The following is a 72,089-nucleotide window of genomic DNA, read 5'->3' on the forward strand; positions in this document are numbered from 1 at the left end:
GTAGATTTCCAAAATTTCAGTTTTGTACCACACAGAAGCCACAAGAAAACTACAAGCTAGAAGACATCTGAAAGGATTGATGTTATACCGAGCAGGCACAGACAAACTTCCCGTTCTTGGTTTCCTTCCAGCAGTGTCCATTGTTGATTTCGCATCGACCAACACCAGAAGCTGCCAAACCCAATGCAGACTTGGTTTCATATTCTTATAGTAATTCACCATATGTGTAAATTTCAGATAGCATATTTACCGAATGCAAACTTGCAAAGCCACCATCGCGCATAAATTAATATAGTTTGATTTCACTCAGAGCCCTGCACCTAAATTAATATGGTTATTTCCCTGATGAGAGGTGTGTTTGTTTATTTCAGATAAGACACAGCGAGTTCTACTCGACTGCAATTGCCATCCAAGACAAAGATGGGGAGTTGAATTTCTCTGCAAATTCCCATCCCTGCTAATAAGCATAGACCTCTGCAACTTCCATAACCTTTGGTATGTTATTATCTCCTCAATAAGCATAGTTAGTTAGGAAAAACCCTTTGCCGACCTAAAAAACTAGCAACTACCTCCAGCCTCCAGGGACGGAGGAGGGTTCGGAGCTTACTCGGGGGACGGAGAGGTCAGATGCAGGCGTCCTCCTGCTCGGCGGAGAGAGCCATTGGAAGCGGAAGCCGGTCAGCTTCCATCGCCAGCGGTGGACTCCGGCGAAGCCATGGCCGGTCGCCACCGGCGGACGTCCGCAGCATTGTGGCTGTGTAGACCATATGGGCAAGAAGAATGAGGACGATGAGCCAAAAACAGGAAGGTGCTTTTCTAGCGCAGGCAGGAAACGGCAGCTCTGGCATGGTGCTCCGGGACAACTTAGGCGGCATCATTTTCACTTCCTGCCGTCATTTATTCACATGTGATAATGCTCTTGCTGCGGAACTAGAAGCATGTAAAGAGGGAATCGTGCTAGCTTTGGAGTGGAGCACACTTCCATTTATTCTAGAGACGGACAGTAAGGAAGCTGCTGCGATGATTTCAAACCCTTCAGGGAATAGATCACGACATGCTGCCATCATTCAGGAGATCGCCTCCATGATGAGAGGAGGTAGAGAGGTAGTGGTAAAAGCTATTATAAGAGGGTGTAATCATGTTAGCCACCATTTGGCTCAGATGGGTAGATGTGAGATAAAGAAGGCCGTATGGTTACGGTCAGGCACCGAGAGGGTTGTAAACTTGTGTGAACTGGACTGCCGCGATCCAGCTTAATTAATATACAACCCTTTTCCCCCGCAAAAAAAAAAAAAAAAAAAAAAAAAAAACAGGAAGGTGTGTGCAAGCAGAGCGGAGGCTCTGTTAGCCATGTGTCTTCCAGTTCTTGCTCATGTTTTGACTGTTCTTCTTCCCCTTGCTCACATACAAACAGACGTGGCAACCATGTATATATCCTGCGACGGCGCTGGCAGAAGATGTGAACTGCATGCCCTCCGGCAGTCCGTTCTGCTGGCCCTGCAGCAATTGCGGTGGCTGCGGAACTTCGACTCCCAAGTCCCAACGCTAGGGCGGCTTGCTTCTGTCCAGGCACGATTTGCGCCAACGGAGGTACTGCTGCAGCAAGCGACTCGGCGTAAGCTTGCTGCCACCTATAGAAGTCGCATCCAGCACGTGCTGGCTGCCATTGGTTGTAGGGGAAAGCTACGGAATGAGACATTGAACCAATCAAGAAGAAAAAACCAACGAAAAACATCCAAAAAGCTGTAATTACGCTGTGACTGCGGCACTTGTGGAAACGCTCGACAGCGTTCTGGCCGCGACGAGCTACATAGGTCACGACGTTCATGCCGCAATCCGGGCAAGGCACGGTTGGCAGGGCGACCTGCATCTGCCATCTTTACCAGCTAGGGTGTCTTGGTTCGATTTCGGGATCGATTGAGATGCACTGTGCGGCTAGGGTTTGTTGGTGCGAATTGGGGATCGAACGAGGACCACACCGACGATCTCACATGGCTCGAAAGTATCTTTTTTACACCATCCGACCGATCTTTCTGCACGAATCCATCGCCTTTATGGCTGTCGGATATTTTTTTAATCACATGGCTCAGAAGTATCTTTTTTTCACAGTTAGCTTTACAACTGGACCATTGTTACAATTTTCACCCCACCACCTGCGTCTGACGTTGCTGCTGGAAGACATGGAGTGGGATCTGCAATTGATTTTTGTCTTCTGCAACATTGTGTTTCTGCAACAAGACTCTTGTTGTAACAGGTTAAGAGAAAAAAACAGTTTAAAAAAATTCTGCAACATGGCCTTTGTTGCGAATAATTTCTGCAACTAGACCTCTGTTGCAGAAAATACTGCAGCAACATATTTGTTGCAAAGATGATGAATCACATGGTAGATCACACGGCCATCGGCAGCTTCATCCAATGGTAAGGGAGGCGGCCGATCTTTTAACTTTACCCGCTGGCGGACATGTAGCATCGCCCAAAAGAGAAGGGGCGTTGCTACGCGTTGCCCGACGGATCTTTTCCGCCTCACGAGCCGTCGGATGTGATGGATTGAGCGATCAAGGGTCATCTTCTACCACTGCAACACGGCTTATGTTGCGAATTTTTTTGCAACATAGGTTAAGTTGCATATTATTTTTTGTAACAGATGTTTTGTTATAGTCTTTTGCGACAGAGGTCTTGTTGCAATTTTTTTAGCAACAGAGGTCTCGCTGTAATTTAATTTGTTTTGTAACATAGGTCTTGTATCTTTTTTTCTTTTGCAACAGAGACCTTGTTGCAGAAATTCGTTGTAGCAAGCAGTAAGCAGCGACCATGTTGTCCGAAAGAAAAGCCAAAGCTCCCTCGGGACGGCGGGGCAACGATGGACGCAACTCCTCGTGGTGGACGCGGACGCCGATGCTTTCCCAAGACGGCGGATGCAGCTTGAGTTCAGGCGCACCGCGACGGCCGACGTTCATGATGGAGGTGGGTGGCAGCGATGGCGCTCACCCCGGCAACCTCGTCGACATCCTGCCGGTGGCGAGGGTCGATGGTGGCGGTCGATGCAGCGCGAGGAGGCGTCGCCTTGACGGGGAGCTCGGAAGGAGCACGGGCGGCCACTGCTTTCGTGGGATTCCAGATTCAGATTCCACAACACATTAGTTGTTGCGGTGAGAAAATTGCAACAACGACTCAGTTCCGAAATCTAGATTAAAATCATATCCAACGGCCACGGAGGCGGCGGACGCACGCATCATTATGCGTGGGATGATCCCAATCATTTCCCTATAAGTATGGTAGGAGCACGGAATTTGAAAGAAATCTGGGGTGTTATATGCCTACTAGCAGCCTTTTCCATATAAAAAAAGCAAGTCATGTACTATCCTGTCCATATTAAGTTGGGGTAGGTATATGACGGTGGCATTCAAACGAACACTTTATGTACAGAAAGGAACACAAACAATGGTCGTGTCGGTTGCAATATTGCATGGCGGTTGGACCGGAGCACCGATTAAACTAATTAATTAAATTCCAGCACCCTCTCCAATTCATTAATGTTCATGGTTGCGACTGTACACCATCTTGAAAGTGGCTTCTTCAAAATACCATGGGGTAAAATATGAGAAAAGAAGTATTTTGGTATGATTAGAAAACTCCTTTAAACCTAGCGGAGAATCCAGATGAAAAGATACAACATGTAATGATTACGGTCTCTCTTTGTTATCTTATATGAGAAAACTTGTTAAGAAAAAAACCCAGATTTTTTTAGAGAATAATAGATATGTCTTGTATCCAATGTTTTGGCTACCGAACACACAAAAACTACCGCGGTGGGAGGGGGTGGCGCGCATTTGATTCACTTCAGTGCTTGTAATCGTCGTTATGTGGTCTACGGATCTGGATGTAGTTTTTATTATTTCTAATGTTCGTTGTACTGCCATGATTGATGATGAATAGACCGAAGTTTTTCGCAAAGAAAAACCCGAGGTTAACATGGTTACCGTGAAATTTTCAAACAAAATTTGAATTCAAACATCTAGGAAAGTCAAATTGTTAACAAACTAATTATGTTCACAAAACACTTCAACCGTCTAGCAGAAGGGAATCGAACCTCAGTGCTTGTAATCGTCGTTATATGGTCTACGCATTTGGATGTAGTTTTTATTATTTTAGTGTTCGTTGTACTGCCATGATTGATGATGAATAGATCGAAAAAAATTCACAAAAAACGAGGTTAACATGGTTACCGTGAAATTTTCAAACAAAAATTGAATTCAAACATCTCGGAAAGTCAAATTTTTAACAAACTAATTATGTTCACAAAACACTTCAACCGTCTAGCAGAAGGGAATCGAACCCACACCATTGTGGTAGAAGAATCAGCGCACTACGTCCACTAGACCATTGGTTGCATTGTGTTCAAATTGAGGTCGTGTGCTACTTGACTATATATTGGTCGTTCAAATACAAAGAAAGATGACATTATTTTAGAGGCAACGCTCGACCAAGCTTTCAAAAAGATCCGCCGCCTCGAGAGCCATTTTATCTGGCGCCATCCAGCAGCCTAACCTTTTCCTCATAATTGCAACAAATGCAGTGTTGCGGAACCCTTTGCAACATACTTCATGTTGCAGAAACATTTGCAAGAGAGGTTCTATTGGAGAAACATAAACTCTGTTGCAGAACTATTATTTTTTCGTCTTAACTTCGTTGCAACATGGGTGTTGTTGCAGAACGACTTCTGCAACACAGATGTTGTTGCGGAAAAAAATTTGGTCTTATCTTTTTTGCAACATTGGTGTTGTTGGGGAAGGACTTCTGCAACACAGATGATGTTGGAGAAAAGTTGTTAAGGTGGCAGAGGCAGGCGTCTAGTGGTGGAGTTCCTGGCTGTCCAGCGAGGAAAGGAGGAGAGAAGACCGAGGAAGGGGAAGGAGCCATGGGGCGGTGGAGGTCCCCGGCAACGGTGGGCAGCTGGACTAGACGCATGGTGGTCAGAAGAGGAGGCCGACCATATGGCGGTGGCTGGCGTTCATGGTTGGTTGGCAACGCAAGGAGAAAGAGAGGTGGGGAAGGAAGGGGAAGAGGTGTGGTGATGGACGCGGGGCTCGCTAGCGGTGGCACGCCGACGACCAGTCGAACGATGCGGCGACACGCGGAATGACTCTGGCGAATTGGTGCCGCGGCTCCCGATCTGATCTAGATGGAAGACTCAGGGTTTTGCAACATCTAGCGTGTTGCAATAAGGTGTTTTGCAGCACCTAATGTGTTCACGTTGTGCTCTGTTAGATGGAACTCGGATCTGACGGCTGGGTGGGTGGCGGAACTCTATGCGTGATCGTACGGCTGATTCTAATCATTTCCCTTTAGCAAGGGCCATTGAAATACTCAGGGGAGTGACTACAACCCAGTCGACTGAATTGACCCAAAATTATTTTCAGTCGAGCCTGCTGTCCGATGACGTCCTCTCGTGACGAGCTACCATCTGCATATTTGTACATAGTAATTTTTAGGTAGTCCTACCCCTACGTGTATGGTACTTCTACACAGTTTTGCCCCTAACTAGTAGTAGTTCCTAGAAGCACATCTGCACATGAGCTAGCTTGACATGTTGGCTGAAAAGCTACCTGCATGCCCGTGCATATGCGACTACACATAAAACAAACAATGATAGAAAATTGCACATGGTGGCACCGAATTTGCACTGTTTCATAATATGAAAAAAATAAGCATATAGTAATGCAATTTTTAGACAACGGTATGAACCGCACACACATTACATTAAAATTGAGTGAGCGTTTATCCTTGTTACGAGGTCAATTATTTGATAGGCGCTTAGTTTTTTACAGCCTGGCTCGGACACTAAAAATAAAAAAATAAAAAATATACTGGTGGAATGAGATCGGTATTGCCTCTAAAGAAAGAAAATAAAAAAAATCAAAATAAAAACAACAAAGTTTTCTATGGAAGAATGAAACCCTTTAAGAAGAAAGAAAATGAAAAAAAACTAAAATGTAAATAATAAAGTTTGCACTGAAATTGCACTTTTAGTAATATGCAAACAACGAACATATAATATCGCAATTTTGCACTCTACTATAATTTACACACATGTTGTATAGTACTTGTGTGTATACTTATTTAAACAAACAAAAATATAACATTTTCAAAAAAAGAATGAAGTAATGACATTGGTACCGCCCTTTAGGAAGAAAGGAATGAGAAAATAAATCATGGTAAATTTGCTAATTTACACATAAATTGCACTTTTTATAGCTATGCAAGAACTAACATATACTAGTAAAATTTAGATAAAAATATGTTTCAAAGAAGGAATGAATTAGTGTCATTGGTATTACCCTTAAATAAGAGAGAAAGCGAAATAAAAACTTAAAACTAAAATTTTGTCAAGATTAGTACAAAAATTGCACTTCATATAATATGTAAGAAGAAACATATATAACAGTGAAATTTCCATACTCTAATATAATGTATACATGTAGTACTTGTGTGCATATATTTACACACACTCAACATTCAAAAAAACATGTAAAGAAATAAAATAAAAATAAAACACACAAAAAAATTACCAATAAAAGGAAAGAAAAAAGGAAAAAGGAAAAATGCATAGAAACAGAAATCTGGAATAAAAAATAAAGCAAAAATACCCACAAAAGAATGAATGAATATGCCGCATTGGTATTACCATTTAAGAACAAAGAAAATGGGAAAAATAATCTAAAACAAACACTGACAGAATTGCGTGAAATATACATAAAAATTGAGCTTTTTAAAAATATGCGAGAATAAGCATATAAAAGTGGAACTTTTGCAAAAACAAAATATAAGAACAAATGAATAGTGGCACATAATAGTGCATTTTTAACAGAATTACAATTTACACACAAATTATACATTACTTACGTGTATATATTTTATATTCGCCCAACATCCAAAATATACCCATAGAAACCGACAAAAACCAGAAGTAAAAACGCACGCAAACAGCCTAATAAGAAAACATGTAACATGCTTCAGCCTAACAAGAAATCGACTGACCCAAAATAGGGGTAAATCAAAAAGCGTACAGCCCAATACAGGATACAGCACACAACAGAAAAAAAAAACTAGCACGCATCTTGGAGCAGCAATCAACGGTAAAAAAAAATCGACTGACCCAAAACTTAAACAGTCAGCTGACATGCAGCTAAAGTGAATACTCGGTAACTGGAAATTTCGAGCGGTGACAAAAACTCTGCTTGTATCTCCCTTTGAAAGCAATCGATATGGGAAAATAGGAGATACTATGACATATGACCGCCACGGTCAAAATATTTTATTAGAAACGTTGAGTTAAACGTATAAACGTATCAGTTAATTGCATGTATAGTAGGAAGCAGACAAGCCAAATCAGTGAGTAAATTGCCGGACGGCGACGGCGACGGCGATGCGTCCCGCCGCGATCATATATAAACCGCTAGCTTAGATAGCTGCATGCTCACCCGGCCGGCGGAGACGACATTAGCTAGAAGAGCTCGCTGGCTGAGGGAGATGGCGGCGCACGTGCTGGCCTTCCCGTGGCCGCTGCAAGGCCACATCAACCCCATGCTCCACCTCGCCTCCGCCCTCCTCGACGCCGGCCTCCGCGTCACCTTCCTCCACACCGAGCACAACCTCCGCCGCTTCACCCGAGTGCCGCCTCATCACCCACGCCTCCGCCTGGCGTCCATCCCCGACGGCCTCCCCGACCACCATCCCCGCTCCGTGGGCGGCCTCATGGAGCTCGTGGAGTCCATGCGCACGGCGGGCAGCGCAGCGTACCGCGCCCTGCTGCTGCGGATGATGGACTCGGACGACGACGACGCGGTGACGTGCGTCATCACCGACGGCGTGATGCCGTTCGCCGTCAGCGTCGCCGAGGAGCTCGGCGTCCCAGCGCTCGCGTTCCGCACGGAGAGCGCGTGCGGTTTCCTCGCGTATCTGTCCGTGCCCAGGCTCCTGGAGCTCGGCGAGAAGCCCGTCCCTTCCGACGAGCTGGTGCGCGGCGTCCCCGGGATGGAGGGGTTCCTACGGCGCCGAGACCTTCCGCGTGTAGTGCCACTGCCACTGCCACCTGGACCTGGAAATGGCGACCCCGTTCCCGTGCTGCTGACCATCGCCGATACCGCCGCTCGCTGCGGCGAGTCACGGGCGCTGATACTCAACACCGCCGCGTCCATGGAGGGGCCGGCGCTCTCGCGGATTGCGCCGCACGTGCGCGACGTCTTTGCCGTCGGCCCCCTCCACGCCAGGCCAGCCGCCAGACACGCCGCAGAACACGTGAGCAGGAGCAGCGACGACATGAGCTTGTCGGCGTGGCTGGACGGCCACGAGGACCGGTCGGTGGTGTACGTGAACCTAGGGAGCCTCACTATCGTCTCGAGCGAGCAGCTGGCCGAGTTCCTCCACGGCCTCGTGGCCGCCGGCTACGCCTTCCTGGCCGTGTTCCGGCAGGACATGCTCCACCAAATGGCTGCCGCTGCCGCTAGCGCTAGCAAGGCCTCCGTGGCCCTCCGGGAAGCGGTGGAGGCGGTGGCAGGAGCCGGCAGCGAGAGGGCGCTGGTGGTGGAGTGGGCGCTGCAGCGGGACGCGCACCACGTGCTGCGGCACCGCGCGGTGGGGTGCTTCCTGACGCACGGCGGGTGGAACTCGACGCTGGAGGCCGCCGTGGAGGGCGTGCCGGCGGTGTGCTGGCCCTTCTTCGCCGACCAGCAGACCAACAGCCGCTTCGTGGGGGCCGTGTGGAGGACGGGGCTGGACATGAAGGACGTGTGCCAAAGGGCCGTGGTGGAGAGGATGGTGAGGGAGGCCATGGAGTCCCCTGAGATCCGGGCGTCGGCCCAGTCCATGTCACGGCAGCTCAGGCTGGACGTCGCCCACGGGGGCTCGTCGTCGTCCGAGTTGGAGCGCCTCGTCGGCCTCATCACCGAGCTCAGCCTCAGCGCCGTGAAAATTCCATCGCCTGCTCCCGCTCTCACTTGATTTATATATATGCTGATTTGCTGCAGTTTGCTGTAATAAGATTAAGAGGTCGTGCATGTACTGTTTTTCCTTTTTAAGTTCGACCACCGGTACTGTCTGTGGTGTGTATTTGATGTCGTGTGCTGCTACATACGTAATTTGCAATTGCAGGACTGTTGAGTGGATGATGGGAGAGGCTAATTCGCGCTCGCGCGTTGGCGCGATCGATTTCCGACCCGCCGTTGTCTTCTGGATTAGGAAAGTGTACAGCTTCTTTGTGTTTCGCTTGATTAGGAAATTAATGTAAGAGTGTTTAGATTACTGAAATAGTGATCTAAACACTTTTATATTAGTTTATAGAGGGAGTATATTTAAAGTGCTACGTGTCAGTTCACGGAAACTACGCCCCCCACCCCACCCTTAAAATCAGGGGGGGGAGAGATTATATGTTGATTACAGGGTGGGTCCAGCACGTTTAAAAGGGAAAGTAAAAATTTGGAAAGAAATAAAACAAGCTGTTGGAAACTGATCTGTTGAGCGTTGCGACGCGCGCGTGCGAAGGAGTCATTTCGGTGGATGATCTGGTATTGTTGTAATAATAATCTGTTCTTTCTAAAGATGTGAGGCCATCATCTTCCAGCCGGCCCAAGGTGGCAGCAAGCAGGCCTTGAGCGCCCCAGATGGGCTGCCAGGTCATCCAGGCGCTGGGAGAAGCTACCTGTGTCCAGAACGATTTACTGGTCGCTGGGAGAAGCAAGAAGCTACGTTAGAAGCTGGCAGCAAGAAGTTTTGAAGAAGCTAGGAAGTTTCAGAACAGGCCCATAGCACTATATGTTACATTGTTGCATCATGTAGATTGCTTTGATCACCCAACTTCTGTAAGCAAAGCTACATAGGCGGAAATGGATCATGTAGATTGCTTTGATAACCCAGCTTTTGATAACTAAGAAATGTAATTAACTGTTTTGACGCTTCTGCAGAATAAAACCATACAATAAATGAATAGGAAAACCGATCGTAGTTGTACACACAAAAACATTTGGGGGAAGAACTTTGTAAGGTGACTATTGTTCCATTTTCCATCTAATGAGTAATTTCTCAAGAAAGAGCATCATCTTTCTCCCAACAAAAATGAAAAAAGGTAAAAAAAAAAAAAGACACTGCATTAGCTTTCAAGAAACACGAACAAATGAAAGAAAAAAAAACATGCAATAAGAAGAAAATCAACTTCCTCGCTCTCCATAAACCTTTTGAGTTCCCTACTGAAAATTCAAAGGACCACAATAAATCACTGGAAAGTAGCATTTCACTGTGATTATCTTTTTTTCTCAAGGATTTCTGCACACCTATCCCAGGTTACACTTCTTTGCTGATGGTTTGTTCTTGGCTAAAGTTGGTTGTTGAATCTGAACTATTGCATGAAAGATAAAGCAGTCTCACTTTGAGTTGAACAACTCCTTCCAGATCTATGGTCAAGCTAGTCATAAGACGGGACACTAAAAAAAAGTCGAGAAAAGTAAATCAGTAAAGGAACAATAAATGTATGTGAACAGTGAAGAAGGGGTTAGTGCTTTTAAGCACCATACCAAGATCCTTGCTGCACACAACAAACAAATTTTTACTTTTATCAATTCCAAAATGCTTTTGAGATTTTGTACACCACATAATTTTGGATCACATTTTTTATCAGGTATTGGTGCATAATGGTACCAGGAGGAAGCTACTTAAAAGAAACGTGAAATGCAAACACTAGTGTAAGCCCTAAATGACTAATTTCAAGCTTAATATCTTACCCTTGCTATAGACAGAATTAATTCCCAACAACAGTCACATCACGTCATAGGCTAAGGGAACTCCAACCAACAAATTGCGAGCAAGAAATTTCAATTTGACATCAAAGATTAAAAAAAGGATGGTTCGTGCTCTCGTTTTTATCTCATGGACCGGTGCTACTCACGGATCCTGTTTGTAGCCTCAAGATTTAACCATGGAGATAATTTCTTCAACCAAATTCAATGTTGACCTGATAAATGAAATGGTATCTTCAAGCAACAGGAATTACATTCGCTGAGGTCTTGAAATCTTCCAATCAAGTTGCTGCATTTGAACAGTCATGATTCGCCGCTGCTTCCTTTCCATCAGCGTTCAGAACCTTGGTACAGCCATCCAACACCAGAGGGATCCCCAGGGTGATGTCCTCGTCGTGGGCAGTAGCGCCACTGACTTGTTGGTCGGTTGTGTGCTCTTTGAGCTATGCATATCTATCCCCTCTCACTAACAATGAGGGAGCGGAGGTACATGGAAGTGGTCCAGAGCCAAAGTCTTGATAGTGCCAAGCCACGTCGATGTCCAGGTGTCGCCTCGAAACTCAAGACAGGCCAGTATTGTCGAAGATGGGCCATCAGAAAAAAAAGATGTATGCCACTGTCATCAGAACCAAATGTCATCGCTATCCACGTTGAGAGCCGCCAGTCCTGTCAGGTAACGATCCACATTAGCTGCATACCATAAGTGAACAACCTCTTTTGGAATCAAGATTCTCATTTAGTCTGGATGAAAATACAGGAACTACAGGAATTCCTTTTTTTTTTTACTTTGCTCAGCTGCCAAGCCTGCCAATTAAGTTCAGAATATATATCTTTAGCATGAATTGTGACGACTAGTAGCAATGAATTAACAATGTGCTTTCAAGATTGCAAATCTTGGCAAGATGCCACATACTGTTCCAGATTTTCTGGGCAAGATTGTAAAGAAAGTTTTGTCCATCTTTTTCTATTGACGGGGACACGATGTGCTAATCGTATATCGTGCCTGAGACAAAATCCGTGACATATGAACCTTTCCTATTATTTTGAAATGTTGGAATCACCTTTGTGGATTATAAACTAGCATATGAATTCTTTGTAAATCTTTTGTTATTTGGTAACTGTAGGAAAGCCTAATACTGGATCTAAAAATTTGCCATGATCCTCACATGTTAAGATACTATCTTAGTAATAACCTTCGATTGCTCAGTGAACTCTATACCCGCTATAAAGTATATGGAGGAACGATTAGGCAGTTAAATGCAGAATTCTGTAAATACTGAATCTTTCATGTGCAATTAAAAGCATAGGAAGCTACTATGTGAAAATAGATGAATGCCAGCATCTGGAGTCCCAGCCACATAACAGATTACCATGTTAAGCTTCAGAATGTATCCCGTTGAGTTGAGTCCAGCACATAGTGGTTAGGACCATATTCCACACCCCTAATGAACCATTACTATTGCCTAAAAGCACGTATCGTATCGAGTCCCACAATTTGATATGGAGAACAAAAAACTGCAGAAGAACAATGCCCACATAATATGTGTCACCATGGTGGGGTGGGATCAATCATCACCATGAATAGCTAATTTACTAGAGTGGCATATTGCTCTTCAACATACTCAACCAACATAACAAGCAATTCTCCAGCAATGTGAAAATTATAAATTCCAAATATATTATCCCCCTGTAAAGAAAACAGATTACCAACCACTAAACACCCACACATGAAGAAAATATTAAAGAGAGAAGAGGAGGCAACTCATTTGCCCATGAAGAATGAACAGAGTTAATTAGGTACCAGGCATTTGGAACAGAGCCTTGCTTCCTCCATAAATATAGGTCAAGAATGCACATAGAAATGTGTGTTGATGCTTTTGAGTGAAAGATCTTGTCTAAGAAATAAGGAAACTCTGAACCCAGTATGGAATATAATAAACCAAAACAATGGCCATGAACACTGTAGCCTAGCAGAATATAACAAAACATATACATCTTCATCTCATTGCATTGCAGTCTACTGTTATATCCACCGTAGGCAAAAAATATGCAACAAATAGCAGCCTAATACCTAACAGATTTGTGGAGCAACTGTAGCAGTAAAACCTCTGAGATCTTCATGCAACTCAGATCCAGCCATACTGTCAGTTCCCTCAACTTACAGCTCAATATTTCAGTTTACATGCTACACTCTTCACTCTTTAGTAACATTGCTTGCTGGATATAAAAAAGAAACTGCATGTTATACTCTTTACTCTTCAGTAACATCAGCACTTGACCTCTAGCACTAATCAAATTCATAAAATTAATTAAGGCATACCAGTGAGCCAGCATGCAGAAATCATCGTCATCCCTGTTTTGGCTCAAAGCTACGAGAGCAAACTGTAGAGTTTTTACAATGGCAAGACAAAGCTAGTGTCCGTGGTACATTTTCAAGCTAATTAAAAAACACCATTAACGCGGGGACAATCTCGAGCTTGCTGACAAAATCCAACAACACTATGAGAAAACAAGCACCACTGCATTAAAGCAGTTACCGAATACTGACACCGATCACAAGAGCCATGTCGCCTTCAAATAGTCATTTCTCATGTTGATGAGAATGAACTCCTGCCCTTAAGCATATTCAACCATATGTTGTCAATGCCTTGCAGGGCCTCACCATTTCTGCAAACATGGATTTATCAGTGCGATTGCAAAAAGGAGAAGATATGGTACTATATAAAATTGCACTCATAGGTACGCAAAAGCATAATTAGGTGTAAAATTCGAGTGTAGATAGCACCACGAAAATCATAGATCAAAAATAACTTCGCATCTGACCAAACATTCAATGCTTTAAATTTTTTCCACCAACTGGTATATTCAATATTTAAGAACTGTTCCATATCACAAAAGAAAAGGACATATAGATATACCTTGTCGATTGTAGAAGCTCATGTATGGAATCAAAGAGCGGAAATTTTCTCTCTTCCATAGCTTCTTCCACCGTAGTGTCTTCAAATTAATCTCGTAGATGCCAAGATCTGTGGTCACGAAAATGATATCATGGCCTTCCACAGACCCAATAACGCTAATTCTTTTCTTGGGATTTTGAATGGGGAGAAGTTCCTTGAGACTGATGACTTTACGCCGAGTCCATAACGCAACTCCGTCGGAACCCATCTGTCTTGACCATAGGTAGAGGGTTAACCCACCCAAGTGTGCCAACCCCAAGCTGCCATCCTCCATTGCCATGAGGATAGCGGGCCAGAAAATGGCCGGCCTCGTAAGCGGCGCATCAATCAGTGATAAGCAATTAGAGCTCAAGTCATACTTGAGAATCCCTACACGCTCATCATCATACGTAAGCCTGAAGTGAAGTGCGTTGTCAATGAGGACAGGAGGCAGTGAATCAATGAATGGATCGGTCATAACAAGATGAAGAGCAGAGCACGGCTTGCTCCATCCATCAAAATGAGAATCAGAGCACGGCTCGCTCCACTTGTTGGTCACCGGCGAAGACACGCAAGCGTGTGCAACACAATCACCATCATCCTCATTCATGTCCAGGTTGATGACGACAACCCGGAAGGGGCCCTCATGACACGCACGGTGGTCACAGCCCCTCACAGCGCAGAGCACCGCGGCGCCGACATAGCTGACGGGCGCCTCCAGCTTCATCCGGGCCTGTCATGGGGTCCCAAACGACGAGCCCCGTGTAGTTCCCGAGGAGGACGCGGCCATGGCGGCAGTCCCACGGAGTGTACTCACGGTCCCAGCCATCGGCGGCAGGAACGAGCGCGCCGAATTTGGCGGTGGGGACGAAGTTTGCCACGGGGTCATCCTCCTTGGGGCCGCCGAAAAAGAGCCAGTTGTAGAGGAATCCCAGCATCGGGGGAGCTCCATGGAAGTCGCGGTAGAGGCCGCGGAAGCGAGCGCCGGAGAGGAGGCCGAGCGAGGCGCGCACCAGGTGCTCGGGCTCGTCCGGTGGGACGCGGAGGAAGATCTCCTCGAGAAGCTCGTCCGGCAGCGTCGGCAGCGGCGGCGGCGGCATGGTCCGTGGCGGCGGCGAGGGTTTCGGGTGGAGAATATTTTTGGGCTGCTGCGCTGCGTTGTGTGCTGCTCAGTTTTCTCCGATCGGCCTCTCCTTTGGGCTTTGGGCTTTGGGCTTTCAGATTTCAACATACGTCGTACTGAGCAAGCAGCAACATTTTTCTTTGTTTAGGCTTTGGGCTTTCAGATTTCAACATTTTTCAGGCCCAAAGTAGCAACATTTCAAAAAACAAAACCTAAAAAAAACAACATTTCAAAAATAATAATTAAAAAGGCGAGTAGCAACATGGGCGCTACGCCACCCATCCAACTGCTTGAAACTTGAAATCACGGTTTCTCAAAGAAGGACAATCAATTTTATGTTTTTACATGTCATCTTTTTATTCTAGGTTTTCAAAATCATGTTTTGTGTTTCCCTAGATTTTGTTATTTTGCTTCAGGGGTTTTGATTTAAATATTCAATATCATGTTTTTTTTAGAACCGGGTGTTACCCCTTTCCATTGCATAGAACGGAAATACAACCAGTTCCAACAGAAAAGTCAGGAGAAGGGAAAGAGGTAGAGCGAGTTCCAGCACTACCAGGAAACCCACCACACTCGCTCGCCACCGAAACGAGTGTTATGGGGCGAAAACCTGAGTAGCACAAAATGAAGTCTAGCCTATTACACTTTCTAGAAGATCAATCTAGAACAAACACAGTAGCATGCCAGCGGAAGAGAACCAACTCCTCCGGGCAGAAGCAAAAGAAAGCAGACACCTCTCCATGGTAGCCATCTCCCCACCGAGAGCGTCACGAAGCATCAGGAACCTTGGATCGGTTGCTTGGCAACATCACACATCTTCATCAGCTGCATCGTACTAGTCCTGACCATCTCGGCTCCCGTACGTAACTCCCTGGCGGCGTCTCCCTGTTGTAAACCTGTCCAGTAAAGCAGAAAAGAGCACAGAGAAAACACAATCTCAAAAGGAGTCTTGATTTGTTTCTTTCCAAAAGTAGCCCGATTTCGTGCCAACCAGATGGCCCAACAAGCGGCTGCTAAGCCCACCGTGTAGAATGTTTTCTTCACAGGAAGAAACTTGTGACACCAAACAAAATATTGCCAGTAGTTCTTCAATATCATGTATAGATCTTTGATCATTTAGTTTGCCTAGATATATAAAAAAACCTCGGTTTTTAGTTAATGGTTACATAATCATAATTGTATTAAGGATATTTTTTGAGTACTCAAACTATGACTTATATTTTTGTAACATATGTAGCATATGGTACCGACGGAGGGGGCGGCTTGGGGAGTGTACGACGGCAAGGTGGCGTGCCACGACCATGGGTGGCATTCAAGGGAGGTTCCTTAGGGCTGGAAGAAGACGGTTCAAGGAGGAAGAAGCCTCTTGAGCACTTCAATTTTCACCAAAATGATTCATGCCGATTCGGCTGAACACACAATGTTTTACAACTGCACGAGACAGTCATTGATAATTTTAGAGTCATGGTCCCATTTTTCAATTTCGCCGTGATGGTATTGATGACAACAATTGTACTTTCATTTGAAAAAAATAATCATCGCCCCCTCTGATGTTATACACGCAACAACATAAATGGCCATCCCCCTTGATTTGCAAAAGCATGAGAGAGTCGTGATAATTGCAGTGTCACGGTCCCTTTACCAATTTTGTTGTGGCGATATGATAACATTTGTACTTCCATTTGACGTCGTCCAATACTCAACACCAAATTTATTTATTTCAAAAGCTCATAATTTCTACAAAAGCCTATATAACTCATAAAAAGAAAAAAAATCCAAATACAATTGATTATCAGCCACTATATATGTTTTTGTTCCGTGGACCATTGTCAAAATCTAAGCTTGGTCCCACACATTTTTACGGGTTCATCAAATGTAAAAAACCGTCTGGATTTTGGGTGGTGACATTTATATAAATGGGGAAAATAAGGAAAATAAAGTAAAACATGGGGGAATAAATATTTCGAAATAAGCCTCTACGTTATTAAAATTAATAATTTTCTAGAAAAAAAAACGTTGGGCAAAAAAGAACTCACAATTGATACTAAAGTTACAGATATTGAGAGCCAATTACATGGAGGTGGAGGCATATCTGAATGACTCTGTAGAATACTGCAAAGACTGAGTATGAGAAGAGTTTTTGAGTAGGTTACATGTGGTGCTCTGCCGTTTGGTTCTCAATTCTCATGCCTATGATTGATTGATAGACAAGGAAGACTCCAGTCGACTGTATACTTCTTTCGTTGCATGTCCGGTGTAGCATGTTATTCTTCACCAGGTACAGGTTCAAACTGTTTTCTGTTGTCCACTAGGAGGTGGCATTGTTTGCCTTGCAAGAGACTTATAACGTGCAGCCCTTTCAGGAGGCCAAACATTATTTATTTATTCATTCATTTGAACAGAAGGATGCTTCCGGGCTATTCAAACACGTTTTACATCAAGGACTTTGAAGTTCTTGCGAACAAAGTTGCTCGGCCTGAGCTCAAGTGAACTACTTAGTACAATAGGCAGAGGGGGATACATACAATAGACAGCCTTTTCAAAGAGTCTTTAGCACAATTATGTGCCATGGATTAGAACGGAGGCCACCTCAAGCTGCAGCTCTAGCTAATGTTTGATTGTCTATCTGTTAGTTTTGCAACCTCTGTTGCAAAGAGAAGAGCTTTTGCCTCTGCACTAAGAGGAGAGCTGACAGCAGCACAACTTGCCATGCTCATCCTCTTCTCTGCAAATGCTGATTGCAATGCCTACATCAGGTTGCAGAGAGGAATTTTTCCAGGAGCATTGCAATCTACTACCTCCGTTCCTTAATATAAGACGTTTTGGCAGTTCAATTGAACTGCCCAAATTTCTTATATTTAGAAACAGAGGAAGTGCTATTATGTCCACTGTAGGCAAAAATATGAACCAAGTACCTGACAGTTTTGTGGACCTGCTAAAGCAATGAAAACATGTATAAGATCTTCAGGCAGCCATGCAGCCCCATATCCTCTAGTCCCCTAAAATTACGGCTCAAGATTCAGTTTGCATTCTATGCACTTAGCAACATTTGATTAAAAAAAAAACTGCATGAACATCAGAACTTCACAGGTAGCACTAATCCTTTTTAGGGTGACATGTAGCACTAATTAGACCCACATGATGAATTAGGATACATCAGCAGACCAGCAAGCAGAAACCATCATTATATAATTTCTTGATGACAGAAACACTAACTCTGGATATACTCTCTTCATCTGCTCAGCAATGGTACATCCTTTGAGATGAGTTTAAAGAATGGATCAGAATTGGGAGAGCAAACAGTACAGTTTTTTAAATGGTAAGACTAAGCTATACTGCCTATAGAAAAAACAGAGCACATATGTGATGCTGCAAGAAAATTAGAGGTTCATTACAAGATAACACATTCACCCGCTTACGAATGCCAACCACACAGGGACATTATCAAAGCTTAGTGGCAAAAGCTTACAACAATACGAGAAAACAAGCACCACTGCACCCAAATCAGCTCCTAAATAGTGACATAATTCATCAAAAGACCCTCGCCGCCTCCAATTTGGTCGTCTTTCTTGTTGCTGAGAGTGTCCGCCTACCCTAAGCATACTCAACCATACATTGTCAATGCGCCGCATCACTGGGAATCACTCTTTCTGCAAGAGTAAATTTGTCAGTGTGATTTCAAAAAGGATACGACATGATCTTATATAAATTGCCAATTAGTAAGCATAATTAGTTGTAATTACATAGCACTCAAAATTTTGCTCGGGCACATTCAAATATAACTTTCAATCTCATATGGCATTCAATGTTTTGTTTGCTCCACTGACTATATATGAAGTATCACTTAAGAGTTGTTCCTGAATCACAAATGAGAGGAGATATATATACAAATATACCTTGTGGATTGTAGAAACTCATGTACGGAATCAAATCACAAAGCTTTTCTCTCTTCTGTAGCTTCTTCCACCGTAATGTCTTGAGACTAATCTCATAGATGTGAAGGCCCATGGTCACGAAAATGATATCACTGCCCTCCACAGATCCAATCAGTCTAAATCTCTTATTGGGATTTTGAATGGGCAGAAGGTTATCAAGATTGATGACAGAACGTTGAGCCCATGACGCAATTTTGTCGGAACCCCTCTGTCTTGACCACAAGTGGAGGGTAAACTTGTCCACATGTGCAAACCCCAAACTGTTATAGTCCATCGCCATGAGGATAGTGGCATTGAGAAGGACAGATCCCGCCAACGGCGCATCGATCAGCGATAAGCAGTTAGATCCCAAGTCATACTTGAGAATTGCTATGTGATCATCTTCCTGAGACATAAACTTGAAGTAAAGTGCGCCTTGGACGAAGACAGGGGGCATTTCGGCCCAAAATGAGTTAGACCCAAGATGAAGACGAGAGCACGGCTCGCTCCATTCATCATAATGAGAATAATGGCATGGCTTGCTCCAATCACCCGTCACCGGCGAGGACACGCACGCGCTTGCGAAAAATTCGCCATCTTTAATCTTGTCCACGCCGACGAAGGCCACCTGGAAGGGGCCCGCGTGGCACGCACGGTGGTCACAGCCGGCCACGGCGCAGAGCACCGCCGCCCCATAGCCATGGGCGCCGCCCACCAGGAAGGGCGGGTCCAGCTCCCTCCGGCGGCCCGTCATGGGGTCCCAGACGACGAGCGGGACGGGCTGGTAGGTCTCGTTGCCGAGGAGGACGCGGCCATGGCGGCAGTCCCGCGCGGCGTAGCGCCAGTCCCCCCAGGTGTCGCCCGGAATGCGCACGCGGAATTTCGTGGTGGGGATGAAGTGCGGGATGTTGTCTTCCACCTCGTCGACGGAGTTGGAGCGCCGGGAAGACAGGATGCCCAGCATTGGGGGAGCTCCATGGAAGTCGCGGTAACGAGGACGGAAGCGAGGGGCGGAGAGGAGGCCGAGCCAGACCTTGCTGACGAGGGAGGCGCGCAGGAGGTGCTCCGGCTCGTCCGGCGGGAGGCGGAAGAAGACCTCCTCGAGGAGCTCGTCCGGCAGCGCCGATGCCGGCGGCGGCGGCATGGTGGGTCGGTGCGGCGAGGGTTTCCGATGGGGAAATTTTGGAGCTGGTGCGGCGCTGGGGAATCCGACCGCTATATGGGTTTCACACTTGAGCGATGAATATCCAACCGCTATAGAGCTAAGGAGACAAAGTTGGACTCCAAAAACAGCCAGAGGCCACAAATAGTTCTTTCCATTTCGAAGAAACATTTCCAAGTAGTAAAGTGCTCATCAAATTAACCCTCAAAAAAAGTTGCAGCACATTGTCCCTCTTCCGAAGATATAAGGTCATGTCAATATCCATGTCATGACCGTAAATATCTCACAAAATGGATGGAGAGGAGGTGGGCAGATGGTCCTTGGAGAGGAGAGGATGCAGTGAGAGTTGTAGGTGTTGGCCGGAGGCTTTGGTGGGTTGAGGTCGGCAGTACGACGAGCTCATCATGATGACGGAGAGGAGGAGCTTGGCGTTAGGGACAACGCGAGTTAGGCGGGAGGACGAGCTTGCCATGACGGTGGGACAAGGAGCTGGCATCTTTGGCGGTGTGCTTTGTTTTGTTCATGTTTCTCTCCTCGTTTTTTCTACCACAGGTGTCCTCTGGTCCTAAAATTTGGCTGCGTGGAGTTCAGGCCCACTCCGTTCGTGGAGTCAGAGGAGCTAATGGTCGGAGTTTTCCTTAACACGCCCTATACCATTAGTATACCACATTTTCTTAGCACATACTGTAGGAGTTTTCCAAAATTTTCTCTATTTACTCATATCCGAGGAGGGTTTTTTCTACAACCCGGACATTTCAGGCGTTGGCATTTTTTCAACCGCTGCGGACCGGAGAATGTTTCTGCAGGCTGCGGAGGCTCCCGTTTTTCACACTGTTCCCCTCTTCTCCCTGCAGCAGCAAACAGCACCTGACGACACTAGTAGCCAGTACAAGTTCAGTTCACAAGGCCAACATGCAGAAGCCATCATATGCACTACTCTGATTATTTCTATAAATTTTTGAGAAACTAATAAATAGTTAAGGGTTCATTACCAAAATGATACGTAAACACATGACAGCAAATATATATAGTCATGCTGGATTTCGAAGTAACTTCAGACAATAGTTCATTTTCCTGTGTTCTAAACCGCACAGCATCGTGCATGATGGCGGCGTCTGCGACGTCGTTTCTCTGTTGGGAGCATCGTGCGAGGAGACTGAGTTTCCTGTTGGCGCTCCTCCGGTGTTTGTCGTGGCCCTGACCGCTCACCTCCGGCGCTATGTATGGTCGTCGCGGATGAATCCAAAGGAAGCTGGAGTTGCTTTTCTTCGGAGGTGTTCGGCGTCGATCAAGACGCGGCGAGGTGTTTTGGTTTTGGGCAAGTTTTTCCGTGTTGTAGTTGTGTTGCTGTGTGTGGCTGTCCTGAGGATAGCCGGATGTGATGTTGTGCTACGCTCGTCAGCGAGTGGTAGATGTCATGTACTAATTTTCTCTCCTTTTATAAAACTATGGTACGCAATTTGCGTACCCTCGAAAAAAAAAACCGCACAGCAGTGACCACAATAGTACAAGTGCAGAACCAAAGTAGAAGTTCACATTCTAGTGCAGAAATTGTCCAATTGGCCGAGCTGACAAGAGCATAATGACAAACTGAAACCCTCAATAGAGCATCTCCAGCCGTTGGCCCCCCAGGCGGCTCGAAAAATCGCCGCCTGGGGGTGAACCGGCGGTAAAATCGGCCTGGGGCGATGGGGTTCCCAGCCGACGCCCCAGGGTCGGCCCCAGGCGCCTGTTTAATTTTTTTGAACATTTATTTGACTAAAATTCGGCGAACGGGACAAATATTCGGCGAAACATTGCATTACTTCAGCGAATTGAAATAGTTTTTTACATAAATAAAAGACTTAAAAAAACGCGACTACAGGCCGAATAAGCCGCTGAGAGAGGCGAAGTCGCTACCGTAGCCGCCGTTGCCGCAGTTGTCCTCGTCGTCCTTCTCCTCCTTCACGCGGCCGCCCCTGCTGGACCCCTGCCCGGCGTCGCCCTGGCGGACCGGTGGTGGTGGCGCGTCATCGTCGTTGTCGTCGAGGACGTCGACGCCTCCCTCGTCCCGGCCACGGTGCCGAGCGGCGAACCGCTCGTAGGCGAGGCGCTGGCGCTCCAGCTACGTCCGCGCCCAGTCGTCGCGCGCCCACTTCAAGGCCGCCGCGTCGTCGAGCTCCTCCTTGACGCCGCCGGCGAGCCCTGGCTCCGGCTTCACGACGGCGAGCCCCGGCTCCGTCTTCACGGCGGCGAGCCCCGGCTCCGTCTTCGGTTTGACATAGCGCGGAGGAGCCGAGGAGGAATCGCGCCCGCCGCCCTCGTTGATGACGATGCCGACGCTGCGGGTGCGCCGGCCGAGCGGCGTCTCCGCTGCGGGCTCGGCCTTGACGCCGAACACCGCCGGCGAGCCGGAGGAGTGGGAAGAGGAGCGGGAGGAGTGAGAGGAGGAAGACGAGGAGGAGCCGAACCTCCTAGGCATCCATTGCCCGGCGCTCTGGTGGGGGACCGGGGCGGCGGCCGCGGCAGGTTATGCCAGCGGCGGGTCATTGCCGCCCTCGAGGTATTGGAGTACCTCATGGAGCATGCGGCCGGGGGCGCCCCACCATAGGCGGCGCCCCTCGCTGTTCTTGATGCCCCCCACCACCGGCGCCCCATTGGTGGACGCCAGCCGCTACGCCTGCCGGCGCTGGAAGTAGGCCGCCCACGACGTGTGGTTGTCGGCGACGTACTGTGGGAGGGCGCGCTGCTCCAGCGTCAGCGACGCCCGCACGCGGTCGACCTCGGCGACGAAGAGGTCGGGGCGCGCATTGACGTCGGGCACCGGGGGAATGGGGACTCCACCGGCGCTGAGTCTCCACCCCGTCGGCCCGGCGCGCATGTCCGGTGGCGCCGGGATGTTCGCCTCGAAGAAGAGATAGGCCTCCTGAAGGAAATATGCCCTAGAGGCAATAATAAAGTTGTTATTTATATTTTCTTATATCATGATAAATGTTTATTATTCATGCTAGAATTGTATTAACCGGAAACTTAGTACATGTGTGAATATATAGACAAACAGAGTGTCACTAGTATGCCTCTACTTGACTAGCTCGTTAACCAAAGATGGTTAAGTTTCCTAGCCATGGACAAAATTTGTCATTTGATGAACGGGATCACATCATTAGAGAATGATGTGATTGACTTGACCCATCCATTAGCTTAGCACTATGATCGTTTAGTTTATTGCTATTGCTTTCTTCATGACTTATACATGTTCCTATGACTATGAGATTATGCAACTCCCGAATACCGGAGGAACACTTAGTGTGCTATCAAACGTCACAACGTAACTGGGTGATTATAAAGATGCTCTACAGGTGTATCCATTGGTGTTTGTTGAGTTGGCATAGATCGAGATTAGGATTTGTCACTCCAATTGTCGGAGAGGTATCTCTGGGCCCTTTCGGTAATGCACATCACTATAAGCCTTGCAAGCAATGTGACTAATGAGTTAGTTACGGGATGATGCATTACGGAACGAGTAAAGAGACTTACCGGTAACGAGATTAAACTAGGTATGATGATACTGACGATCGAATCTCGGGCAAGTAACATACCGATGACAAAAGGAACAACGTATGTTGTTATGCGGTTTGACCGATAAAGATCTTCGTAGAATATGTAGGAACCAATATGAGCATGCAGGTTCCGCTATTGGTTATTGACCGAACACTAGTGCAGAACCGGGCTTTAGCGCCGGTTCGTAAGGGCCTTTAGTGCCGGTTCTACAACCGGCACTAAAGAGTGGGGACTAAAGCCCCCTCCCCCTTTACTACCGGTTCGGCACGAACCGGCGCTAAAGTGCCACCACGTGGCACGAGCCAGGCCCGGGTGTGGGTAGACCATTAGTACCGGTTGGTAACACCAACCGGTACTAAATGTTTGGGGGGGGGGGGTTGGTTTTATTTTTTATTTTTCCTTTAATTTTGTGTTTTCCATTTAGTTCTTTTTTGTTTGCTGGTATTTTACGATACTACATATTGTACAAGTTATGCATATATATAAATAGATTTTCTCATAGAACCGATCATATATATATATATCATCGAATGTCTCACAACCACCATTAATTATTCACACATACACATGTATATATATACAATTTCTCCTACATGTTGCCTTGGTGCCTTCGGAGCATGATGACAAGTGGTTCATGGGGGCGGTAGCGGGTAATAGTATTCTCCTTTGGGATCTATGACCTGGTCGAGCAAAAATCCCGCTATTTCCTCTTGAAGTGCTAGTATGCACTCCGTTGGTAGGAGCTGCTCCCGCACCTCTCTGAACAGTTAAGAAGGAGATCAATATGCATGTGTATTAGTTGTGTGACTAGATATCAATAATGGTGTAAAAATTTATGAATAATGTTCTGACAAACGTAGCTAGTCCTGTCTTTGAGATCTGTCCTTTCAGACGCCATCATGCGAATGTTCTCGCAAACGTAGTATGCACACATATCAGTCCCCGGCACCTGCTTCAGGGACTTTACGAGAATAGAATTTAATCAGATAATGATTAATCAAGCATGCTAATTAATTAATGGTATTGAAACAAGAATTAAAGAGATGGTAGCTAGCTGGCTAGTACTACTTAATTACTTACCTTGGGTCGCCACCAATACAGCTTTTTTTTTCAGTTGCCTGGAGTCACCTTGATGAACTTTGCCCAAGCCCTGACCGGCAGCAAAGAAAATGAATAAAGGGGTTATTAAATAGTTGATATTAGGAAATGACGAACTAATTAAATAGGCCGAGATATAGTTAATAATGATTGAAATTACCTGTCGTGTATCCCCTTCAAGATGGCGAAGTCACTTTCTTCCTTAAGTAGTGAGTCCAGTACTTCAACTGTTCCTTTATCAACTTTAATGACTAACAAGATCTAGTGGTAACTGCATGCGCACGTGTTTGCATGTCTTAATTAAGCGGGCATGTGCACAACACTAATCAACTACCCTAAACCCTATACACTTAATTCTTAACATCTAGCTAGCTAGTAAGCAAAAACAGAATTTATAATACAAGACAGTGTGACTCACAGGAAGCTGTAAGGAAGTAGTATATTTTCATTGGTATTGAGGCACTTGAAGAACTCTAGCATGCTTTCCTCTAAACTTGCTCGACAACATGGAATATTCCATGTGTGTTAATTAACGATATTTGGGTCAATGAACCCAATGCCATAGCGTCCAGATTTTTTTATTCCATACATGTTCATCCTGCATAATACCACAGAAAACAATATAGTGAGGATAATTACAGGTAATGATTCATCAAAATGATCACTACAGCTAGCTTGAGACTTAAATTATAGAAAGAAATCACTTACAGACAATAGCAACTGACGAGAGATTTGTCGAGTGCGTCTTGATTGTATAACTGAAATAGTTCTGAATACTCAACGGACAGAGATTTCTCATGGAAGTAATGCTCCTCCTTGACATTCACCATGAGGAACTCTCGATTGGAAATCTTGGTAATGTTCATGTACCACTGATGCAATTAAATCATTCTCGTTGGGAGGTTCTTGACCTCCTCGGGCTCGACCAAAGGTTGGCCTCGGACATATTTCCGTTTTATTTCCTCCTCTCTAAGCGGAGACATGGGCTCGATCTCGAGGAGTTGTCCAACACTGATATTGAGCATTTTAGCATGGCTTATATGCTCCTCGGTTATTACCAGATTGTTCAGCTGGGGAACGGCTTGCCCACAATAATATAGGGCGTGCGTACTCTCATGTGTTGTTGGCACAACAAGCGGGGGGATCGATTGCGCCGCCTGTTCTCCCAGCTGGGGAACGGTTTTCCCACATTTTTTGCCAGCTGCTTGTTGGCTCGAGCTCGAGCTCGCTTCCTTCTGTAGTCGTGCTCGATGTGCCTTCCTGATTTGGCGCTCATAGTCTGAGTCAACAGGCTTGGGAGCCGGTGGTCTAGCCATACGAATGAAGTGGTCAATCTTTTCCTCAGGCACTTTCTCCCTTGGCGGCGGTGCCGGTTTCGGTCCAAAATGGGCGTCCACTTGGGCCTTCACTATGGCTTCGTTTTGCTCCTCGGTCATGTCGTAAGGCCTCTGAGGAAGAGGAGCGAGGCTTGGACCATATTTATATCGCTTGCCTCCGCCTGTACCTCCTGTACTACCTCGACTCGTACCGCTACGCACCATAGCTGCGGCGTGTCTCTTCCCCGATTGCTGAGGCGGCGGAGACGGCTGACGTGGCTGAGTTGGAGTAGGAGTCTGCTCACGCATTGGTGGACTTGGAGGAGCGGGAGTCTGCTGACACGGTGGCGGACTTCAAGGAGGAGTCGGCTCACGCGTTCGTGGACTTGGAGGAGCGGGAGTCTGCTGACACGGTGGCGGACTTCGAGCAGGAGTCGGCTCACGCGTTCGTGGACTTGGAGGAGTGGGAGTCTGCTGACTCGGTGGAGGACTTCGAGGGGGAGTCGGCTGACGTGGTGTCGGTGGCCTTCGAAAGATGATGCAACCCTTTCTCCATAGGATGATACGATGTATGGCCTCTCCCAGTGTGTGCTCGTCGTCACCTCGAGGAATGTCAAGCTCTAGCCCCGAATATTGGTCCACCACCTCATCAACCAAGACACGAGCATAGCCCGCTGGAATTGGGTTGCAATGGAAGGTTGCTTCGGGGGTATTAGTAAAAGCAACGGCGTCCGCCACCTTCATGGATATGTTCTTCATTTTGAAGTGTAGCTCACAGTTAGTGTTCTCCATGATGTCATCCACAGGGTATCTATCCAGCAGTGTGTCGCCCGGGGCGGAACCAACGCAGCTTCTCGGCATGGATGCGACGGTGCTATCCAATGCTGGATCATCCGCTAGCTGCTGCTGCTGCTGAGACCCCCTTTCCTGGCTAAGTGAGTCGATCTGCTGCTGCTGCCGCTCGAATTTGAGTGCCAAGTCCGCGTGCCTTGCTTCTAGGCCTTGAAGGCATTCTGCTTCCTGCTTCCTCTGCTCCTCCTCCAGCTTCCTCTTCTTCTCCTCCTCTATCTTCCTTCTCCCACGGCTCCTGTAGTCGTCGTTCCAGTCCGAAAAGCCCTCATACCAGGGAATAACGCCCTTGCCTCGTGTTCTTCCCGGGTGTTCAGGATTTCCAAGGGCGCGCGTAAGCTCGTCGTTCTCTCTGTTGGGCGTGAACACCCCCTTTTGAGCATCTTCTATTCCGCCAAGTAACTTTTGTTCGGCTCCTTTTAGACTTGCCTTCGTCGAAACCTCGCCTGTCTTCGGGTCCAACGCCCCCTCATGTGCATAGAACCAAGTTCTGCACCTGGGGGGGCTGATGACCCACAAGTATAGGGGATCTATCGTAGTCCTTTCGATAAGTAAGAGTGTCGAACCCAACGAGGAGCAGAAGGAAATGATAAGCTGTTTTTAGCAAGGTATTCTTTGCAAGTACTGAAATTATAGGTAACTGATAGTTTTGTGATAAGATAATTTGTAACAGGTAACAAGTAACAAAAGTAAATAAAGTGCAGGAAGATGGGCCAATCCTTTTTGTAGCAAAGGACAAGCCTGGACAAACTCTTATATAGAGAAAAGCGCTCCCGAGGACACATGGGAATTATCGTCAAGCTAGTTTTCATCACGTTCATATGATTCGCGTTCGGTACTTTGATAATTTGATATGTGGGTGGACCGGTGCTTGGGTGCTGTCCTTACTTGGACAAGCATCCCACTTATGATTAACTCCTATTGCAAGCATCCGCAACTACAAAAGAAGTATTAAGGTAAACCTAACCATAGCATAAAACATATGGATCCAAATCAGCCCCTTACGAAGCAACGCATAAACTAGGGTTTAAGCTTCTGTCTCTCTAGCAACCCATCATCTACTTATTACTTCCCAATGCCTTCCTATAGGCCCAAATAATGGTGAAGTGTCATGTAGTCGACGTTCACATAACACCACTAGAGGAGAGACAACATACATCTCATCAAAATATCGAACGAATACCAAATTCACATGACTACTAATAGCAAGACTTCTCCCATGTCCTCAGGAACAAACGTAACTACTCACAAAGCATATTCATGTTCATAATCAGAGGAGTATTAATATGCATATAGGATCTGAACATATGATCTTCCACCAAATAAACCAACTAGCATCAACTACAAGGAGTAATCAACACTACTAGCAACCTACAGGTACCAATCTCAGACTTAGAGACAAGAATTGGATACAAGATATGAACTAGGGTTTGAGAGGAGCTGGTGAAAATGTTGATGGAGATTGGCCCCCTCCCAATGAGAGGAGCGTTGGTGATGACGATGGCGATGATTTCCCCCTCCCGGAGGGAAGTGTCCCCGGCAGAACAGCTCCGCCAGAGCCCTAGATTGGTTCCGCCAAGGTTCCGCCTCGTGGCGGCGGAGTCTCGTCCCGAAAGCTTGCATATTATTTTTCCTCGGACGAAAGACTTCATATAGCAGAAGATGGGCACCGGAGGGCCACCAGGGGGCCCACGAGGCGGGAGGGCGTGCCCAGGGGGGTAGGGCGCCCCCCTCGTGCCCAGGGGGGTAGGGCGCCCCCCTTGTGCCCAGGGGGGTAGGGCGCCCCCCTCGTGCCCAGGGTGTGGGTCCCCTTTGGTATTTTCTTCGCTCAGGATTTTTTATTATTTCCAAAAATAACTTTCGTTGAGTTTCTGGACTTTTGGAGCTGTGCAGAATAGGTCTCTAATATTTGCTCCTTTTCTAGCCCAGAATTCCAGCTGCCGGCATTCTCCCTCTTTATGTAAACCTTGTAAAATAAGAGAGAATAGGCATAAGTATTGTGACATAATGTGTAATAACATCCCATAATGCAATAAATATCAATATAAAAGCATGATGCAAAATGGATGTATCAACTCCCCCAAGCTTAGACCTCGCTTGTCCTCAAGCGGAAGCCGATAACGATAAATATGTCCACATGTTTAGAGGTAGAGGTGTCGATAAAATAAAATACGGACATGAGGGCATCATGATCATTCTTATAACAGCAATATATATGGATATTGTCATATGATTTCTTATGCTCAAGTAATAATCTATTCACAATGTCAAGTATGAATCAGAAACTTCATTGAGAACTAACAAACTATAATCTCAGTCATTGAGGCAATTGCAATTTATCATAACATCAGAAAGAGTCTATATAAGATCTTTTCAGCAAGTCCACATACTCAACTATCATTTAGTCTTTCACAATTGCTGACACTCACGCAATACTTGTGGTTACAGAGTTTTAGTCGGACACAGAGAAAGATAGGGGCTTATAGTTTCGCCTCCCAACCTTTTACCTCAAGGGTAATGTCAACAATAATAGTTCATGCTAACTTACATCCAATTAGATATATATATATATCAGGATCTTTCCAACACAATGTGCTTGCCAAAGGATAAAATGTAAAAAGGGAAAGGTGAAGATCACCATGACTCTTGCATAAGGGTAAGAGATAAAGGTAAAAGATAGGCCCTTCGCAGAGGGAAGCAGAGGTTGTCATGCGCTTTCATGGTTGGATGCACGAAATCTTAATGCAAAAGAACGTCATTTATAGTGCCACTTGTGATGTGGACCTTTATTTTGCAGTCCGTCGCTTTTATTTCTTCCACATTTATATTGCCACTTGTGATGTGGACTCTCATGGCAAAACTGGGTTTAAGGGTATTGGAAGCACAAGTAGTATCTCTACTTAGTGCAAAGAATTTGGCTAGCATGAGGGGGAAAGGCAAGCTCAACATGTTGGATGATCCATGACAATATACTTTATCTCAGATATAAGAAAACATAACCCATTACGTTGTCTTGTCCAACGTCAACTCTTTAGCATGTCATACTTTAATGAGTGCTCACAATCATAAAAGATGTCCAAGATAGTATATTTATATGTGAAACCTCTCTTTCTTTATTACTTCCTATTAATTGCAACGATGACCAAAACTACGTTTGTCAACTCTCAACAATTTTTAACCATCATACTCTTTCTATGTGAAGTCATTACTCTCCATAAGATCAATATGATCTCTTTGTTTCTTTTTATTCTTTCTCTTATCTTTTATTCCCTCAAGATCCTAGCAAAATAATCAAGCCCTTGACTCAACACTAATCTTTATTATATAGCTCACGGACTCGATTACATAAAGGGATCATAAAGCAAAGCTCAAAACTAAATCATACCAAAAAACTTTACTACTAGATCAAGATATTACTAAAAGGATCAAACTAAGAAAACGGTAAAGATAGAGATGTGATGGTGATACGATACCGGGGCACCTCCCCCAAGCTTGGCAGTTGCCAAGGGGAGTGCCCATACCCATGTGATTATATCTCCTTTGCTGGTGAAGAAGATGGTGGAGTTGTTGATGATGTGGGCTTGTCGTCCATCTTCCAAGGCATAGGCTCACCATCATAGAAGGATGATCGAGTCTCCGGGATCCTCAAATCTGCAGCCAAACTCATCCTCTTGAATCTATATTCATACTCACAATTTTGGTTTTGCAGGTCATAGATTTGGGCTTGGAGGTGCTCGATCTTCTCGTGAAGCTTGAAGATGGTCTCCCCAATGTTCTTGGCATCCAGCTTGTGGTTGTTGGTGAACTCTGCGATCATCATGTGGTTGGCGTTGAGTTCATGTTCCACCATCCCCTGGCACATGAAAACTTGTTGCTCCATTGCTTCGAGCCTCGTCTCCACGCTTCCGGTCCTCCTTGGTCCCTCAACATCGCGGATGTGCAGCAACCCATCACGCATCTCAATGGTTTGAGGGTGTTGCAGCACCTCCGCGAGGTAAGGGTTGATGACCTTCTCGAAGAACTTGTCCTTGGGGGCGCTTGCAGACGTCATGATGATCTAGATCTGTCAGAAAAACAGCTCGAAACGAAAACAGAGGATACTTGCGTGATACGGTGGTCAAAACATTCCAAAACGGAGAAAATTTGCCGTTAGAACTGTTTTGGAGTCGGTTTACTTACTGTACCACGTACCTATTCCTTTTCGGAGTCTCAAACGTTCTGGAAAGTGTCCTTTATGTATTCCTCCGGGGTCACGGTTTCAATAACGTTAGTTTCAACATTTATAGGATTACCTGAGATATAATGTTTGATTCTTTGACCGTTCACCACCTTTGGATTTGTGCCTTCGAAATTGTTGATTTTTATAGCATCGGAACGATAGACCTCCTCGATAACGTAAGGACCTTCCCATTTAGAGAGAAGTTTTCCTGCAAAAAATCTTAAATGAGAGTTGTATAGCAATACATAATCACCTACATTAAACTCACGCTTTTGTATCCTTTTGTCATGCCATCTTTTAACTTTTTCTTTAAACAACTTGGCATTCTCATAGGCTTGGGTTCTCCATTCATCAAGTGAGCTAATGTCAAATAACCTCTTCTCACCGGCAAGTTTGAAATCATAGTTGAGCTCTTTAATGGCCCAATATGCCTTATGTTCTAGTTCGAGAGGTAAGTGACATGCTTTTCCATAAACCATTTTATACAGAGACATACCCATAGGATTTTTATATGCAGTTCTATAGGCCCATAATGCATCATCAAGTTTCTTGGACCAATTCTTTCTAGATCTATTAACAGTCTTTTGCAAAATTAATTTAAGCTCTCTATTGCTCAATTCTACTTGACCACTAGACTGTGGGTGATAAGGGGATGCAATTCTATGATTAACATCATACTTAGCAAGCATTTTACGGAAAGCACCATGAATAAAATGTGAACCACCATCAGTCATTGAATATCTAGGGACTCCAAACCTTAGAAAAATAACTTCTTTAAGCATCTTAATAGAGGTGCTATGATCAACACTACTAGTTGGAATAGCTTCTACCCACTTAGTAACGTAATCACCAGCAACTAAAATATGTGTATATCCATTAGAGGCAGGAAACGGTCCCATATAATCAAAGGCCCAAACATCAAATGGTTCAATAACAAGTGAAAAATTCATAGGCATTTCTTGACGTCTACTAATATTACCAATTCTTTGACATTCATCACAAGATAAGACAAACTTACGAGCATCCTTGAAGAGAGTAGGCCAATAAAAACTGGATTGCAATACCTTATGCGCAGTTCTGTCTCGAGTGTGGTGTCCTCCATAAGCTTCGGAGTGACACTTGCGTAGGATCTGTTCCTGTTCATGCTCAGGTACACAACGTCTAATAACACCATCTAATCCTTCTTTATAAAGATGTGGGTCATCCCAAAAGTAATGTCTCAAATCATAGAAAAACTTTTTCTTTTGCTGGTATGTGAAACTAGGTGGTATAAATTTAGCAACAATGTAATTAGCATAATCAGCATACCATGGAGCAGTACGAGAAGCATTTATGACATTTAATTGTTCATCAGGAAAGCTATCATCAATAGGTAGTGGGTCATCAAGAACATTCTCTAACCTAGACAAGTTGTCTGCAACGGGGTTCTCAGCTCCCTTTCTATCAATAATATGCAAATCAAATTCTTGTAGTAGAAGAACCCATCTAATAAGTCTAGGTTTAGCATCTTTCTTTTCCATAAGATATTTAATAGCAGCATGATCAGTGTGAATAGTTACTTTAGAATCAACAATATAAGGTCTGAACTTATCACAAGCAAATACAACTGCTAAGAATTCCTTTTCAGTGGTAGCATAATTTCTCTGAGCACTGCCTAGAGTTTTACTAGCATATTGAATAACATTTAATTTCTTATCAACTCTTTGTCCTAGAACAACACCTACAGCATAATCACTAGCATCACACATAATTTCAAAGGGTAAATTCCAATCAGGTGGCTGAACGATAGGTGCAGAGATTAATGCTTTCTTAAGTATTTCAAATGCTTCTACACAATCATCATCAAAGACAAAAGGTATATCTTTTTGTAAGAGATTAGTCAGAGGCCGAGAAATTTTTGAGAAGTCCTTAATGAACCTCCTATAAAAACCGGCATGACCAAGGAAACTTCTTATACCTTTGATGTCCTTGGGACATGGCATCTTTTCGATAGCATCAACTTTAGCTTTATCAACTTCAATACCTCTTTCAGAAATTTTATGCCCCAAAACAATGCCTTCATTAACCATAAAGTGGCACTTCTCCCAATTCAAGACAAGATTAGTTTCTTCACATCTCTGCAAAACTCGATCAAGGTTGCTCAAGCAATCATCAAAAGAGGATCCATAAACGGAGAAATCGTCCATGAAAACCTCACAAATCTTTTCACAAAAATCAGAGAATATAGCCATCATGCATCTTTGAAAGGTAGCAGGTGCATTACATAAACCAAAAGGCATACGTCTATAAGCAAAAGTACCGAAAGGGCAAGTAAAAGTGGTCTTTGCTTGATCATCAGCTGACACAGGTATTTGAGAGAAACCAGAATAGCCATCTAGAAAGCAAAAATGTGTATGTTTGGATAATCTTTCTAGCATTTGATCAATAAAAGGTAAGGGGTAATGATCTTTTTAGTAGCCTTACTTAATTTGCGGAAATCAATTACCATCCTATAACCTGTAATAATTCTTTGTGGGATCAATTCATATTTATCATTAGGAACAACAGTAATACCTCCCTTCTTAGGGACACAATGGACATGACTTACCCACTGACTATCAGCAACGGGATAAATTATACCTGCCTCAAGGAGCTTTAGTATTTCCTTTCTTACCACTTCTTTCATCTTAGGATTCAGCCGTCGTTGATGATCAATAACTGGTTTGGCATCTTTCTCCAAATTTATTTTGTGTTGAAATAGAGTGGGACTAATGCCCTTAAGATCATCGAGAGTATATCCAATAGCAGCACGGTGCTTTTTCAGAGTTTTCAATAATTTTTCTTCCTCCTTCTCTGAAAGGTTAGCACTAATAATAACAGGATATATCTTCTTTTCATCAAGATAAGCATATTTGAGAGTATCATGTAACGGTTTAAGCTCAAACACGGGATCACCCTTGGGTGGAGGATCCCCTAGGATTTCAACAGGAAAGTTGTGTTTCAGAATAGGTCCCTGTTTAAAGAATACTTCATCTATTTCCCTTCTTTCATTCATAAACATCTCATTTTCATGGTCTAGCAAATATTGTTCTAAAGGATCACTAGGAGGCACGGCATAGAAGCAAGACCAATAATTTCATCCTTACTAGGCAATTCGTCTTCACGGTGTTGTCTACGAAATTTAGAAAAATTAAAATCATGAGACATATCACCCAAACCAATAGTAAGAACATCCTTCACAGTCTATCTTAGCATTAACAGTGTTCAAGAAGGGTCTACCAAATATAATGGGACAAAAGCTATCTTGAGGGGAACCAAGAATAAGAAAATCAGCAGGATATTTAGTTTTCCCACACAAGACTTCAACATCTCTAACAATCCCAATCGGTGAAATAGTATCTCTATTGGCAAGCTTAATGGTGACATCAATTTCTTCTAACTCAGCAGGTGCAATATCATGCATAATTTCTTGATATAAAGAAATAGGTATTGCACTAGCACTAGCACCCATATCACATAAGCCAGGATAACAATGATCTCCTATTTTAACAGAAATAACATGCATGCCTACCACAGGTCTATGTTTATCTTTAGCACCAGGTTTAGCAATTCTAGCAGTCTCATCACAGAAGTAAATAACATGCCCATCAATATTATCAGCTAAGAGATCTTTAACAATAGCAATATTAGGTTCAACTTTAACTTGCTCAGGGGGTGTATAAGTTCTAATATTACTTTTACAAACCACAGTTGAAGCTTTAGCATGATCCTTTATTCTAACAGGGAAAGGTGGTTTCTCAACATAAGCAGTAGGAACAATAGGATCATTATAAGTGATAGTCTTTTCTTCAACTTTAATAGGTGCAAATACTTTTACTTCAACGGGAGGATTATATTTAAACCACTTCTCCTTAGGGAGATCAACATGAGCAGCAAAATATTCACAAAAAGAAGCTACTATCTCAGAGTCAAGTCCATATTTAGTGCTAAATTTACGGAAAACATCGGTATCCATAAAAGATTTAACACAATCAAACTTAGGTGTTATAACTGACTCTTTACCTTCGTCGAGATCCCAATCTTCAGATTTGCGTTTAATTCTTTCCAATAAATCCCATCTGAATTTAATAGTCTTCATCATAAAAGAACCAGTACAAGAAGTATCAAGCATGGAGCGATTGTTGTCAGAAAGCCGAGCATAAAATTTTTGAATAATCATTTCTCTTGAGAGCTCATGATTGGGGCATGAATATAACATTGACTTAAGCCTCCCCCAAGCTTGAGCGATGCTTTCTCCTTCGCGAGGCCAAAAATTATATATATAATTACGATCATGATGAACAAGATGCATAGGATAGAACTTCTGATGAAATTCCAATTTCAATCGCTTGTAGTCCCATGATCCCATATCATCACATAGCCTATACCATGTCAATGCATCTCCCTTCAAAGATAAAGGGAAAACCTTCTTCTTGATAACATCATCGGGCATACCTACAAGCTTAAATAATCCACAAACTTCATCCACATAGATTAAGTGTAAATCGGGATGCAATGTTCCATCTCCTTCAAAAGGATTAGCTAGCAGTTTCTCTATCATACACGAAGGAATTTCAAAGTAAACATTTTCATTTTCAGTAGGTTCAGTAGGTTGAGGAGAAACTCTTTGCTCTACTGGTCGAGGTGAAGATACCCCGAACAAGCCCCTCAAAGGATTACTTTCCATAGTAACAAGTGACAGTAAATTTCAGCACACTATATAAATTTTTCCTTACCAAATTCGACCTACCAAAGGCGCTTCACTCCCCGGCAACGGCGCCAGAAAAGAGTCTTGATGACCCACAAGTATAGGGGATCTATCGTAGTCCTTTCGATAAGTAAGAGTGTCGAACCCAACGAGGAGCAGAAGGAAATGATAAGCGGTTTTTAGTAAGGTATTCTCTGCAAGCACTGAAATTATAGGTAACAGATAGTTTTGTGATAAGATAATTTGTAACGGGTAACAAGTAACAAAAGTAAATAAAGTGCAGCAAGATGGGCCAATCCTTTTTGTAGCAAAGGACAAGCCTGGACAAACTCTTATATAGAGAAAAGCGCTCCCGAGGACACATGGGAATTATCGTCAAGCTAGTTTTCATCACGTTCATATGATTTGCGTTCGGTACTTTGATAATTTGATATGTGGGTGGACCGGTGCTTGGGTGCTGTCCTTACTTGGACAAGCATCCCACTTATGATTAACTCCTATTGCAAGCATCCGCAACTACAAAAGAAGTATTAAGGTAAACCTAACCATAGCATGAAGCATATGGATCCAAATCAGCCCCTTACGAAGCAACGCATAAACTAGGGTTTAAGCTTCTGTCTCTCTAGCAACCCATCATCTACTTATTACTTCCCAATGCCTTCCTCTAGGCCCATATAATGGTGAAGTGTCATGTAGTCGACGTTCACATAACACCACTAGAGGAGAGACAACATACATCTCATCAAAATATCGAACGAATACCAAATTCACATGACTACTAATAGCAAGACTTCTCCCATGTCCTCAGGAACAAACGTAACTACTCACAAAGCATATTCATGTTCATAATCAGAGGAGTATTAATATGCATATAGGATCTGAACATATGATCTTCCACCAAATAAACCAACTAGCATCAACTACAAGGAGTAATCAACACTACTAGCAACCTACAGGTACCAATCTCAGACTTAGAGACAAGAATTGGATACAAGATATGAACTAGGGTTTGAGAGGAGCTGGTGAAGATGTTGATGGAGATTGGCCCCCTCCCAATGAGAGGAGCGTTGGTGATGACGATGGCGATGATTTCCCCCTCCCGGAGGGAAGTGTCCCCGGCAGAACAGCTCCGCCAGAGCCCTAGATTGGTTCCGCCAAGGTTCCGCCTCGTGGCGGCGGAGTCTCGTCCCGAAAGCTTGCATATTATTTTTCCTCGGACGAAAGACTTCATATAGCAGAAGATGGGCACCGGAGGGCCACCAGGGGGCCCACGAGGCGGGAGGGCGTGCCCAGGGGGGTAGGGCGCCCCCCTCGTGCCCAGGGTGTGGGTCCCCTTTGGTATTTTCTTCGCTCAGGATTTTTTATTATTTCCAAAAATAACTTCCGTGGAGTTTCTGGACTTTTGGAGCTGTGCAGAATAGGTCTCTAATATTTGCTCCTTTTCCAGCCCAGAATTCCAGCTGCCGGCATTCTCCCTCTTTATGTAAACCTTGTAAAATAAGAGAGAATAGGCATAAGTATTGTGACATAATGTGTAATAACAGCCCATAATGCAATAAATATCAATATAAAAGCATGATGCAAAATGGACGTATCAGGGGCCAGCTCCTAGTAGCTGGAGTGACCCCTGCATCCACCATCTCTTGCTCAGACTTATCCCACTTAGGCAATGCCACCGCGTAGCCACCTGGCCCCAGCCTATGGAACTGCGTCTTTTTTGCGGCATTGGCCTTGTTTTTTCTCGACCGTTCCTTAGATAATTCTGATTCCTTGAATTTCAAGAAAGCGGGCCAGTGTTCTCTTTGCTTCTCCAGTGTTCCCTTGAATTCTGGAGTCTTCCTTTCTGCAGTGACGTAGTTGGCCCATACAGTTTTCTTGTGGGTGTTGAATGCAATTGCCATCTTCTTAAGAGCAGCGTCCTTGACTTTCTGCACATCTGCATCAGTGAAATGATCTGGTAGGGTGAAATGTTCCATCAGAGATTCCCAAAGCTTTTGTTTTGCTCTGTCGTCGGCCCAAGTAACATCTGGATGTTTAGTTTTTGGCTCTTTCCATTCTTGAATGGAGATCGGGAGTTAGTCCTTCACAAGAACTCCGTAGTGACGAATGAACTTGTTCGCAGTGTTCTTAGGCATGAGGGGTTCGCCATTAGCTTTGATGGAATCGATGTTGTACTTTACACCCTCTTTCAACTTTTTGCCCGGGCCTCGCTTTGTCCTGCTGTCTGTAGAAGCAGATTTGCTCGATCCGGAGGGCTGAAAGAAGAAAGATCGATTCGTTAATATATCTTCAAATAAAAAAACATGTGATGATCACCAGATGTCTGCTTATATAAATATACCTCGCCGGTAGTCTTTGTTATTTCAAGATCAACATTGTATGCGTCATCATAAACATTGTCTGCGTTATCATAATCATAATCATAGTTCATGACTTCATCAGCTCGGTCGTCAAGATCGAATATCTTATCATCACCTTCCCCAGTATTGTTCAGATATTGGGAGCCGTCATCTGCTTCATTCAGATCATCTGTCCTGTGAGGGCTGCGTATGATCTCGAACAGGGCCTCTTCTCCCTCTCTGCCGGTATTGTCCGCCATAGCTTTTATTTAACTAATCTAGAAGAAATATAAAACAATTTAGTATTCAAATTACAATGCATGGATGCAATCAATAAGGAAAAACTGAATCATATATAGTACATAATATGCATCGTCTCGAATAATATATAATCTCGAATACATCGTCTCGAATAATATATAATCTCGAATACATCGTCTCGAATAATATATAATCTCGAGTACATCGTCTCTAATAATATATATAATCTCGAATACATTGTCTCGAATATTATATATCGAATACATCACTGGCTAGGTAGCTAATAAAGATCGAATACTACAGAAGAATCTAGGCCACTCGCAGTTCCTGGGGCGCGGGCGGTGGACACCCAAAGAGAAGGAACCATCATAGGATCATACCTCCGGTCATCTGCCCAAAGAACCTGCAGGTATTGGAGAACCTGGCGTCCATAGCAGCCATGTAGCGATGGACGTGCTCGTCCTCCTCCCTGACACGGCGACGCACCACCTCCGGCGGGGCCGGCTCCCTCTGCACCGAATGTGGCCCACGCGAACGCCACCAAAGGAGATCAGGGTCAACGACAGGACCCGAGGCCGGGTTCCTCACCAAGCGGGCGCCCCTGCAGGTAGCACCTCTCAGTGCCAGCCCGGTGGAGCCCAGTCCCGGACATGGATCCCAGTAACGGACATGGGTCAGTCAGACGTCGTCGCGAACAGGTCGACGACGAGGATGCGAGCCGGGCATCGTCGAGAACAAATACTATATGCCCGCAAAAAGTAACATTTTTTAAATGATTGGATTGTGACTTATATGCAAATTCTAAATTTCTATAACTAAAGTTATAAGAAACTAAAAACTAACATTTCTATAACATTTCTATAACAATTTGAAATTAATCTAATTCATCTAGCTAAAACTAACATTTCTAAAATTTCTAACATTTCTATATACTATTTGACATTAATCTAATCCAATTAATTAATTCATCTAAAACATTTGTATAAAAAGAGAAAAAACAGAAAAAACTAAAAACACAATCATGTGTGTGTGTGTGTGCGCGCGTGTGTGTGTCTGTGCGTGTGTGTGTGTGGGCGCGCGCGTGCGCATGTGCAGTACGGCGCCGGCAGCGCGGCAGCTTCGATTGGAGGGAGGAGAGGGGCCGGGGAGAGGGTCTCATAGCGCGGGCGACGGTGACGGCGACGGGACGGCGACGGGGGAGGCGACAGTGACGGCGAGGCAGAGGTGACGGTGGCGACAACGACGGACGGCGACGGGGACGGCGACGGGGGCGGCGACGAGGGGTGGCGGCGATGGGGCAGAGGAGAAGAAGCAGAGGGAGAATGAACTGACGAATTTTTTTGAAGTGTTTTCTTATATAGAACCCCCCTTTAGTACCGGTTGGAGCCACCAACCGGTACTAAAGGTCTGTTTTGGCCAGGCGAAGCGGCTGGAAGCGCACCCCCTTTAGTAGTGGGTGGTGGCTACAACCGGTACTAAAGGCCCCCCTTTTAGTACCGGTTGGAGCCATGACCCGGTACTAAAGGGGGTGCGTTGGCGCAGGTGCGGTGCGGCAAGTTTAGTCCCACCTCGCTAGCCGAGGGGCGTCCGCACTGGTTTATAAGCCCCAGTGCGGTAGCTCTCCCGAGCTCCTCTCCAAAGCAGGCCTACTGGGCCTACCTGTTCTGTGCTGCGCTGTGGGCCTACTGGGCCTTTGCGGGCCTGCATCCTGGCCCAACAACACGTTGGGTTTCTAGTCGTATGCAGGTCGATCTGGCCCAGTAGGCGGGCTTTTTTATTTTCTTATTTTTTTGCTTTATTTATTTATGTTTTATTTATTTTTGAGTTGTTTTTTGCTGTATTTAGAGTTTCTTTGTGAATATTTTTGCTTTAGGTACAAAAAATTACAAACTTTCTGTTAGTGCCGGTAGTTTTCAAATTTGAATAGTTTAAATTTTGAATTATTTGAAATTTGTGTGAATCGCTAGTTTGTGAATAACTTAACTTTGAAAATAGATTTTTCAGTGATTCTTTTTTCTTATGTTTAATATTAGTGTGTTTTGTCATTATATTCAATTTGGTAATGCTTAGGTTATTTAAAAAATGAAATGCCTTTGTAACAGATGAGTTTTCGTCCGAAACCCTGATACTTCGAAAGAGATTGTCCATTTTGTACACGAAGTGCACCCAGATTTTGCGGTAACCCCCTTTTTTGCACATGCTATGTGGGTGAAATTATGATACCATGCCAACTTTCAACCTTTTCTGAGTTCATTTGAAGTGCTTTTCAATTTCAGGGTCATTTAGCTGAAAAAAAATCAGTAAATGCATGAAAGAATTTGTTTGCACACAAAATTTCTTCGCATTTCAAATGCCAAAACACATAATTACCCTAACTATTACAGAGATTCCCTCCTGGGTGTGAAACACAGAAGAAAGTGATGATAGTGAAGCCGATCACATCCCAGATCTTTGGGTGTGAAACTTTTTCTTCGCGTGTGTCCCTTTGCGCCGTAGCCATGGAAAATCTTCATCATTAATTGGATGCTCGGGTCAATATTCACTGTGAATGGAGCAATTTCATCAAACTTTTCATAATCTTCTGACATGTCTGTCTTGTCATCCACTCCCACGATGTTTATCTTCCCAGAAAGAACTATGTGGCGCTTTGGCTCATCGTATGATGCATTCGCTTCCTTATATTTTCTTTTTCTCGGCTTGGTAGACATATCCTTCACATAGAAAACCTATGCCACATCATAGGCTAGGACGAATGGTTCGTCTGCATACGCAAGATTCCTGAGATCCACTATTGTCATTCCGTACTGCGGGTCTTCCGTTACCCCGCCCCTGTCATATTGACCCATTTGCACCGAAACAAAGGGACCTTCAAACCACGCCCATAGTCAAGTTCCCATATGTCCTCTATGTAACCATAATATGTTTCCTTTCCCGTCTTGGTTGTTGCATCAAAGCGGACACCACTGTTTTGGTTGGTGCTCTTCTTATCTTGGGCGATCGTGTAAAATGTATTACCATTTATCTCGTACCCTTTGAAAGTCATTATATTCGAAGATGGTAACTAGGACAACGAGTACATCTCATCTTCAATAGAGGCATCATGCATGGTACGTGTCTGCAACCAGCCAGCGAAACTCCTGGTTTATTCACGTGTAATCCAGTCATCAGACCGCTCCGGGTGTTTGGAGCATAGAAAATTCTTGTGTTCGTCCATATACGGAGCCACCAAGGCGGAATTCTGTAGAACTGTGTAGTGTGCTTCAGTGAGAGAATGTCCGTCCATACATATTATTTGATTCCCTCCTAGTGTGCCTTTTCCATCCAGTCTGCCCTTATGCCGCCATTCAGGAACACCAATCGGCTTAAGGTCAGGAATAAAGTCAATACAAAACTCAATGACCTCCTAATTTTCATGGCCCTTGGAGATGCTTCCTTCTGGCCTAGCATGGTTATGAACATATTTCTTTAAGACTCCCATGAACCTCTCAAAGGGGAACATATTGTGTAGAAATACAGGACCCAAAACGTTAACTCTTCGCATAGGTGAACCAGGACGTGCATCATGATGTTGAAGAAGGATGGTGGGAACACCAACTCAAAACTGACAATTGCACCAAATCATTCTCTAACCTTGGTATGATTTCTGGATCGATTACCTTCTGAGAGATTGCATTGAGGAATGCACATAGCTTCACAATGGCTAATCGAACGTTATCCGGTAGAAGCCCCCTCAATGCAACCGGAAACAGTTGCGTCATAATCACGTGCCAGTCATGAGACTTTAGGTTCTGGAACTTTTTCTCTGCCATGTTTATTATTCCCTTTATATTCGACGAGAAGCCAGACGGTACCTTAATACTGAGTAGACATTCAAAGAAGATTTCCTTCTCTTCTTTGGTAAGAGCGTAGCTGGCATGACCCTGATGTATGCCGTCTTTTCTATGCATACGTTGCTGGTCCTCCCGTGCCTCATGTGTATCTTTTGTCTTCCCATACACACCCAAGAAGCCAAGCAGGGTCACGCAAAGATTCTTCGTCACGTGCATCACGTCGATTGCGGAGCGGACCTCTAGGTCTTTCCAATAGGGCAGGTCCCAAAATATAGATTTCTTCTTCCACATGGGTGCGCGTCCATCAGTGTCATTCGGAACAGGTTGTCCGCCATGACCCTTTCCAAAGACTACCTTCAAATCCTTGACCATATCATGTACATCAGCACCAGTACGGTGGCGAGGCTTCATCCGGTGATCCGCCTCACCTTTGAAATGCTTGCCTTTCTTTCTTACGGGATGCCTGCTCGGAAGAAATCGACGATGTCCCAGGTACACATTCTTCCTACAATTGTCCAAATATATACTGTTGGTATGATCCAAACAGTGTGTGCATGCGCGGTATCCCTTGTTTGTCTGTCCTGAAAGGTTACTGAGAGCAGGCCAATCATTGATGGTCACGAACAGCAACGCCTTTAGGTCAAATTCTTCCTGTCCGTGCTCATCCCACGCACGTACACCTGTTCCATTGCACATCTGTAAGAGTTCTTCAACTAATGGCCTTAGGTACACATCAATGTCGTTGCCGGGTTGCTTAGGGCCTTGGATGAGCACTGGCATCATAATGAACTTCCGCTTCATGCACAACCAAGGAGGAAGGTTATACAAACATAGAGTCACAGGTCAGTTGCTATGGTTGCTGCTCTGCTCCCCAAAAGGATTAATGCCATCTGCGCTTAGAACAAACCATACGTTCCTTGCGTCACCTACAAACTCCTCCCTGTACTTTCTCTCGATTTTTCTCCACTGCGACCCGTCAGCGGGTACTCTCAACTTTCCGTCTTTCTTACGGTCTTCTTTGTGCCATCGCATCGCCTTGGCATGCTCTTTGTTTTGGAACAAACGTTTCACCGTGGTATTATAGGAGCATACCACATCACCTTGGCAGGAATCTTCTTCCTGGGGGGCTCGCCCTCGACATCACCAGGGTCATCGCGGTTGATCTTATAGCGCAATGCACCGCATACCGGGCAAGCGTTCAAATCCTCGTACTCACCACGGTAGAGGATGCTGTCATTAGGGCATGCATGTATCTTCTGCACCTCTAACCCTAGAGGGCAGACAGCCTTCTTTGCTTCGTACGTACTCTCGGGCAATTCGTTGTCCTTTGGAAGCATATTCTTTATCATTACCAGCAACTTTCCAAATCCCTTGTCGGATACACCATTCTCTGCCTTCCATTGCAGCAATTCCAGTGTGGTGCCCAACTTTTTCTTGTCAGCTTCGCAATTCGGGTACAACAATTTCTTGTGATCCTCTAACATGCGCTGCAACTTCTTCTTCTCCAAATCACTTGCATAGTTTCTCTTTGCATCGGCAATGGCCCGACCTAGATCATCAGCGGGCTCATCTGATGCCTCTTCTTCAGCTTCTTCCCGCATTGCCGGATCAGCTTCTTCCCCCATTGTTGTATCATCGTATTCAGGGAACCCATGGCCACGATAGCTGTCGTCGTCCTATTCTTCTTCCTTGTCTTCCATCATAACCCCTCTTTCTCCGTGCTTGGTCCAAACATTATAGTGGGGCATGAAACCGAACTCAAACAGGTGGACGTGAATGGTTCTTGACGTAGAGTAATTGTGATCATTCTTACAGCCAGCACATGGACAAGGCATAAAACCATCCGCCCGCTTGTTTGCCTCAGGCGCAAGCAGAAAAGTATGCACACCATTAATGAACTCGGGAGAGCATCGGTCATCATACATCCATTGTCGGCTCATCTTCATTACACAACACAGAAAAGACCAAATTAATACAAGTTCATACATAAAGTTCATACATATATATATAGTTCATACAACACTTAAATGCAACAAATAAATAACTCTCTAGCTAAAGAATTTAAATGCAACAACAAATGCGATCAAGATCGCAACTAAGGTAACAATTGATCCAACATCATAATGATACCAAGCCTCACTATCAATGGCATATTTTCTAATCTTTCTAATCTTCAAGCGCATTTTCTCCATCTTGATCTTGTGATCATCGACGACATCGGCAACATGCAACTCCAATTCCATCTTCTCCCCCTCAATTCTTTTCAATTTTTCTTTCAAATACTCGTTTTCTCTTTCAACTAAATTTAACCTCTCGACAATAGGGTTGGTTGGAATTTCCGGTTCACATACCTCCTAGATAAAAATATCTATGTCAACTTGATGGGCATAATTTGTCATAAGCACGAAATGCAACAACTAGTTTTAAAAGAGAATATACCACATCCGAATCAGAATAAGGACGAGAGCCGACGGGGACGGATATCAAAACCATGGCATTATGTATAACAAACAACGTACGGGTAAGATAATTATACGAGTAACTATATATCCAAATCACACAAACATCAATTTGGTAGTGTAAAACATTCATGAACAAGAGGCTCACCACAAGGTGGTGCCGGCGACAGGACGGTGCGGGCGATCGACGGTGGTTACGACAGAGATTTAGAAGGCACTAAGTAAACCACACCTACATATGCAAACTAAGTGTTATTTTTGACCTAAAATTGCATATAAATCAAATACTAGCACATATAATTCGTCCCAAATTACTAAACTCACAAATCAATCACTATATAAAGCATTGCAAGAGCTAATCTAGCAATGAGAGATGAAAGGACAAAGTTGCTAACCTTTGTGATCATTCGAATGGATGGGGGCCTTCAAATCTTGACAAATTTTGGGAAAAATGTGTGATGAGCTTGAGAGGAAGAGGGGAAGAATAGAGAGGAGAGGGGAATGGGGAAGAACAGAGCGAGCTCGGGTGGACGAAGGGTTTATGTAGGACGACCTTTAGTACCGGTTCGTGATACGAACCGGTACTAAAGGTGCTGGAGGGGCCCCAGACTGACAACATCCTGCCACCACTCACTTTAGTACCGGTTCGTGGCACGAACCGGTGCTAAAGGTTCGCCGTGAACCGGTACTAATGAGAGCGGCCGGCTAGCCGTTGGATCCGACACTAATGCACACATTAGTGCCAGCTCAAAATCAAACCGGCACTAATGTGCTTCACATTTGACCCTTTTTCTACTAGTGGAAGATGAGTCTCGGTCATGTCTACATAGTTCTCGAACCCGAAGGGTCCGCACGCTTAACGTTCGATGACGATATGTATTATGAGTTATGTGATTTGGTGTACCAAAGGTAGTTCGGAGTCCCGGATGTGATCACGGACATGACGAGGAGTCTCGAAATGGACGAGACATGAAGATTGATATATTGGAAGGTTATCTTTGGACACCGAAATGGTTTCGGATGACTTCGGGCATTTTCCGAAGTACCGGGGGGTTACCGGAACCCCCCGGGGAGTTAATGAGCCTTAATGGGCCATAGTGGAAGAGAGGAGGAGGCGGCCAGGAGTGGCGCGCGCCCCCTAGGCCCAATCCGAATTGGGGTAGGGTTTGGGCGGGGGCCTTTTCCTTCTCTCCCTCTTCCCTTCCTTTCCCCTCCTAGTTGGACTAGGAAAGGGGGGAAACCTACTCCTACTAGGAGTAGGAATCCCCCCTTGGGGCCCGCTCTAGGAGGCCGGCCCTCCCCCTCCTGCACTCCTTTATATACGGGGGAGGGGGCACCCCATAGACAAACAAGTTGATCTTAGCCGTGTGCAGTGCCCCCCTCCACAGATTTCCACCTCGGTCATATTGTTGTAGTGCTTTGGCGAAGCCCTGCGTCGGTAACTTCATCATCACCGTCAACACGCCGTCGTGCTGACGAAACTCTCCCTCGGCCTCAGCTGGATCTAGAGTTCGTGGGACGTCACTGAGCTGAACGTGTGCAGATCGCGGAGGTGCCGTGCGTTCGGTACTTGATCGGTTGGATCGCGAAGATGTTCGACTACATCAACCGCGTTACTTAACGCTTCCGCTTTCGGTCTACGAGGGTACGTGGACACACTCTCCCCGCTCGTTGCTATGCTTCTCCTAGATAGATCCTGCATGATCGTAGGATTTTTTTTGAAATACTACGTTCCCCAACAGTGGCATCAGAGCCAGGTCTATGCGTAGATGTTATAGGCACGAGTAGAACACAAAGAGTTGTGGATGATAATAGTCATACTGCTTACCAGCGTGTCATACTTTGATTCGGCGGTATTGTTGGATGAAGCGGCCCAGACCGACATTACATGACCGCGTTCATGAGACTGGTTCTACCGCCGTGCTTCGCACACAGGTGGCTAGTGGGTGTCTGTTTCTCCAACTTTAGTTGAATCGGTGTGACTACGCCCGGTCCTTGTTGAAGTTTAAAACAACAAACTTGACGAAAAATCGTTATGGTTTTGATGCGTTGGTAAGAACGGTTCTTGCTAAGCCCGTAGCAGCCACGTAAAACTTGCAACAACAAAGTAGAGGACGTCTAACTTATTTTTGCAGGGCTTGCTGTGATGTGATATGGTCAAGACGTGATGTTATATTAATTGTTGTATGAGATGATCATGTTTTGTAACAGTTATCGGCAACTGGCAGGAGCCATATGGTTGTCGCTTTATTGTATGAAATGCAATCGCCATGTAATTGCTTTACTTTATCACTAAGCGGTAGCGATAGTCGTAGAAGCAATAGTTGGCGAGACGACAACGGTGCTTCGATGGAGATCTAGGTGTCAAGCCGGTGACGATGGTGATCGTGACGGTGCTTTGGAGATGGAGATCAAAGGCACAAGATGATGATGGCCATATCATATCACTTATATTGATTGCATGTGATGTTTATCCTTTATGTATCTTATTTTGCTTAGTAATGACGGTAGCATTATAAGATGATCTCTCACTAAATTTCAACCTACAAGTGTTCTCCCTGAGTATGCACCGTTGCTACAGTTCGTCATGCCGAGACACCACGTGATGATCGGGTGTGATAAGCTCTACGTTCACATACAACGGGTGCAAGCCAGTTTTGCACACGCATAATACTCGGGTTAAAGTTGACGAGCCTAGCATATGCAGATATGGCCTCGGAACACTGAGATCGAAAGGTCGAGCATGAATCATATAGTAGATATGATCAACATAGTGATGTTCACCATTGAAAACTACTCCATCTCACGTGATGATCGGACATGGTTTAGTTGATATGGATCACGTGATCACTTAGATGATTAGAGAGATGTCTATCTAAGTGGGAGTTCTTAAGTAATATGATTAATTGAACTTTAATTTATCATGAACTTAGTACCTGATAGTATTTTGCATATCTATGTTTTTGTAGATAAATGGCCCGTGCTACAGTTCCATTGAATTTTAATGTGTTCTTATAGAAAGCTAAGTTGAAAGATGATGGTAGCAACTACACGGACTGGGTCCGTAACTTGAGGATTATCCTCATTGTTGCACAGAAGAATTACGTCCTGGAAGCACCGCTGGTGCCAAACCCGCTGCAGGAGCAACACCAGATGTTATGAACACCTGGCAGAGCAAAGCTGATGACTACTCGATAGTTCAGTGTGCCATGCTTTACGGCTTAGAACCGGGACTTCAATGACGTTTTGAACGTCATGGAGCATATGAGATGTTCCAGGAGTTGAAGTTAATATTCAAGCAAATGCCCGGATTGAGAGATATGAAGTCTCCAATAAGTTTTACAGCTGCAAAATGGAGGAGAATAGTTCTGTCAGTGAGCATATACTCAGAATGTCTGGGTACCACAATCACTTGACTCAGCTGGGAGTTAATCTTCTGGTTGATAGTGTCATTGACAGAGTTCTTCAATCACTGCCACCAAGCTACAAGAGCTTCGTGATGAACTACAATATGCAAGGGATGGATAAGACAATTCCCGAGCTTTTCGCAATGCTAAAGGCTGCGGAGGTAGAAATCAAGAAGGAGCATCAAGTGTTGATGGTCAATAAGACCACTAGTTTCAAGAAAAAGGGTGAAGGGACAATAGGGAACTTCAAGAAGAACGGCAAGCAAGTTGCTGCTCAAGTGAAGAAACCCAAGTCTGGACCTAAGCCTGAAACTGAGTGCTTCTACTGCAAAGGGACTGGTCACTGGAAGCGGAATTGCCCCAAGTATTTGGTGGAAAAGAAGGATGGCAAAGTGAAAGGTATATTTGATATACATGTTATTCATGTGTACCTTACTAATGCTCGCAGTAGCGCCTGAGTATTTGATACTCGTTCTGTTGCTAATATTTGCAACTCGGAACAGGGCGACGGATTAAGCGAAGATTGGCTAAGGACGAGGTGACGACGCGCGTAGGAAATGGTTCCAAAGTCGATGTGATCGCCGTCGGCACGCTACCTCTACATCTACCTTCGAGATTAGTTTTAGACCTGAATAATTGTTATTTGGTGCCAGTGTTAAGCATGAACATTATATCTGGATCTTGTTTGATGCGAGACGGTTATTCATTTAAATCAGAGAATAATGGTTGTTCTCTTTATACGAGTAATATCCTTTATGGTCATGCACCCTTGATGAGTGGTCTATTTTTACTAAATCTCGATAGTAGTGATACACATATTCATAGTATTGAAGCCAAAAGATATAAGTTTAATAATAATAGTGCAACTTATTTGTGGCACTGCCGTTTAGGTCATATTGGCGTAAAGCGCATGAAGAAACTCCATGCTGATGCGCTTTTGGAATCACTTGATTATGAATCACTTGATGCTTGCGAACCATGCCTCATGGGCAAGATGACTAAGACTCCGTTCTCCGGAACAATGGAGCGAGCAACAGACTTGTTGGAAATAATACATACTGATGTATGCGGTCCGATGAGTGTTGATGCTCGCGGCGGGTATCGTTATTTTCTGACCTTCACAGATGATTTGAGCAGATATGGGTATATCTACTTGATGAAACATAAGTCTGAAACATTTGAAAAGTTCAAAGAATTTCAGAGTGAAGTGGAAAATCATCGTAACAAGAAAATAAAGTTTCTACGATCTGATCATGGAGAAGAATATTTGAGTTACGAGTTTGGTCTTCAGTTGAAACAATGCGGAATAGTTTTGCAACTCACGAGACCCGGAACACCATAGCGTAATGGTGTGTCCGAACGTCGTAACCGCACTTTATTAGATATGGTGCGAGCTATGATGTCTCTTACTGATTTACCGTTATTGCTTTGGGGTTATGCTCTAGAGACGGCTGCATTCACATTAAATAGGGCGCCATCTAAATTCGTTGAGACAACACCATATGAACTGTGGTTTGGCAAAAAACCCAAGTTGTCGTTTCTTAAAGTTTGGGGCTGCGATGCTTATGTGAAAAAGCTTCAACCTGATAAGCTCGAACCCAAATCGGAGAAATGTGTCTTCATAGGATACCCAAAGGAGACTGTTGGGTACACCTTCTATCACAGATCCGAAGGCAAGATATTTGTTGCTAAGAATGGATCCTTTCTAGAGAAGGAGTTTCTCTCGAAAGAAGTGAGTGGGAGGAAAGTAGAACTTGATGAGGTAATTGTACCTGCTCCCTTATTGGAAAGTAGTTCATCACAGAAATCAGTTCCAGTGATTCCTACACCAGTAAGTGAGGAAGCTAATGATGATGATCATGAAACTTCTGATCAAGTTACTACCGAACCTCGTAGGTCAACCAGAGTTAGATCCGCACCAGAGTGGTACGGTAATCCTGTTCTCGAGGTCATGTTACTTGACCATGACGAATCTACGAACTATGGGAAGCGATGATGAGCCCAGATTCCGCAAAATGGCTAGAGGCCATGAAATCTGAGATGGGATCCATGTATGAGAACAAAGTATGGACTTTGCTTGACTTGCCCGATGATCGGCAAGCCATAGAGAATAAATGGATCTTCAAGAAGAAGACTGACGTTGATGGTAATATTACTGTCTACAAAGCTCGACTTGTTGCGAAAGGTTTTCGACAAGTTCAAGGAGTTGACTATGATGAGACCTTCTCACCTGTAGCGATACTTCAGTCCGTCCAAATCATGTTAGCAATTGCCGCATTTTATGATTATGAAATTTGGCAAATGGATGCCAAAACTGCATTCCTTAATGGATATCTTAAAGAAGAGTTGTATATGATGCAACCAGAAGGTTTTGTCGATCCAAAAGGAGCCAAAAAAGTGTGCAAGCTCCAGCGATCCATTTATGGACTGATGCAAGCCTCTAGGAGTTGGAATATACGCTTTGATAGTGTGATCAAAGCATATGGTTTTATACAGACTTTTGGAGAAGCCTGTATTTACAAGAAAGTGAGTGGGAGCTCTGTAGCATTTCTGATATTATATGTAGATGACATATTTTTGATCGGAAATGATACTGAATTTCCGAATAGCATAAAAGGATACTTGAATAAGATTTTTTCAATGAAAGACCTCGGTGAAGCTGCTTATATATTGGGCATCAAGATCTATAGAGATAGATCAAGACGCTTAATTGGACTTTCACAAAGCACATACCTTGATAAAGTTTTGAAGAAGTTCAAAATGGATCAAGCAAAGAAAGGGTTCTTGCCTATGTTACAAGGTGTGAAGTTGAGTCAGACTCAATTCCCGACCACTGCAGGAGATAGAGAGAAAATGAAAGTCATTCCCTATGCTTCAGCCATAGGTTCAATCATGTATGCAATGTTGTGTACCAGACCTGATGTGTGCCTTGCTATTAGATTAGTAGGGAGGTACCAAAGTAATCCAGGAGTGGATCACTGGCAGCGGTCAAGAACATCCTGAAATACCTGAAAAGGACTAAGGATATGTTTCTCGTTTATGGAGGTGACAAAGAGCTCGTCGTAAATGGTTACGTCGATGCAAGCTTTGACACTGATCCGAATGACTCTAAGTCACAAACTGAATACATATTTATATTAAATGGTGGAGCTGTCAGTTGGTACAGTTCCAAGCAGAGCGTCGTGGCGGGATCTACGTGTGAAGCGGAGTACATAGCTACTTCGGAAGTAGCAAATGAATGAGTCTGGATGAAGGAGTTCATATCCGATCTAGGTGTCATACCTAGTGCATCGGGTCCAATGAAAATCTTTTGTGACAATACTGGTGCAATTGCCTTGGCAAAGGAATCCAGATTTCACAAAAGAACCAAGCACATCAAGAGACGCTTCAATTCCATCCGCGATCAAGTCAAGGAGGGAGACATAGAGATTTGCAAGATACATACGGATCTGAATGTTGCAGACCCATTGACTAAGCCTCTCTCACGAGCAAAACATGATCAGCACCAAGACTCCATGGGTGTTAGAATCATTACAATGTAATCTAGATTATTGACTCTAGTGCAAGTGGGAGACTGAAGGAAATATGCCCTAGAGGCAATAATAAAGTTGTTATTTATATTTCCTTATATAATGATAAATGTTTATTATTCATGCTAGAATTGTATTAACCCGAAACTTACTACATGTGTGAATACATAGACAACCAGAGTGTCACTAGTATGCCTCTACTTGACTAGCTCGTTAATCAAAGATGGTTAAGTTTCCTGGCCATGGACAAAAGTTGTCATTTGATGAACGGGATCACATCATTAGAGAATGATGTGATTGACTTGACCCATACGTTAGCTTAGCACTATGATCGTTTAGTTTATTGCTATTGCTTTCTTCATGACTTATACATGTTCCTATGACTATGAGATTATGCAACTCCCGAATACCGGAGGAACACTTAGTGTGCTATCAAACGTAACAATGTAACAGGGTGATTATAAAGATTCTCTACAGGTGTCCCCGATGGTGTTTTTTGAGTTGGCATAGATCGAGATTAGGATTTGTCACTGCGATTGTCGGAGAGGTATCTCTGGGCCCTCTCGATAATGCACATCACTACAAGCCTTGCAAGCAATGTGACTAATGAGTTAGTTACGGGATGATGCATTACGGAACGAGTAAAGAGACTCGTCGGTAACGAGATTGAACTAGGTATGATGATACCGACGATCGAATCTCGGGCAAGTAACATACCGATGACAAAAGGAACAACGTATGTTGTTATGCGGTTTGACCGATAAAGATCTTCGTAGAATATGTAGGAACCAATATGAGCATCCAGGTTCCGCTATTGGTTATTGACCGGAGATGAGTCTCAGTCATGTCTAGATAGTTCTCGAACCCGTAGGGTCCGCACGCTTAACGTTCGATGACGATATGTATTATGAGTTATGTGATTTGTTGTACCGAAGGTAGTTCGGAGTCCCGGATGTGATCACGAACATGACGAGGAGTCTCGAAATGGTCGAGACATGAAGATTGATATATTGGAAGGTTATGTTTGGACACCGGAATGGTTCCGGATGAGTTCAGGCATTTTCCGGAGTACCGGGGGATTACCGGAACCCCCCGGGGAGTTAATGAGCCTTAATGGGCCATAGTGGAAGAGAGGAGGAGGCGACCAGGTGTGGCGCGCGCCCCCTAGGCCCAATCCGAATTGGGGTAGGGTTTGGGGGGGGGGCTTTTCCTTCTCTCCCTCTTCCCTTCCTTCCCCCTCCTAGTTGGACTAGGAAAGGGGGGAAACCTACTCCTAGTAGGTGTAGGAATCCCCCCTTGGGGCGCGCCCTAGGAGGCCGGCCCTCCCCCTCCTCCACTCCTTTATATATACGGGGGAGGGGGGCACCCCATAGACACACAAGTTGATCTTAGCCGTGTGCGGTGCCCCCCTCCACAGATTTCCACCTCGGTCATATTGCCGTAGTGCTTAGGCGAAGCCCTGCGTCGGTAACTTCATCATCACCGTCAACACGCCCTCGTGCTGACGAAACTCTCCCTCGGCCTCAGCTGGATCTAGAGTTCGTGGGACGTCACTGAGCTGAACGTGTGCAGATCGCGGAGGTGCCGTGCGTTCGGTACTTGATCGGTTGGATCGCGAAGACGTTCGACTACATCAACCGCATTACTTAACGCTTCCTCTTTCGGTCTACGAGGGTACGTGGACACACTCTCCCCGCTCTTGCGTGATCGTAGGAATTTTTTTGAAATACTACGTTGCCCAACACCTCCCACTCGTGGAGCGAGTGGCGGCCGAAGCCGTTGGCCGCCGCCCCATCGTCGGGGAACCGCTCGGCCATCGGGTGGGCTTGGGGAGAGAGGGGAGGGGGGAACGTCGGCGGTGGCTGCGCACGGGGAGAGAGGTAGAGCTCGGCGGCGGCTGTGGGCGGGTGTGGCCAGAGGCGAGGGGAGGCCTTGCTTTTATAGCCGCGCGCCGTGTGTACGCGTCGCGGGAGGGGAGGCATCGCCGCGCCACCCGTGAGGAATCAATGGCAAGGCTGACCGGCGGCAGCCTTGCCATTGATTCCCCGTGGGAAACCGAGGCGTTGGGAGGACGACGAGGCGAGTGTCGCTGACTCGGCGGGCCTGCAGCTCGTTCGCGGCAAAACCGCTCGCCCCGGCGCCCCAGCGCGCCGGGTTCGGCCTGATTCCGCAGGCGCCAGTTTCGGCCTAAACCGGCGAAAAACGAGCTCCTGGGGGCGCGACTGGGCCGATTTTTGGGCGCCGGCGCAAAAAAATCGCCTGGAAGGGGGGGGGGGCTGTTGGGGGCGCGGCTGGAGATGCTCTTATCTAGTGTATACTTGAGCTGACAACAGCATAATGCCATGGATGCAAGCCTTGGTGATAAGATTATATTGATTGTAATGCCATTGTGGAAAAGTTAAGTGAGCCCGGATTTACAATCAGATTACAGAAACCACTAGCTCTGGTCATGCCCCCATCATCTGCTCAACAGGTGTACCCCTTTTTGGGGATGAATTTGGAGATTGGATCAAATCTTAGAGAATAGTTATTTTCTTAATACGATTGTAAAGCCTTCTTATTGATACGAAGTTTGGCAAAACACTGTCAATGCCATAAAACTGTCAAAACAATCAAACTACACCTACAGATTTGGGTACCTCTACGGTAGGAACTTGGAGGTTAAAACCTAGTTACATGCCAGCTTGGCCGTGCTCTGCCTAGAGTTATTGCAGCACTATGAACGTCTCAGACAGTATAATATGAGCATCCAACCAGCATATAAACATCTAAATGCATACACTGAGCATTCATGGCAGTTCTAGTAACAACATCAAAATTAAGGAGAGATAGGTCAGAGTACACAAATAGGTTCCATATTCTGAGAAAAGAACAAGTGATAAAATGTATAGCTGAGGCTGATCCAAATTCCTAGAGTTGCAGAAAACATATGCAATTCAAAACTTCAGTAACAACAGGATTTGACATGTAGCACTAATAAAATCCATTGGACTGTTAATTACGACGCATCAGCAAGCCAACATGCAGAAACTATTGTCAGATGATCCCTTCAGAGACAGAAACCATTAGCTCTGGACATGGCCTCATCATCTGCTCATGAGTTTTACCTCTTGTGCAAAATGAATTTAGATAAGGATCAAAGCTTGGGAAGACAATGGATCAAAGAGTTATTTTAAATGGGTACATAGCTGTGCGGCAAGAAATTATTAGACGTTCAGTCCAAGGACAATCCATTCACCATCACACACGCTACTATCATTGGAAATTTATAAAGCATACCGATGAAAACTACCAAAACTATGAGAAAACAAGCACCATTGCACCAAACAAGCAGCCAGATACTTCATATTCAGCACAAGACCATTGTCGCCTCCAACTGGTCATCTTTGCTATTGATGAGTGACTGCCCTTATATTGAGTTCCTACGTCGTCAATGAGCCACATCGCAAGGGATTGCCCTTTCTGCAAACATAGATTTATTAGTGTGATTCCAGAAAAAAGAAGACACGACCCTATATAAAATTGCCAACAAGGTATAACAGTCGATTGCACATAGCAGTAAAAGTTCGCTCAAGCAGATATATTATCACAAAATGAAAAATCAAATATAAGTTTCAGTCTAGTTAACCATTCAATTATTTTGTTTGTTTGGCTAACTATAATATATAATTACTTAAGATTTGTCCTCAAATCATAAAAAAATAGATAGATAGATATACCTTGTGGATGGTGGAAACTCATGTAGGGAATCAACCTATAGAATTTTTCTCTCTTCCATAGCTTCTTCCACTGTAGCGACTTTATATTAATCTGGTAGACGCCAAGATCTGTGGTAACGAAAACGATATCACTGCCTTCCACGGACCCAATCAATCTAAGTCTTTTATCGGGATTTTGGATGGGAAGAAGGTTCTTGAGATCGATGACTCTAGGCTGAGTCCATGATGCAACTCCATCGTAACCCGTCTGTCTTGTCCACAGGTAAAAGGTTAACCTATGCACTTGTGCAAAACCCAAACTGCCGTCCTCCATGGCCATGAGGATGGCGAAATCGTCCCTGAGAGGCCATGCGCGCGGCGCATCAGTCCGCGATAAGCAATTAGAGCCCAAGTTGTATTTGAGAATTCCTGCTTGATCGTCATGTTCACCAATATTATGTGTAAAGTAAAGTGTGTCTTGGATGAAGACAGGGGGTACTGGCGTGATGAATGATTCGACGCCAAGATCAAGACCAGGGCACGGCTCGCTCCACTCACCCGTGTCCACCGAGGACACCGACACGTGTATAATACCATGAGCACCATCATCCGTGCTCATGCCGAAGAAGACAACCCGGAAGGGGCCCTGATGGCACGCCCGGTGGTCACATCCTGCCACGGCACAGAGCACGGCGGCTCCACCGAAGTCGGTGTCCAAGGGCATATTGCATCCTTTGGGCGCTCCCAGCTTGGTCCGGCGGCCTGTCATGGGGTCCCAAACGATGAGCGGCATGGGTTTACCATAGTCCCCAAGGAGAACGCGGCCATGCCGGCAGTCCAACACGCCGCACTCGGAGTCCTCCAAGTCCGGCCAGCCGTCGTCCGGAATGCGCCCGCCGAATTTTGTGGTGGGGAAGAACTGTGGGATGAGCAGATCCTCCGACCGTTGGCGGGAGAATGGTGGCCAGGAATAAACGAAGCCCAGCATGGGGGGTGCTCCATGGAAGCCGCGGTACCGACCGCGGAAGCTAGGTCCGGTGAGGAGGCCGAGCCAGAGCTTGCAGGCGAGGGAGGCGCGCGCGAGGTGCTCGGGCTCGTCTGGCGGGAGACGGAAGAAGACCTCCTCGATGAGCTCGTCCGGCAGCGATAGTACTGGCGGCGGCGGCGGCGGCGGCATGGTCGATCGGTGGAGGTGAGGGTTTCGGGAGGGGAATGGGTACTGGGAGTCTGGGACGGAGGAGATAGCAGTACCACTACGGTTGAAATTGGCAACCAGAGGCAATCACGCGAGGCTGCCATTTCTGTAGGGAAGAAGAAGAAGGGGTTGCATGGCCACCTACGTGATTGCAATGGCCCAAGGCCCAGGTGGAAACGAAACTAAATTGAAGAGAGAGGACTTGGTCTGTGGGCCTGGGAAGAGAGATATTCTGCCAGGGAATTCGGCCTAGCCTGGCTGGAATTGCTTTTCCAATTAAAGGAAATGCAGAAATCCACCTCAAAAGGTAAATAAATGCAGAAGTCCATTTAAGTCAAAAAAAGAGCAAATGATCACTGAAGACCTGAAACTTTGCAAGTAAATCAAATTGAAGATGGATAATCAAATGAAAATACTTCCAAAGACAAAAAATTACATAGGTTATTATGGAATTTGTTTCCTCCTCTCATATGCGAAAATTAATTCCAAAACCTTTGGGATTAATTTGAGTAACTCCAATAATTTTTGTTCGATAAAGGGCGCTTTTATTAACTCAGAATGTAGCATCAAATGGGTACAAAGCATAATGAGTGACACCCGGCCTCTGCATAGCATTCTCAAGTGAATTTGTTTCATAGACCCAATAAAGTTTATTGGCAGCGCATCCTCAAAAAAAAAATGGCAACGTGATCATTTTGATATATCTGGCAGACAAGACCAACCGTAGTTCGAAAAAGCTTCGACGGACCACCCGTGCAACTGAAAAAAGCTACAACTGTTCATGTGAAAGCTTCAAGCCGTATTTGAAAAAGCTTCAACCGGCGAAATAAAGAAGTTTCATCCGACCACTACAAAAAATAAACTACAACCGTCGAATTGGAAAGCTTCAACCATTGAATTGAAAAGCTTCAATCCGCTTTATAGAAAGCTTCGACCCATGAGTACATCAAACGAAAAAGTTACAATCGTTGACATGAAAAGCATCAACCCTGCTTTTGAAAAGTTTCAACGAGAGACCAGCGATAAAAAGCTGAAACCAGCGCCTCACCATTGATGCAACCGACTACTGCGATGGCTTCACAGTGGAGCTACAGCGGAGACGAACTCCAGGGACCGGCGGGCCGATTTTTTGCTGGGTCCGGAAGCCCGATTTGCTGCATAAGAGATGCAGCCCAGTGGGGCACCACTGCTGCAACCAGAGTGAGATCGACGAGATCGCCTCGGTTGCAGCGACACGCTTCAGGACTAGAGGCAGACGGAGACCTAAGATGGAAGAAGTGGAGCTAAGGCTGCAGGCCTAGAAGACACAAACAAGAGTTGGAACGGCACGGCGAGACCAAGCCATTGTTAACTTCAATAAAGTCCATATCTACTTCTGTGGCCATGCTGAAGAACGTTGAGCTTCATTTTGTCGCTGTTAATCTGCCATCGCAGGCTCTCACGAGGTGTTACTCCATGAAGCGAGAGAAGGAATCTTCATCCGAATTTCCTCGCTAGATGGTAGATTTTGTTGTGAAGATGACTTCCCCTGTGTGCCCCCATTTTGTTTATCTAGATTATTGCAGTACCTTGATTTTAGCTTGAGGGTATACCAAATTCAATGCCTATGACTACACTACTGGAATTTTCATGTACGCCGGGTGTAATGCTCTTCACCGAGTGCTAAAACACGGACACTCGGCAAAGCAAGGTTTGCCGAGTGTCACTCTCGGCAAACCCACCGTCACGGCAAACTGACATCTTTGCGGTCACTGCCTCACGGCAAAGAGGCACCGTACGGCAAAGTTGCAGACGCCGAGAGCAGCTCACGGCAAATAGGAGCCACGTGGCATGCTCGTCCGCAACAGACGGCTCCGTCAGTTACTGCGTACTTTGCCGAGCGTCACCCTCGGCAAAGCATATGCAACATCTTTTTTTTATGTGTTCTTTCTAACTGACATGTGGTCCCACTGGTCACATTTATCAGTAAAAGTTTTAAATAACTTTCTAAATATTTTTGAAAAAAATGACGATATCTTTGCCGAGAGCTGCTCTCGGCAATCCTTCTGACCAGCGTGGCCCACATGGGGGGCTGACACTTTACATAGCTTTGCCGAGAGCTATGCTCGGCAATGGCCTTCTTTTCCGAGAGCAGCTCTCGGAAAAGTTGTGGCACAACAGTAGTGTCCCAGACGACCATGTTTCCGAGAGGTGCTCTCGGTAGTATGTCGTGTTCCGAGTGTTGCTCTCGGAAATCTTTCCCATCCATTCTGCTGTCAAGCTATTTCTTTTCTGATCCCTGCAGATAAAAACAACTGCAGTGCAATTTGATCATATATAGGCATAATTTGATCTAGTCCACACATATATAGGCATAATTTGATCATATATAGGCATAATTTGATCTAGTCCACACATATATAGGCATAACTAGGGATAGTCCACATATTGTCACACACAAGTCGAATGTATTATCCTAGTAGACGTCACACACAAGTCGCAAATTCATACATATTGTCACTACTTGCAAAACACGTGCACGTCACAATAGAAGTACACTTGTTCATATATAGATCATTTTGAGGAGGAGAGGCCATCGGGTTAACATTCCGGAGGAGGAGGAGGGGCATCACTTGCACTGCTTCGAGATTGCATAAGAACCTATAAGATGAGAGTCACGCGAGGGTGGTTCGTCCATATGTAATGAATCTTCTACTCTAGTTTAGATAATGTTCTACCTGTAGTTGATCCTCAAGCAGCTTCAACCTCTTGTTCGTGTCTTCCCGTTCCTTTTCTCTGGATTCCTGCTCAGCCTGCCGCCTTTGCTCCTCTTCAACAGTCCGCTGCGCCATTAAATCCTGTAACATGGCATTAGGCTCATATAGGTTGGAACGGTGCTATTTCGAGGCATGGACATAAATGAAAGGTTAGGATGCTAACCTTGAGACGCGCTATCTCACGTGATGCGGCGGTTGGGCGACTCCGTATGGACGGAGTTGAGCTGGTGCTCGACGCGCGTATCTCGTGCAGCTTGCGATGCGAGGAGGTGGCGATCGCCCCGTTGCAAAGGAGGTGGCGGCCATGGCCCTTCCCCTCGCCAGCAATGATGAGAAGCTCGGGATCAAGGGGCTTGGACGTAGGTTCGGCTTCCTGCCCGTGCACCTCTTGGAAGACCTCTTTGAAGGTCCCCCACTTCTCCTCCGCCGACTCGCTGCAGAACTCGGTGCCATCCTTCCCCTTGTGGCCTTCTCTCCAGGCTTCCAGGATGTGGACCGGGTGACCAGCCTTCGCCTCCTGCAAAATTAACCATCAAGTTGAATGAACCAAGATGCACCGTGCGAAAAAGTTCACATCTTAATCCACATACCATGTGTTGCTTGAGAGCGGTTAGGTTCCGGCTCCCCTGGACATGAGCCGGGCCTGGCATTTTGGTTCGTTCGTTTCCCTTCTCCACATGCTGCGCCTGCCATGTTGGGTCACACCACATGTCAACCAGGGCCTCCCAACAATCCTCCTTCATCCAGGGTTCCTTCACCTAGTCAGACAAAATCGAATAATTGAGGAACAAGAGGGATGAATCAAAGTACTAGCAACCGATGTAGTCACTTACCACTGACAGGTATTCTTCTTGCGACAAGTTGGTCTGGCAAGCAGTCTTCCTTGTCATCTTCTCTCCCTTCTCATTGACCGGCCGACACTGCATCACGGCTTTGTACCGCAGCGTGTGCTTGGTGTCAGAGAGTATCTTTCGGGCAGATTTCACGATGCCTTTGATCGCCTTCTGCTTCTCACCATCCACGCAAGAAAATGTTTGCTACAAGAAAGCATATGGCATCTTCTCACCATCCATGCAAGCAAGGATTTGGATATGGAAAAATGTAGTGGTCGGAGCGAAGATACTTACAAAAAAAGCATTGATGACCCAAGTGGCCATGGTGACATCGTGCTCATCCTTGTTGTGTAGATAATGCTCCCAGGTTAAACCTGTCGACGGCGGATCATCATCACCCGGCTTGGAGAATCCAGGGAAGTGCTTCCTCAAGAGGGAGCCGATGACGTGGTTCGGCGGGCGTGCCCCCTTAGGTTGTGTCGGGATAAATTCCCACTGACTGCATGATATAAAAGACAAGCATATGTGAGTGTCAAAGCTGTGGCATCCAAAATATGATGGAAATGAAATGCTTGCTTACCCCTCTCCTGTCGGGCAAATGACAGGACGGTTGCTGGCAGCAGTTGGTTCCGGGACCTTCCCCGGACCACGCCCGGATTTCTTCCTCTTGGAAATGTTGCTCGAGGTAGACCCCGAGCCGTCCGAGGCCTCCATGTCGCCCGACTCGGTAGCGAGCGGATCTGGTCCCTCTAAGTCCACTCTGACATCGCCATCCGATGATGACTCGTCGTCGGGAGTGGACTGGTGGGAGGCGGACGACTCGGTCCTACCAATCGGGACTCTCCGGTACTTACTAGTGCCCCCATCAGAATCTGAAAAACAAAATAAATATGGTGAATATTAACCACACTACTTCAATAGGCATCAAACTTTTTTTTTGATCAAAGATGGGTTTCCCCTTCCGATTTTCATTAAAGAAAACCAAGCCAACATGTATTCAATTTGTTGATTAGTTTACATATCTATGTTAGGGACGATGACTAGTTCGATGCTTGGTTTCATTTCAATATTTCAATATAAAAGTGGAGCCGGCCTATATGTCCAAACTAAAAAATCGTAAGTTATGTGAAAGAAGAGTATAAGCACAACCAAAATGGTAAATAAAAAGTATTGAAGCATACTCCATGGTTTATTCAAGCTTCATTTTAACTGGATGTAATATATGCCAACAAGCATAATTCATATATGATTCAATATACAGAGACGAGAGAGGGAGGAGGGGCCGGTTTTGTACTAACCTGAGGGCATCTCCAGCTGCCGCGCTACCCGAGGAGCTCCGCTGTGACGGCCGTCCTCTCGCCGCATTGAAGAACCGCCGCGCCGGCCGCCGGCCATGAAGCTTGGTGGTGGTGGAGTAGGGGTGGCGGTGGCTGCAGTTGGGGCAGTGGAGGAGGGGTGGCGGCGGCGGCGGCGGCGGTGGCGCGGGGAACAGAGAGGGGGCGGTGGCTGCAGTTGGGGGCGGTGAAGGAGGGGTGGTGGCGGCTGCAGTTGGTGGTGGTGGAGGAGGGGTGGCGGTGGCTGCAGTTGGGGCCGTGGAGGAGGGGTGGCGGCGGCAGTTGGTGGTGGTTGAGGGCGGCGGTGGCGATTTCGGCGGCGGCGGCGGTGGTGGCGCAGGGAAGAGAAGAATGAAGATAGAAAGAAAGGGGAACGGTTAAGATCTAGGTTACATGCTTTACCGAGAGCGGCTCTCGGAAAAAGCGGCCATTACCGAGAGCCGATAAGCGACCCTCGGTAACAACTGCTCTAATTTTTTGTTTTCCTTCTCTTTGTGTTTTTGTTTGGCAGTATCTTTTTTGTATCTAATATTTCATATGTTTTTACGACCAAAATTTGAAAATGCCATGACTTTTGATGATTTTTTTCGATAAAAGACTTTTGATGCACTCATAGATATATATGCTTTTTGGGTTAGATTTATTCAAAACTCAACTTTAAAGAGTGTAAAGTAAAAAACATGGGAAGAAGCAGTTGTTGACCGTGGACTTCTTCATTGTTGACGTCGTCGTTCTCTTGTCGTGGTGGAGAAGGAGGTTGATGAGGTTCATCTTGGTGTACTTCCTCGTTTTCTTCATCTTGATGTGTCCCACTCGTGGATGCTTCCGTATCAACTCTTCGTTCTCCTTGTCGTGAGGTAGAAGCTTCCACTTGGATACACCCTCTCGGTGCCGAATAATGCCCTAGACCGCCGGGGCCACCGAATGGGTGCCCGATATAGAGAACGCCCGAGGGGGGGGGAGGGCACCCCTACATGCGTGTGGCCCATGCATATGCATGCAGGGGTGGTGTGCTATTTGAATAAGCAACGCACGTCCTTGACGTGACACGTGCCTCACAAACCACACACACGGGCGGGAACGTCGAGGACCGGCTGCGTCCGTCCCCGAGACAGAATCTTCGATTGGTGATCCCGTGACAGAACGAGCCTAGACTTGGTCTGTCAACTCGCGATGACATGCACTAACACGGAGAAGCAGTTATTCACCGTGGACTACACCCTCTTGGTGCCGAATAACGCCCTAGACCGCTGGGGCCACCGGATGGGTGCTCGATATGGAGACCGCCAGAGAGGGGGGAGGGCACCCCTACATGCGCGTGGCCCATGCATATGCATGCAGGGGTGGTGTGCTATTTGAATAAGCAACGCACGTCCTTGACGTGGCACGTGCCTCACAAACCACACACACGGGCGGGAACGTCGAGGACCGGCTACGTTCGTCCCCGAGACAGAGTCTTCGGTGGGCGATCCCGTGACAGAACGGGCCTAGACTAGGTCTGTCATCTCGCGATGACATGCACTAACACGAAAAAGCAGTTATTCCCCATGGCCTACCCCCTCTAGGTGCCGAACAACGCCCTAGACCGCCGGGGCCACCGGAGGGGTGCCGGTCTCTAGAACAGGACGAGGCCCATCCGAAGAAGAAAACACAAGACGGTAATTATGATGTGCTAAGGTTGTTTGCCAAGCATGAAAGAAAACAACAAAAAAAGTATAATACATATTATCGAGAATGGACACGAAGGAAAGATATCTAGGTTACCTGCTTTACCGAGCGCAACTCTCGGAAAAGGTGGCCATTACCGAGAGCTGAGAATCGACCCTCGGTAACCACTTCTCTAATTTTTTTCCCTTCTTTTTTTGTCTTTGTTTTGCACTATCTTTTTTGTATCTCATATTTCATATGCTTTTACGACCAAAGTTTATAAATTCCATGACTTTTGATGAATTATTTCAAAACTCAACTTTAAAGAGTGTAAAGTAATAAACATGAGAAGAAGCAGTTGTTGACCGTGGCCTACCCCCTCTCTCGGTGCCGGTCAACTTCCTAGAGCGCCAGGGCCACCGGATAGCCCATGCATATACATGCGATGGCCTTCTTTGAGAGCACAAGAAGTTTTGAGGCCAACGGAGCAACAGGGCCCGCACTTCCTGCACAAACCGAACACATTCCCTCTCGATACCCATAGACTATCTCGAAGAACGGGCCTAGACTTGGTCTATCATCTCGCGATGACATGCACTAACACGGAGAAGCAGTTATTCACAGTGGACTACACCCTCTTGGTGCCGAATAACGCCCTAGACCGCCGGGGCCACCGGATGGGTGCTCGATATGGAGACCGCCCGAGAGGGGGGAGGGCACCCCTACATGCGCGTGGCCCATGCATATGCATGCAGGGGTGGTGTGCTATTTGAATAAGCAACGCACGTCCTTGACATGGCACGTGCCGCACAAACCACACACACGGGCGGGAACGTCGAGGACCGGCTGCGTTCGTCCCCGAGACAGAGTCTTCGGTGGGTGATCCCGGACAAAACGGGCCTAGACTTGGTCTGTCATCTCGCGATGACATGCACTAACACGAAGAAGTAGTTATTCCCCGTGCCCTACCCCCTCTAGGTGCCGAACAACGCCCTAGACCGCCGGGGCCACCGGAGGGGTGCCGGTCTCTAGAACAGGACGAGGCCCATCCGAAGAAGAAAACACAAGACGGTAATTATTATGTGCTAAGGTTGTTTGCCAAGCATGAAATAAAACAACAACAAAAGAGTATAATACATATTATCGAGAATGAACAAGAAGGAAAGATATCTAGGTTAGATGCTTTACCGAGAGCTACTCTCGTAAAAGGTGGCCATTACCGAGAGCCGAGAATCGACCCTCGGTAACCACTGCTCTAATTTTTTTCCCTTCTCTTTTTGTCTTTGTTTTGCACTATCTTTTTTGTATCTCATATTTCATATGCTTTTACGACCAAAGTTTATAAATTCCATGACTTTTGATGAATTATTTCAAAACTCGACTTTAAAGAGTGTAAAGTAATAAACATGAGAAAAGCAGTTGTTGACCGTGGCCTAGCCCCTCTCTCGGTGCCGGTGAACTTTCTAGACCGGCACCGAGAGAGAACTTTAAAGAGTGTAAAGTAATAAACATGAGATGAAGCAGTTGTTGACCGTGGCCTACCCCCTCTCTCGGTGCCGCTCAACTTCCTAGACCGTCGGGGCCACCGGATAGCCCATGCATAGCCCATGCATATACATGTGATGGCCTTCTTTGAGAGCACAAGAAGTTTCGAAGCCAACGGAACAACAGGACCCGCACTTCCTGCACAAACCGGACACATTCCCTCTCGATACCCATTGACTATCTCGAAGAACGGCCCTAGACTTGGTCTGTCATCTCGCGATGACATGCACTAACACGGAGAAGCAGTTAGTCACCGTGGACTACACCCTCTCGGTGCCGAATAATGCCCTAGACCTCCAGGGCCACCGGATGGGTGTTCGATATAGAGACCGCCCGAGGGGGGGAAGGCACCCCTACATGCGTGTGGCCCATGCATATGCATGCAGGGGTGGTGTGCTATTTGAATAAGCAACGCACGTCCTTGACGTGACACGTGCCTCACAAACCACACACACGGGCAGGAACGTCGAGGACCGGCTGCGTCCGTCACCGAGACAGAATCTTCGGTGGGTGATCCCGTGACAGAACGAGCCTAGACTTGGTCTGTCAACTCGCGATGACATGCACTAACACGGAGAAGCAGTTATTCACCGTGGACTACACCCTCTCGGTACCGAATAACGCCCTAGACCGCCGGGGCCACCGGATGGGTGCTCGATATGGAGACCGCCCGAGGGGGGGGGGAGGGCGCCCCTACATTCGCGTGGACCATGCATATGCATGCAGGGGTGGCGTGCTATTTGAATAAGCAACGCACGTCCTTGACTAGGCACGTGCCTCACAAACCACACACACGGGCGGGAACGTCGAGGACCGGCTGCGTTCGTCCCCGAGACAGAGTCTTCGGTGGGCGATCCCGTGACAGAACGGGCCTAGACTTGGTCTGTCATCTCTGAATGACATGCACTAACACGAAGAAGCAGTTATTCCCCGTGGCCTACCCCCTCTAGGTGCCGAACAACGCCCTAGACCGCCGGGGCCATCGGAGGGGTGCCGGTCTCTAGAACCGAACGAGGCCCATCCGAAGAAGAAAACACAAGACCGTAATTATGATGTGCTAAGGTTGTTTGCCAAGCATGTAAGAAAACAACAACAAAAAAGTATAATACATATTATCGAGAATGAACAAGAAGGAAAGATATCTAGGTTAGATTCTTTACCGAGAGCAACTCTTGGAAAAGGTGGCCATTACTGAGAGCCGAGAATCGACCCTCGGTAACCACTGCTCTAATTTTTTTTCCTACTCGTTTTGTCTTTGTTTTGCACTATCTTTTTTGTATCTCATATTTCATATTCTTTTACGACCAAAGTTTATAAATTCCATGACTTTTGATGAATTATTTCAAAACTCGAATTTAAAGAGTGTAAAGTAATAAACATGAGAAGAAGCAGTTGTTGACCGTGGCCTACCCCCTCTCTCGGTGCCGGTCAACTTTCTAGACCGGCACCGAGAGAGAACTTTAAAGAGTGTAAAGTAATAAACATGAGAAGAAGCAGTTGTTGACCGTGGCCTACCCCCTCTCTCGGTGCCGGTCAACTTCCTAGACCGCCGGTGCCACCGGACAGCCCATGCATAGCCCATGCATATACATGCGATGGCCTTCTTTGAGAGCACAAGAAGTTTCGATGCCAACGGAGCAATAGGACCCGCACTTCCTGCACAAACCGGACACATTCCCTCTCGATACCCATAGACTATCTCGAAGAACGGCCCTAGACTTGGTCTGTCATCTCATGATGACATGCACTAACACGGAGAAGCAGTTATTCACCGTGGACTACACTCTCTCGGTGCCGAATAATGCCCTAGACCACCAGGGCCACCGAATGGGTGCTCGATATAGAGACCGCCCGAGGGGGGGAGGGAACCTCTACATGCGTGTGCCCCATGCATATGCATGCAGGGGTGGTGTGCTATTTGAATAAGCAACGCACGTCCGTGACGTGACACGTGCCTCACAAACCACACACACGGGCGGGAACGTCGAGGACCAGCTGCGTCCGTCCCCGAGACAGAATCTTCGGTGGGTGATCCCGTGACAGAACGAGCCTAGACTTGGTCTGTCAACTCGCGATGACATGCACTAACACGGAGAAGAAGTTATTCACCGTGGACTACACCCTCTCAGTGCCGAATAACGCCCTAGACCGCCGGGGCCACCGGATGGGTGCTCGATATGGAGACCGCCCGAGGGGGGGAGGGCACCCCTACATTTGCGTGGACTATGCATATGCACGCAGGGGTGGTGTGCTATTTGAATAAGCAACGCACGTCCTTGACGTGGCACGTGCCTCACAAACCACACACACGGGCGGGAACGTCGAGGACCGGCTGCGTTCGTCCCCGAGACACAGTCTTCGGTGGGTGATCCCGTGACAGAACGGGCCTAGACTTGGTCTGTCATCTCGCGATGACATGCACTAACACGAAGAAGCAGTTATTCCCCGTGGCCTACCCCCTCTAGGTGCCGAACAACGCCCTAGACCGCCGGGGCCACCGGAGGGGTGCCGGTCTCTAGGACCGAACGAGGCCCATCCGAAGAAGAAAACACAAGACGGTATTTATGATGTGCTAAGGTTGTTTGCCAAGCATGAAAGAAAACAACAACAAAAAAGTATAATACATATTATCGAGAATGAACAAGAAGGACAGATATCTAGGTTAGGTGCTTTACCGAGAGCTACTCTTGGAAAAGGTGGCCATTACCGAGAGCCGAGAATCGACCCTCGGTAACCACTGCTCTATATTTTTTTCCCTTCTCTTTTTGTCTTTGTTTTGCACTATCTTTTTTGTATCTCATATTTCATATGCTTTTACGACCAAAGTTTATAAATTCCATGACTATGATGAATTATTTCAAAACTCAACTTTAAAGAGTGTAAAGTAATAAACATGAGAAGAAGCAGTTGTTGACCGTGGCCTACACCCTCTCTCGGTGCCGGTCAACTTTCTAGACCGGCACCCAGAGAGAACTATAATTAGTGTAAAGTAATAAACATGAGAAGAAGCAGTTGTTGACCGTGGCCTACCCCCTCTCTCGGTGCCGGTCAACTTCCTAGACCGCCGGGGCCACCGGATAGCCCATGCATATACTTGCGATGGCCTTCTTTGAGAGCACAAGAAGTTTCGAGGGCAACGGAGCAACAGGACCCGCACTTCCTGCACAAACCGGACACATTCCCTCTCGATACCCATAGACTATCTCGAAGAACGGCCCTAGACTTGGTCTGTCATCTCGCGATGACATGCACTAACACGGAGAAGCAGTTATTCACCGTGGACTACACCCTCTCGATGCCGAATAATTCCCTAGACCGCCAGGGCCACCGGATGGGTGCTCGATATAGAGACCGCCCGAGGGGGGAGGGAACCCCTACATGCGTGTGGCCCATGCATATGCATGCAGGGGTGGTGTGCTATTTGAATAAGCAACGCACGTCCTTGACGTGACACGTGCCTCACAAACTACACACACGGGCGGGAACGTCGAGGACCGGCTGCGTCCGTCCCCGAGACAGAATCTTCGGTGGGTGATCCCGTGACAGAACGAGCCTAGACTTGGTCTGTCAACTCGCGATGACATGCACTAACACGGAGAAGCAGTTATTCACCATGGACTACACCCTCTCGGTGCCGAATAACGCCCTAGACCGCCGGGGCCACCGGATGGGTGCTCGATATGGAGACCGCCCGAGGGGGGAGGTCACCCCTACATTCGCGTGGACCATGCATATGCATGCAGGGGTGGTGTGCTATTTGAATAAGCAACGCACGTCCTTGACGTGGCACGTGCCTCACAAACCACACACACGGGCGAGAACGTCGAGGACCGGCTGCGTTCGTCCCCGAGACACAGTCTTCGGTGGGCGATCCCGTGACAGAACAGGCCTAGACTTGGTCTGTCATCTCGCGATGACATGCACTAACACGAAGAAGCAGTTATTCCCCATGGCCTACCCCCTCTAGGTGCCGAACAACGCCCTAGACCGCCGGGGCCACCGGAGGGGTGCCGGTCTCTAGAACAGGACGAGGCCCATCCGAAGAAGAAAACACAAGACGGTAATTATGATGTGCTAAGGTTGTTTGCCAAGCATGAAAGAAAACAACAACAAAAAAGTATAATACATATTATCGAGAATGAACAAGAAGGAAAGATATCTAGGTTAGATGCTTTACCGAGAGCTACTCTCGGAAAAGGTGGCCATTACCGAGAGCCGAGAATCGACCCTAGTAACCACTGCTCTAATTTTCTTTCCCTTCTCTTTTTGTCTTTGTTTTGCACTATCTTTTTTGTATCTCATATTTCATATACTTTTACGACCAAAGTTTATAAATTCCATGACGTTTGATGAATTATTTCAAAACTCGACTTTAAAGAGTGTAAAGTAATAAACATGAGAAGAAGCAGTTGTTGACCGTGGCCTACCCCCTCTCTCGGTGCCGGTCAACTTTCTAGACCGGCACCGAGAGAGAACTTTAAAGAGTGTAAAGTAATAAACATGAGAAGAAACAGTTGTTGACCGTGGCCTACCCCCTCTCTCGGTGCCGGTCAACTTCCTAGACCGCCGGGGCCACCGGATAGCCCATGCATAGCCCATGCATATACATGCGATGGCCTTCTTTGAGAGCACAAGAAGTTTCGAGGCCAACGGAGCAACATGACCCGCACTTCCTGCACAAACCGGACACATTCCCTCTCGATACCCATAGACTATCTCGAAGAACGGCCCTAGACTTGGTCTGTCATCTTGCGATGACATGCACTAACACGGAGAAGCAGTTATTCACCGTGGACTACACCCTCTCGGTGCCGAATAATGCCCTAGACCGCCAGGGCCACGGGATGGGTGCTCGATATAGAGACCGCCCGAGGGGGGGTGGGCACCCCTACATGCGTGTGGCCCATGCATATGCATGCAGGGGTGGTGTGCAATTTGAATAAGCAACGCACGTCCTTGATGTGACACGTGCCTCACAAACCACACACACGGGCGGGAACATCGAGGACCGGCTGCGTCCGTCCCTGAGACAGAATCTTCGGTGGGTGATCCCGTGACAGAACGAGCCTACACTTGTTCTGCAAACTCGCGATGACATGTAATAACACGGAGAAGGAGTTATTCACCGTGGACTACACCCTCTCGGTGTCGAATAACGCCCTAGACCGCCGGGGCCACCGGATGGGTGCTCGATATGGAGACCGCCCGAGGGGGGGAGAGCACCCCTACATGCGTGTGGACCATGCATATGCATGCAGGGTGGTGTGCTATTTGAATAAGCAACGCACGTCCTTGACGTGGCACGTGCCTCACAAACCACACACACGGGCGGGAACGTCGAGGACCGGCTGCGTTCGTCCCCAAGACAGAGTCTTCGGTGGGCGATCCCATGACAGAACGGGCCTAGACTTGGTCTGTCATCTCGCGATGACATGCACTAACACGAAGAAGCAGTTATTCCCCGTGGCCTACCCCCTCTAGGTGCCGAACACCGCCCTAGACTGCCGGTGCCACCGGACGAGTGCCGGTCTCTAGAACTGGACGAGGCCCATCCGAAGAAGAAAACACAAGACAGTAATTATGATGTGCTAAGGTTGTTTGCCAAGCATGAAAGAAAACAACAACAAAAAAGTATAATACATATTATCGAGAATGAACAAGAAGGACAGATATCTAGGTTAGATTCTTTACCGAGAGCTACTCTCGGAAAAGGTGGCCATTACCGAGAGCCGAGAATCGATCCTCGGTAACCACTGCTCTAATTTTTTTCCCTTCTCTTTTTGTCTTTGTTTTGCACTATCTTTTTTGTATCTCATATTTCATATTCTTTTACGACCAAAGTTTATAAATTCCATGACTTTTGATGAATTATTTCAAAACTCGACTTTAAAGAGTGTAAAGTAATAAACATGAGAAGAAGCAGTTGTTGATCGTGGCCTACCCCCTCTCTCGGTGCCGGTCAACTTTATAGACCGGCACCGAGAGAGAACTTTAAAGAGTGTAAAGTAATAAACATGAGAAGAAGCAGTTGTTGACCATGGCCTACCCCCTCTCTCGGTGCCGGTCAACTTCCGAGACAGCCGGGGCCACCGGATAGCCCATGCATAGCCCATGCATATACATGCGATGGCCTTCTTTGAGAGCACAAGAAGTTTCGAGGCCAACGGAGCAACAGGACCCGCACTTCCTGCACAAACCGGACACATTCCCTCTCGATACCCATAGACTATCTCGAAGAACGGCCCTAGACTTGGTCTGTCATCTCGCGATGACATGCACTAACACGGAGAAGCAGTTATTCACCGTGGACTACACCCTCTCGGTGCCGAATAATGCCCTAGACCGCCAGGGCCACCGGATGGGTGCTCGATATAGAGACCGCCCGAGGGGGGAGGGAACCCTTACATGCGTGTGGCCCATGCATATGCATGCAGGGGTGGTTGCTATTTGAATAAGCAACGCACGTCCTTGACATGACACGTGCCTCACAAACCACACACACGGGCGGGAACGTCGAGGACCGGCTGCGTCCGTCCCCGAGACAGAATCTTCGGTGGGTGATCCCGTGACAGAACGAGCCTAGACTTGGTCTGTCAACTCGCGATGACATGCACTAACACGGAGAAGCAGTTATTCACCGTGGACTACACCCTCTCGGTGCCGAATAACGCCCTAGACCGCCGGGGCCACCGGATGGGTGCTCGATATGGAGACCGCCCGAGGGGGGAGGGCACCCCTACATTCGCGTGGACCATGCATATGCATGCAGGGGTCGTGTGCTATTTGAATAAGCAACGCACGTCCTTGACGTGGCAACTGCCTCACAAACCACACACACGGGCGGGAACGTCGAGGACCGGCTGCGTTCGTCCCCGAGACACAGTCTTCGGTGGGCGATCCCGTGACAGAACGGGCCTAGACTTGGTCTGTCATCTCGCGATGACATGCACTAACACGAAGAAGCAGTTATTCCCCGTGGCCTACCCCCTCTAGGTGCCGAACAATTCCCTAGACCGCCGGGGCCACCGGAGGGGTGCCGGTCTCTAGAACCGGACGAGGCCCATCCGAAGAAGAAAACACAAGACGGTAATTATGATGTGCTAAGGTTGTTTGCCAAGCATGAAAGAAAACAACAACAAAAAAGTATAATACATATTATCGAGAATGAACAAGAAGGAAAGATATCTAGGTTAGATGCTTTACCGAGAGCTACTCTCGGAAAAGGTGGCCATTACCGAGAGCCGAGAATCGACCCTCGGTAACCACTGCTCTAATTTTATTTCCCTTCTCTTTTTGTCTTTTTTTTGCACTATCTTTTTTGTATCTCATATTTCATATGCTTTTACGACCAAAGTTTATAAATTCCATGACTTTTGATGAATTATTTCAAAGCTCAACTTTAAAGAGTGTAAAGTAATAAACATGAGAAGAAGCAGTTGTTGACCGTGGCCTACCCCCTCTCTCGGTGCCGGTCAACTTTCTAGACCTGCACCGAGAGAGAACTTTAAAGAGTGTAAAGTAATAAACATGAGAAGAAGCAGTTGTTGACCGTGGCCTACCCCCTCTCTCGGTGCCAGTCAACTTC

At 46.1% G+C, this 72,089-nt stretch overlaps 4 protein-coding genes across 7 annotated transcripts; 1 reads left to right on the plus strand and 3 right to left on the minus strand.

Moving 5' to 3' along the window:
• The first annotated feature begins 7,485 nt into the window (after positions 1-7,485).
• LOC109780952 (myricetin 3-O-rhamnoside 1,2-glucosyltransferase UGT709G2) lies at positions 7,486-9,214 on the plus strand. Its single transcript, XM_020339534.3, has one exon. The coding sequence runs from the start codon at positions 7,531-7,533 to the stop codon at positions 8,998-9,000; it is 1,470 nt and encodes a 489-aa protein (XP_020195123.1). The 5' UTR covers positions 7,486-7,530; the 3' UTR covers positions 9,001-9,214.
• Positions 9,215-10,752: 1,538 nt separating this feature from the next.
• LOC109780941 (uncharacterized) lies at positions 10,753-14,866 on the minus strand. 4 transcript variants are annotated; one of them, XM_073498421.1, is made up of 3 exons: positions 13,706-14,866; positions 13,108-13,454; positions 10,753-13,004 (listed from the first exon to the last, which is right to left on the minus strand). In XM_073498421.1, exons 1-2 carry the CDS (start codon positions 14,448-14,450, stop codon positions 13,414-13,416), a joined length of 786 nt encoding a protein of 261 aa, XP_073354522.1. In that variant the 5' UTR covers positions 14,451-14,866; the 3' UTR covers positions 10,753-13,004; positions 13,108-13,413. The 4 variants fall into 4 exon arrangements, with proteins under 4 accessions (XP_073354522.1, XP_073354521.1, XP_073354520.1 ...); XM_073498420.1 differs by having other exon boundaries at positions 10,753-11,453; positions 12,859-13,454; XM_073498419.1 differs by having other exon boundaries at positions 10,753-11,453; positions 12,158-13,454.
• Positions 14,867-18,194: 3,328 nt separating this feature from the next.
• LOC109780942 (uncharacterized) lies at positions 18,195-19,967 on the minus strand. The gene is made up of 2 exons (XM_040391214.3): positions 18,743-19,967; positions 18,195-18,496 (listed from the first exon to the last, which is right to left on the minus strand). The coding sequence occupies exons 1-2, from the start codon at positions 19,902-19,904 to the stop codon at positions 18,465-18,467; spliced, it is 1,194 nt and encodes a 397-aa protein (XP_040247148.1). The 5' UTR covers positions 19,905-19,967; the 3' UTR covers positions 18,195-18,464.
• Positions 19,968-55,165: 35,198 nt separating this feature from the next.
• On the minus strand, positions 55,166-56,371 carry LOC120965062 (uncharacterized). Its single transcript, XM_040390216.1, has one exon. It carries the CDS (start codon positions 56,369-56,371, stop codon positions 55,166-55,168), a length of 1,206 nt encoding a protein of 401 aa, XP_040246150.1.
• Positions 56,372-72,089: the final 15,718 nt, after the last annotated feature.

Source organism: Aegilops tauschii, chromosome 5 (assembly GCF_002575655.3).
Source record: "Aegilops tauschii subsp. strangulata cultivar AL8/78 chromosome 5, Aet v6.0, whole genome shotgun sequence".
In the NCBI taxonomy this organism is placed as follows: Eukaryota; Viridiplantae; Streptophyta; class Magnoliopsida; order Poales; family Poaceae; genus Aegilops; species Aegilops tauschii.

Excerpts from the sequence above, each read along its gene's own strand:
- LOC120965062 (XM_040390216.1), bottom strand. The coding sequence starts at position 56,371 with ATGCCGCCGCCGCCGCCGCCGCCAGTACTATCGCTGCCGGACGAGCTC.
- LOC109780941 (XM_073498421.1), bottom strand. The coding sequence starts at position 14,450 with ATGAAGCTGGAGGCGCCCGTCAGCTATGTCGGCGCCGCGGTGCTCTGC. Across the intron at positions 13,455-13,705 it reads GAGCTTCTACAATCGACAAG|AAATGGTGAGGCCCTGCAAG; the intron begins GTATATCTATAT and ends CCATGTTTGCAG.
- LOC109780942 (XM_040391214.3), bottom strand. The coding sequence starts at position 19,904 with ATGCCGCCGCCGCCGGCATCGGCGCTGCCGGACGAGCTCCTCGAGGAG. Across the intron at positions 18,497-18,742 it reads GAGTTTCTACAATCCACAAG|AAAGAGTGATTCCCAGTGAT; the intron begins GTATATTTGTAT and ends TTACTCTTGCAG.
- LOC109780952 (XM_020339534.3), top strand. The coding sequence starts at position 7,531 with ATGGCGGCGCACGTGCTGGCCTTCCCGTGGCCGCTGCAAGGCCACATC.